Here is a 72,089-nt window from a genome sequence, read left to right on the forward strand (position 1 = left end):
CTCGCTGGGGTAACCAGTGTGCCCCAACTCGTGCCACACGCACCACTGGTGGTGCCTGTTAACACGTGAGTTGCCACTTGTCTTCACTTGGAATTTCCAACTCTGTATGAACATATTCACCCTATGAAGCGCCTCCATTTTCTCTCTTGTATTTCGTTTCAGCATCTTTTGGGACTCAGGATCCTTGTCAAGGAGTGACGAATCGATGGGTGTTTTCTCCATTTGGATTGTAAATTTATTTTATACACATCACAAACCTGCTGGTTGTGGACGTTATTTATGGTTATATCCTTATTTTTTTTATCTTTTATTTTAATTTATGTGTCTTTTATACAACAATTGCTCTACATATATCACACATACTATTTGATTATTTGATCTATATTATCACTTTTTATTATCTTGGTTATTTGTTAAAGAATGTATTAATTGTTTTACTTTTTAGTGAGCGCCCCCTTTTTTTGTTATTATACACAGTAGTTTTCTACCAAGTGTATTTTATATAAAACAATACTATCATAAGAGAGCAGGGCCTGTCAATTACACTGAACAAGCAAGTTTAGGGGAATTTAACTCTGGCACATCTCAGATGGGGGAGAGGATAAGAAGCTGGAACTGCTTCTTAAAGGGATCTAAAACAGTTGTGATTAAAAACAACAACACTAAGCAGTGTGTTATACTAGAAATCATTGCAATAAGTTCTATTTATTTAAAAGGATTTTACCTTTTATTTAATTTTTTAACTTAATTTCTGCAGTTCCTAATTTATTAGAGAATCATTTTAAGACTATTGACTCTGCACTAATATGTATTTTTGTGCGACTGGTTGGATCAGCTGTGGTTACCACTTGGGACTGGCAGTGCTCTACAGGTCCTAAGCAGTTCTTCTTCTGTGTATTAAACGCCTTTGCAGGGGGTAAAACACACAGTAATGCAGGGTCAATAGTCATAAAATAACATGCTCTAATGCAGGGCTCAACAAACCCAGGCCCCAAGGCTCCACTCACCCCTTTAAAGTAGGCCTTGGTGCCCTGGATTGAAGTCCCTAAAATAAGGATAGGTTCCCCCAAATGCCCCGGCCAACTGCTGACATTCGCACCTAAAATTCAACCCGGTGTGGCTGGATCCTTTCTAGGCCGCGCGTAGAGTTGGCACCTTTTCTTCAAGTCAAACCTGAACACTCTAGCACTGCACAACATTTTTTTTTTGTAGAGTATACACTATGCACAGAGAATGTGTTTATCTGTGTCTGTGGAGAGAGCGTGTTTCTGTGTGTGTGTTTGCAAGAGAGATAGTGTATCTGTGTATGTGTGAGAGCTTATTTGTATCTGAGAGAGTGTATTACTGTGAGAGAGTGTTCTTCTGTGTGTGTGTACAGAAAATATCTGTATGTGTGTCTGTGTAAGAGACTGTGTTTCTCTATGTGTGTCTGAATGTGTGTATAAGACTGTGATTGTGTTTCTGTATGTCTGTATGTATGTATGTGTGCGTCTGTGTATAAAAAATATTAAAGGGATATGAAACCCAAAGTTTCTTTTCATGATTCAGATAGAGCATGCAGTTCTAAGCAACTTTTTAATTTACTCCTATTATAAAAGTTTTTTCGTTCTCTTGGTATCTTTATTTAAAAAAGCAGAAATATAAGCTTAGGAGACAGACCATTTTTGGTTCAGCAGCCTGGTTAGTGCATGCTCTATTTGAATCATGAAAGAAAAACATTTGGGTTTCATATCCCTTTTATTATGAGGGGTGTGGAAATCTTGGTGATTTGAAAATTGCCACACTTTTTTTTGTATGACTTGACCCTTGGTTCACAGCATCTACCAAATCTATATTTTCAAACACAGATGCATCACATGAGAACAACTATGCAAAACATCTAGAATTATTTAGCAGTTTATTTAGGATTCCTAAATAAACTGCTAAATAATTCCAGATGTTTTGCATAGTTGTTCTCATGTGATCAGCATATATACAACCTCAAAGTCAAACTATAGGTGCAACGAATCAAAGCCCAAAATACATTATCTCACACACAAAAAAAATTCTGGATGAGCTTTATAATAATCACCTTGCAGCAGTCTAGATAGAGAGAACAGGCTGTTAAAAAGTAGAAAGGGGATGGGAGCATGCAGAATAATAGTGCAACATCAGTAGGACTACAAAGCCCAGAATCCCCTTACATACATCATAAATGAGTTATGGTCTAAATTACTGGTATATTAAATACCCTACAATCGTGATGCCATTGCCATACTGGCTGGAATTAAAATACAAAGTTATAAACTCTCTATAGGGATGGGCGAATGTTTCTAAAAATTCTAAATTTAAAACAAATTTTGATACATTTGTTCTTTCGAATCGAATTTCGAATGTTTATATAACATTCTAACATTCTATTTTCGAATTTTCGTTTTCGAATTTTTCAATAAAATTCAAAAATATTCGTTCGAATAATAGAATGTTTAGCTATGTATTCATTCAATTTCGAAATGTAATATTCGAATTTGAATGTGACTTTCAAATTCGAATGTGACATTCAAATTCGAAATAGTATTTCTAGTCTACAACTGTGTTTAATAAATGTAATATATTCGAATTTAAATGCTACATTCGAAATAGTATTTCTAGTCTAATACTGTATTTTAAATGTAATATTCGAATTCAAATGTGAATGTGACATTCAAATCCGATATGGTATTTTTAGTTTACAACTGTGTTTAATAAATGTAATATTCGAATGCTACAATCAAATTGAAATAGTATTTCTAGTCTAATACTGTGTTTTTTATTGTGTTTTATAAATGTAATATTCAAATTCGAATGTGACATTTGAATTTGAATGTGACATTTGAAAACTGTAAATCACATTGAAAATTGAATTTTTAAGAATATTCATTCTTATCAACATTCTATTATGTAAATCGAATTTCTACAATAAAATTCTAACATTCAAATTCAAATATAAACAGTGGCGTCACTAGGGGGGGGCGGGGGGGGCGGGCCGCACCCGGGTGACACCCTCCAGGGGGTGACACCAAAAAAAAAAAAAAAAAAAATTTTTTTTTTTTTTTTTTTTTTTTTTTTTTTACATTTTATTGAAATTCAAAGAAATACAATGTTGAGATGCATAGGTTATTTTATTAGAGGCTGGCATTTGTGAACATTAGTGGGACTGGGGAAGTTGTAGACACACAATTTTTTTGCCCCTTGAGCCAGTGCTGCAATTTCAACAAATAGTTTTCCCGGCTGCTTTTGCTTGTTTGTACTTTGCTCCTCCCCTGCCCAATTTCACTATGAATGTTGTGGGTGTGCCGTGGGGCTTGCAAAGTTGCGCTGCTAGCCTAAACCTGCCTGCCTATCTGTGCTCACTGCTCAGTGACATGCGGCCCAGGGCTGTGCACTGACAGACTTGGAACAGGGTCAGAGAGCAGAATTTTCATAGTTTGCGTGCTTAAACCTTTTCTTCAGTGATTTATTTTAGAGTGCTCTGTTTATCTTTCATTTGATGTTCTGCTGAACCAGGGAGCAGCTCTAGGCATGAGCTTCCTAATTAATGAAGTGCAGTTTACATATTTTGTATGTGTGTGTCTGAGTTTTTGTGTGTCTCAGTGTTTTTGTGTGTGTGTTTTTGTGTGTGTGTTTTTTTGTGTGTGTTTTTTTGTGTGTGTCTGAGTGTGTTTCCGAGTGTTTGTGTGTGCATCTGAGTATGTGTTTAAGTGTGTCTGAGTGTTTGTATGTGTGTTTGCCTGTGTTTTTGTGTGTGTCTGCTTTCTGGGGGGGGGTGACACCATGACTTACCGCACCGGGTGACACCAACCCTAGTGACGCCACTGAATATAAACACATTCGCCCATCCCCCCGGTAACTAATGCTATGCACCTGCTATTGTCCGTGATGCCCTTGATCTGAGCAGTGCGTTCCCTCACTTCCTAATCCAGTCACACCGTTTTGCCTATTAAAAGTGTGTGAGATTTTCCTCTCTGTGACTTTGCAGCGTATTTGACAGAAGAGTTCCTGCAACCAGCTTCCTTGATGGTACTGTGCAATGCCACATCCTGCAGGATAAAAAGGCACCTGCCTGCAGTGGTGGAAGCGATGAGGGGAACTTACCACAATGCAGTGTGTACCCTCCCAGCAGATTGGTATAGACGTTCTGTACTCTGCTCTGCAGGATGACACTTCCCAGCAGGAGCCCTCAGCTGTGCTGTTGAATAATGTGTCCGGGTTTCAGGCAGTTTGAGACCCTGAGATGTGATTCGAAACCCAGACAGGTGGCAACCATAGCCGCGTGGCTGGGAACTATGGGCTCGATTGATCATTTAAGGGCAGACAGGGGTGTACATATTCTCCCCTGTCCACCCCAGCTCTCCTCTGTTGGGCAGCAATTTGCTGCTGAAATTTAATATTGCACATGAGCGCTATTTTGCGCTTGTGTGCCATCCCGCCCGCGCACAGCCAATCACGCGTGGGCAGGGGCTGTCAATCCCCCAAGTCGGACGAGACCAGAGAGATTGAAATTCCCCACCTAAGAGGTGGAGAAGAGGGTAGGGAAGTAGTGGTCCGATTACCGCTGCTAGATAAATCGTGACTGCAGGTTCTCTTGTGAGAACCTGTCCTGCAGTTATAGGAAGGAGAAGGGCTTGATAAATCGAGCACTATAAGTACTGGAATGTCGCACAGCCAATGAGCGAGCAGTCTAGTCTATTGGAAGGATGTTTAAGATAGATACAGAGCAGTGGGCATATATATATATATATATATATATACAGTATATATATATATATATATATACCCAGCATTGGTCTGTAAGCTTAGACAAACATAGAGGCACTTGGGGAACTGATTGTTCCCATGATGCAGGTGTTGGCTGTACCACTGTTGGCTGGGTCTCCTATCTTATATTTTCTGCATTAAAATGAAAAAATATTTTAACATGGAAGTCAAAGTTTCATGAGTCAGATAGAGCATACAAAATAAAAAAAAAGTTCTAATTTACTTATTTTATCAAATCTATACTATAATCGCGTTTGTAATGCGTCCGCCAGTGTCGCCAGTTGTGCACGCATCCTCACAGGAATGTTGGCTGCGCGAGGCAGCCAAAAAAATGTTGGCTGCACGTGCAGTCAAAAGAATCCACTCCGAAAATGGCAGGGTGGTGAAAGAATCCCCTGCAGGTCGGAATGTGGATTCTTTCACCACCCTACCACCCTACCATTTTCGGAATCCACCTGGATACGTAGGCAAACAAAGTTTTTTTTTTAAAAAAAACAGCCCGCACGAAACAATGAAAAAAAACACGTAACCGCCTGCAATAAATAAAAAAAACATGTAACTGCCCGCACGACGTATAACAAAAAAAAACTAACCTCCCGAATGAAGTATTAACAATTACCTACACCGCCAACCCCCACATCGCAAAACAATAACGCAATTAACCCCTAATCCGCAAATAACATAATTAAATATTTTTAGAATATTAAATTAGAATATTTTTTATACCCTATAGCTATAAGTGTGCATTTATTGGTCAAATCTATTCATGCATTTTTGATATTGGGATTTATTTTAAGAACCTCTATTGTCGTATATGGTTATTTACTTTGCGCCCCCTAGAGTTGACCCTTAGTGTGTTCAGCAAGTTTTTATATAACCCCTAAACCACCAACCCCCCACATCGCAATAAACCTAATAAACTTATTAACCCCTAAACCGCCAAACCCCCACATCGCAATAAACCTAATTAACCTATTAACTCCTAAACTGCCAACCCCCCCATATCGCAATAAACCTAATTAAACTAATTAAACTATTAACCCCTAAACCGCCAACCCCCCACATCCCAATAAACCTAATTAACCTATTAACTCCTAAACCACCAACCTCCCACAATGCAAATACCTAATTTAATTACTAAGCCCCCTAACCTAACACCCCTTAAATTAACCCCAATACTAAGTTACAATTAAAATAATAAAACCTAACATTAAATTACAAAAAAAATTATCTAAAATTACAGAAAAAAATAAACAAAATTATCAAAAATAAAAAAAAATGAAACCTAATCCCTATGAAAATAAAAAAAGCCCCCCAAAATAAAAACACCACCTAATCTAAACTAAACTACCAATAGCCCTTAAAAGGGCCTTTTGTAGGGCATTGCCCTAAGTCTTTTACATTTAAAAGACTTAACAGTAAAAAAAAAACACCCACCAAAACCCCCAAAATAAAAAAACCTAACACTTAAATAACCTAAACTACCCATTGCCCCTAAATGGGCATTTGTATGGGCATTGCCCTTAAAAGGGTATTCAGCTCTTTTACTGCCCTTAAAAGGGCAATTAGCTCTTTTGCAGCTCATTAAATACCTAATCTTAAAAATAAAAACTTGCTATACCAGCTGCAGAGTATAAAATGTATGCAAAATTGCTCATTTGGGTTTATTTTTGTATTTGCAATAGCTGGCTTTCTTCTTTGAAACCACAACTCATTAAAATGGGCTGAGTGTGCTGGGAAATCAGATATTGTTAGTTTATCGCTTTCTTTACACACACACACATGCTTCTTTATATTATCTCTGTAAACCAAAGCCCAATACTTACATGTGAACATTAACATTTTATTGCTTATCTCGTCTACAACCCAGCAGCAAAAATGGATCATTGGAAACAAATTTAAAGTGGAGAAAAAAATAGCGTTAACTATCCCTTTCACCCAAAATTAGCAGAACTTGCAACTTCAGAAGCTGGTCTAAAAAACTCTGACCAAAAGTCAAATTCTGTGAGATAGGTTTTCGACAAAATGCCCCAAAAAGCTATTGATTTGTAGAATTGTGAAGCAAAAAAAACAAAAACTTACAGGTTACAGAATTTGCAATTTGGCCTCTCTAGGGAGAGTGGACAAGCACAACTTTATATAAAAGCAAGAGGTGTCTAATGTCCTTTCAACTGATCTGTGTGTTTTTTGTATGTTTTTTTTTCTAGGAATCAAGATACATTTGGAATAGCATCATGCCATGGAAGTCCTCCCATTCATCCAGTACACAAGAGGTTACAATTTTGCTAGTTTATCAGTGGCCATCGTGCTCTGTGTAGATGCCCTCAAACCATGACACCTGTCATCTGATTTCATTCTAAACATAAACAGTTAGAGGGAATTTACCCTATTTCTGTTTACAGCAAACATTGAACAAGTACAAGAAGTTCTAGGCAACTGCATCTCACCTATGTACACGCAAAACAGAAAATCACAGAATAATTAGATAGCGAAGTTATAGAACTTTGTTATATAATGAGCCTGTTGCTGAGGTTAGTATCTAACTGAATTTCCAGCTCTAACCAGAAAGTAAGTCATTATTTACAGAACATACTACATTTTGGCTACTGCTAATTTATTCCATGGCGTGCTTTAAAAAAAAACCTATAATTTATGCTTACTTGATATTTCTTTCATGGTGGAGTCTACAATCCATTACTCATAGGAATTACTCTTCCCTAACACTAGGAGGAAGCAAGAGCTCTATAATACCCCTCCCACCCCACAGGTACCGCAGTCTATCGTATAGCCAAGCAAAATGAGTTAAGAAAAGAAACAAGAGCAAAAATAAGAGCAGGGAAAAAAGATTGCTTAAGAAAAAAACAGCATTTAACCCCTTAATGACCAATGTACCCTGTATGTCACTGGTCGTTAAGGGTTTTTTCAGGACATAATAGCACAAGTCTAGCAAGAACACGCTATTAATGCCCTCCCTCTAGCAGGCTTTGTGGAAAAGAGCAGTCTCAATGCTGGTGGCAAGACCGCGCTATAAAACAATCAAGTCCCAAAAAAAGGCCAGTGACATACAGGGTACGTCGCTGGTCCTTAAGGGGTTAAAAAAAACACGGGGTGGGTTCTCGTGGACTCTCACCACCATAAAATAAATTAATTTATCAGGTAAGTATAAATTATGTTTTCTTTCATATAAATGGTGAAAATCCACAATGCATTACTCCTGGGAACTAATACCCAAGCTGTGGAGTCCACGAATAATGAGACATAAAGGGTTTAAAAAACATATTTTTTCCCTGACAAACTAATCCACAACCCCACAAGAACCACTTAATGCACTTAAAATTTAAACAACAGGCAAAAATAAATCAAGCAGAGACAACTGCCTGAAGAACTTTCCTACCAAAGGCTGCCTCAGAAGAAGCAAAAACATCAAAATGGTAGAATTTATTAAATGTATGCAAAGAAGACCAAGTTGCTGCCTTGCAAATTTGGTCAACTAAAGCCTCATTCTTGAAAGCCCAAGAAGTGGCCATTAATCTTGTAGAATGAGCAGTAATCTATTTCGGCGGCCTCCAAGTAAGCCTTGTGAATCAAAAGTTTCAACCAAGAGACCAAAGTAACAGCAGAAACTTTTTGTCCTTTCTTGGAACCAGAAAAGTTAATAAACAAACTAGAAGTTTGTCTGAAATCCTTAGCAGCATTAATATAATACTTTTATGCTCTAACAACATTCAAATTATACAAAGATCTCTCTGAAGCATTCTTGGGATTAGGACACAAAGAAGGGACATTCAGTTTCCTACTGATATTGTCTGAAGACACAACTTTAGGCAAAAAAAAAATCAAATTTAGTTCTTAAGACAGCCTTATCCTGATAAGATAAGATAAGGAGGGTCACAAAAAAGAGAAGACAATTCCGAAACTTTTCTAGCAGAAGAGATAGCTAAAAAACAAAACCTTTGAAGAAAGAAGCTTAATATGCTCTTTATGCACAGGCTTAAAATAAGGAGCCTGCAAAAAAAGTTAAGGCTCCAGGGAGAAGAAATTTGCTTGATCACAGGCTTAATTTGTGCCAAAACCTGAACAAAACCATGAATGTCAGGAAGATTAGCAATCTTCCTATGAAGCAAAACTGAATGTGCAGAAATCTGCCCTTTCATAAAACTGTAAGAACTGCTAAATTCGAGGAATTCTAAAAGAATGCCAGGAAAAGCCATGATCCATGCACCAAGAAATAAAAGTCTTCCAGACCTTATGATAACTCTTCCTAGTCACAGCCTTACGAGCCTGGATTAAAGTTTCAACCACAGAATCTGAGAAACCTCTATGTTTAATTACTAACCGTTCAATCTCTATGCCAAAAAGCTTAGAGATTTGAAATCCAGATGTAAAAATGGACCTTGACACAGGTCTGGATGAAGTGGAAGAGGCCAAGAAGGACAACTGGAAATCTTAACCATATGTGCATGCCAATCCTGTGAGGACATGCTGAGGCAATCAGGATTACTGATGATTTTTCCAGCCTTATCTTCAAAGTCACTCTGGGATGAAGTATCAGAGGAGGAAACAGATAAGCAAGCTGAAATGACCAATGGGATACTAGAGCATCCACAAACTCAGCCTGAGGGTCCCTGGACCTTGAAAAGTACTTGGGAAGTTTGTAGTTCAAATGAGAAGCCATCAGATCTATATCTGGGAGACTCCACAATCTGATTGAACACATCCTAGTGAAGGGACCATTCCCCTGGATGTAGACACCATTCTCCTGGATGTAGAGACTGATAAAAGCTGCTTCCCAGTTGTTCACTCCTGGAATATGAATCGCGGAGATTAGACAGGAATTGAGTTCTGTACATGAAAGAACAATTTGAGCCACCTCCCTCATGGCTAGGAAACTGTGAGTTCCCCCTGGTGGTTGACATGTCACTGCTGTGACATTGTCTAATTGAAAGCAGAAATGAGACTCCCTTTTCAAGAGAGGCCAAGTCTGAAGATCCCTGAAAAAAGCACAGAGTTAGGTAGGACAAGCAAAAGAAGCCCCCTGAATAATGAACTGATGATCCAGCCACCAAGTCAGAGACTGACGTACTGTGACCCAGAAAAGTCTTTTGAGATAGCTGAGTATGATCCCTGCACCACTGACGAAGCATACAAATCTGAAGAGGTCTCATTTGAAATTCAGCAAATGGAATTACATCTGAAGCTCCAAACATGAGACCCAGTAATTCCATACAAATATGTTGATGTGAGATTCTGCTAAAAAAAAGATGGAGCTTGAATTGGCTGCAAATGTACAGGGGGCAAATGTACAGGGGGCGGCATTGCACAAGCATTTCACCAGAAATGCTTGTGTCGGTTACCATGATGACGTCATCGGTCCTGCTGTATTTCTCTGGGGAATCCTCGTTGGTTAACACACACTCCTTGCGTATGGGTAGTGAAAGTTTGGCAATAGCAAACTTCAAAGGAAAAGATTGCCAGGTGTCCGTATAATTTGTTTACGTAAAAATTAACTTTTATTATAACATATTAAAAATACATGGGATAAGCATATCCCTGTGCCTAAGAAACAGGCTGATGCGTTTCGGTAAAAACCGCACTCATAGCCATAAAAACACATGTATAATGGCAACCTAAAAACCCCTCACTCAAGCTCTCATTGGTTGGAGGTTAAGAAGGCACACCTGAGCAATCTGTGTTAACTCATTAGGGGTTATTTCAATCATGTTAAGTATTATGAATATGAAAACATATATAAGTAAATAAATAAATCAACTAACATTGATGTGTCTTTGACTTATAACATGATTATATGTTTTTGACATCAGAAAAAGATGTTTTATTGATAAAGATATTAATAGTAATCATATTTCTGTCTATATCCTAAGCTATTACATATTGGAGATGAATAAATTCTATGAATCTTTTCAAATAAATATATGAAAAATGTGAAAAATGCTCTCATTTTAACTATAGCATAAATTTCTATAAACCTAAGCTGTGTATTTATGTACTAGAAAAGGAGACATTGATGTATATATTACAATTTAACACCACTAATTAATGAAGTCCTATTCTGAATTTAACCTTTTTGGAAACTTACGGCCAGATTATGAGTTTTGCGTTATGAGCAACTCGGTACTAACTTGCAAGTTATTTCCAACGCTCACCTCCCTATAGCGCTGCTATTACAGGTTTGCAAAAACCTGGCGTTAGCAGGCAATATGGCAGCGTTGAGCTCCATACCGCATACAAATACCAGCGCTGCTTTGAGCTGGTTTTACGTGCTGGTGCACGATTTCCCCATAGACATCAATGGGGAGAGCCGTCTAAAAAATAGCTTAACACCTGCAATAAAGGAGTGTAAGCTCCGTAACGCAGCTCCATTGATTCCTATGGGGAAAGAAAAGTTATGTTTACACCTAAGACCCTTAACATAAACCCAGAGTCTAAACACTCCTAATCTGCCACCCCCAACATCGCCGACACCTACATTACACTTATTAACCCCTAATCTGCCACCCCCGACATCGCCAACACTTACATTACACTTATTAACCCCAAATCTGCTCCCCCGACATCGCCGACACCTACCTACACTTATTAACCCCTAATCTGCTGCCCCAATGTCGTTGCTACCTACATTACACTTATTAACCCCTAATCTGCCGCCCCAATGTCGTCGCTACCTACATTACACTTATTAACCCCTAATCTGCAGCCCCCAATGTCATCGCTACCTACCTACACTTATTAAGCCCTAATCTGCCGTCCCCAACATCGCCGCCACTATACTAAAGTTATTAACCCCTAAACCTAACCCTAAGTCTAACCCTAACACTGACTAACTTTAACATAATTAAAATAAATCTAAATAAAAATTACAATTAATACCTAGATAATTCCTATTTAAAACTAAATACTTACCTATAAAATAAACCCTAAGCTAGCTACAATATAACTAATAGTTACATTGTAGCTATCTTAGGTTTTATTTTTATTTCACAGCTAAGTTTGTATTTATTTTAACTAGGTAGACTAGTTAGTAAATAGTTATTAACTATTTACTAATTACCTAGTTAAAATAAATACAAATTTACCTGTAAAATAAAACCTAACCTGTCTTACACTTACAAAAAAAATAAACACTAAATTACACAAAATAAAAAAGAAATGATCAAATATTTAAACTAATTACACCTAATCTAATAGCCCTATCAAAATACATAGCCCCCCCCCAAATAAAAAAAAACCCTAGCCTAAACTAAACTGTTGAAGAATGAAGGTTCCTTTAAGGGACGTCATCCAAGATGGCATCCCTTGAATTCTGATTGGCTGATAGAATTCTATCAGCCAATCGGAATTAAAGGGTAAAAAATCATATTGGCTGATTGGATCAGCCAATAGGATTGAGCTCGCATTCTATTGGCTGTTCCAATCAGCCAATAGAATGCAAGCTCAATCCTATTGGCTGATTGGATCAGCTAATAGGATTGAAGCTCAATCCTATTGGCTGATTACATCAGCCAATAGGATTTCTTTACCTTTAATTCAGATTGGCTGATAGAATTCTATCAGCCAATCGGAATTCAAGGGACGCCATCTTGGATGACGTACCTTAAAGGAACCTTCATTCTTCAAGAGCCGTCGACAGAAGAGGATGCTCCGTGTCGGATGTCTTGAAGATTGAGCCGCTCCGCATCGGAAGGATGAAGATAGAAGATGCCATCTGGATGAAGACTTCTGCCCGCCTGGAGGACCACTTCTTGCCGCTTGGATGAAGAATTCTCCCGGCTTCGTTGAGGACTTCAGCCGCTTGGATGATGACTTCTGGCTTCGTTGAGGATGGATGTCCGGTCTTCAAAAACTGTAAGTGGATCTTCGGGGGTTAGTGTTAGGTTTTTTTAAGGGTTTATTGGGTGGGTTTTATTTTTAGATTAGGGTTTGGGCAATGGAAAAGAGCTAAATGCCCTTCCAAATGCCCTTTTCAGGGCAATGGAGAGCTTAGGTTTTATAGATAGGACTTTATTTGGGGGGTTTGGGTGTGTGGGTGGTGGGTTTTACTGTTGGGGGGTTGTTTGTATTTTTTTTTACAGGCAAAAGGCCCTTTTAAGGGCTATTGGCAGTTTAGTTTAGGCTAGGGGTTTTTTTTTATTTTGGGGGGGGATTTTTTTATTTTGATAGGGCTATTAGATTAGGTGTAATTAGTTTAAATATTTGATCATTTCTTTTTTATTTTGTGTAATTTAGTGTTTATTCTTTTTGTAATTTAGTTAATTGTATTTAATTAATGTAATTTATTTAACTGCAGTGTAATGTTAGATGTTAGTGTAACTCAGGTTAGGTTTTATTTTACAGGTAAATTTGTATTTATTTTAACTAGGTAGCTAGTAAATAGTTAATAACTATTTACTAACTAGTCTACCAAGTTAAAATAAATACAAACTTGCCTGTGAAATAAAAATAAAACCTAAGATAGCTACAATGTAACTATTAGTTATATTGTAGCTAGCTTAGGGTTTATTTTATAGGTAAGTATTTAGTTTTAAATATGAATTAGTTAGTTAATGATAGTAATTTTTATTTAGATTTATTTTAATTATATTAAAGTTAGGGGTGTTAGGGTTAGACTTAGGATTAGGTTTAGGGGTTAATAACTTTAGTATAGTGGCGGCGGTGATGTTGGGGGCGGCAGATTAGGGGTTAATAATATTTAACTAGTGTTTTTGCAATGCGGGAGTGCGGCGGTTTAGGGGTTAATATGTTTATTATAGTGGCAGCGAACATCCGGAGCGGCAGATTGGGGGTTAATAATTTTATTTTAGTGCTTGCGATGCGGGAGGGCCTCGGTTTAAGGGTTAATAGGTAGTTTATGGGTGTTAGTGTACTTTGTAACACTTTAGTTATGAGTTTTATGCTACAGATTTGTAACGTAAAACCCATAACTACTGACTTTAGATGGCGGTACGAATCTTGTCGGTATAGGTTGTACTGCTCACTTTCTGGCCTCCCAGGCAAAACTTGTAATACCGGCGCTATGGGAGTCCCATTGAAAAAGGACTTTTGAAAGGTGTGCGGTACAGCTATACTTGCAAGACTCGTAATAGCAGAGGTAGTGAAAAAGCAGTCTTATGAAGGTTTTTCCCTCATAACGCAAAACTCGTAATCTAGCCGTGTTTGAAGCTTAAAAATCCAGAACATCTCCTGGCGTGACAGAAAAGGAAATTTGTCACCCCCTCTTTTTGACCCTTTGATGGTTTCAATTACCAACCATTGGAGGGTATCACTTTTTCCCTCATGTTTGGTAACAAAATGCTGAACTAGTGGAGTACCACTTATGCCAATTTTGATAGTAGACAGGTGCTCCCAGATACAGGATCGCACCTCTCTTTTCATGAGACCCACATATTGCAGTCCACATTGGGTACACCACAATAAATTAACCACATACGTGGCTCTACAATTTAAGCACAACCTCACCTTAAAGGTCTCTCCTGTAGCAAAAGAGCTAAAGGTGTTGGATACTTGTACATGCTTACAAGCCTTACAGTGACAGTAACCACATCTGTATGAGCCCTTTGAGGTTAATCATGATGACTGTCTGGCAGGAATTGATTTACTTAATTGGGATGGAGAGACCATGTTGCCAATGGTCTTGTTCCTGCGATAAGAAAATCTGCAACCATCCCTCACCTAGTCTGCCAGACAATCGTCAGCTGCTAGTAAACCGTAGTGCTTACAAATTATTTTGCAAATGTCGTTGTATTGTGCTGAATAGTCAGTCACAAAGGTGACTCCTTTGAAGATTTTCTTGTTCAGTTTTTTCTCCTGTAGTAATGTTTGTCTGTTGATACTTCTCACCTCATTACGGGCTCTGTGTATAACCTTATTGCTGTACCCACGCTCTTTGAGCTTCTGTGTTAGAATATTAGCATGTTTTATGTAACTACTATGCACGGTGCAATTTCTTTACAGCCTAATGAATTGGCCCTTGGCAATGGAATATGGCACATGCCCTGGATGACAGCTATTCACATGTAACAAGCTATTTCCAGATATTGGCTTTCTGAATACTTGGGAGACTATAGAGCCGGAGGGTTCCCCTCTAGGATGCAAGTCTAGATAATGGATATTATCCTTGTCAAAGACATGAGTCTATGCTATAGTTAAAATGAGAGCATTTTTCACAAATCCAGAACATCTCCTGGCGTGACAGAAAATGAAATTTGTCACCCCCTCTTTTTGACTCTTTGATTGTTTCAATTACCAACCATTTGAGGGTATCACTTTTTCCCTCATGTTTGGTAACAAAATGCTGAACTAGTGGAGTACCACTTATGCCAATTTTGATAGTAGAGAGGTGCTCCCGGATATGGGATCGCACCTCTCTTGTCATGAGACCCACGTATTGCAGTCAACATTGGGTACACCACAATAAATAAACCGCATACGTGGCTCTACAATTTAAGCACAACCTCACCTTAAAGGTCTCTCCTGTAGCAAAAGAGCTAAAGGTGTTGGATACTTGTACATGCTCACAAGCCTTACAGTGACGGTACCCACATCTGTATGTGCCCTTTGAGGTTAACCATAATGACTGTCTGGCAGGAATTGGCTTGCTAAATTGGGATGGAGAGACCATGTTGCCAATGGTCTTGTTCCTGCGATAAGAAAATCTGCAACCATCCCTCACCAAGTCTGCCAGACAATCGTCAGCTGCTAGTAAACCATAATGCTTACAAATTATTTTGCAAATGTCGTTGTATTGTGCTGAATAGTCAGTCACAAAGGTGACTCCTTTGGAGATTTTCTTGTTTAGTTTTTTCTCCTGTAGTAATGTTTGTCTGTTGATACGTCCCAGCTCATTACAGGCTCTGTGTATAACCTTATTGCTGTACTCACGCTCTTTGAGCTTCTGTGTTAGAATATTAGCATGTTTTATGTAACTACTATGCATGGTGCAATTTATTTACAGCCTAATGAATTGGCCCTTGACAATGAAATATGGCATATGCCCTGGGTGACAGCTATTCACATGCAACAAGCTATTTCCAGATATTGGCTTTCTGTATACTTGGGAGACTATAGAGCCGGAGGGTTCCCCTCTAGGATGCAAGTCTAGATAATGGATATTGTCCTCGTCAAAGACATGAGTCTATGCTATAGTTAAAATGAGAGCATTTTTCAAATTTTTCATATATTTGTTTGAAAAGATTCATAGAATTTATTCATCTCCAATATGTCATATCTCTGGATATAGACAGAAATATGATTACTATTAATATCTTTATCAATAAAACATCTTTCTCTGATGTCAAAAACATATAATCATGTTATAAGTCAAAGACACATCAATGTTAGTTGATTTATTTATTTACTTGTATATGTTTTAATATTCATAATATTTAATAACCCCTAATGGGTTAACACAGATTGCTCAGGTGTGCCTTCTTAACCTTCAACCAATGAGAGCTTGAGTGAGGGGTTTTTAGGTTGTCATTATACATGTGTTTTTATGGCTATGCGTATGGTTTTTACCGAAACGCGTCAGCCAGTTTCTTAGGCACAGGGATATGCTTATCCCATGTATTTTTAATATGTTATAATAAAAGTCAATTTTTACTTAACCCCTTAACGACGCATGTCGTACAGGGTACATCGCACACAACCAGCGACGTACCCTGTATGACATTAGGGGTTTAAAGAGGCTGGAAGCGATCCTGCTCGCTTCCAGCTGCTTTCCGGTTATTGCAATGATGCCTCGATATCGAGGCATCCTGCAATAACACCCCTTGGCCATCCAATGCAGAGAGAGCCACTCTGTGGCCCTCTCTGCACCGGACATTGATGGCCGGTATCGTTGGTGGGTGGGAGCTTACGTGGGAGGCGGGTGGGCGGCCATCAATGGGCCATATGACGCTGAGGGGGGCGGGATCATGGGCGTGCACATCAGGGGCGTGCACAGAGATGCGCACGCGTGCGCGGGAGGGCGGGGGAGGGCGTGTTGGGAACGTCTACACTACAGAATTTTTTTTTTAAAAAAAAGTGGGATAGTGTGGGGTAAAAATTCATTTTAAAAAAGACATCTAAGGGATCTGGGAGGTTGGTCTTTGGCTGGGGGGAAGCTGTACTACAGAAAAAAAAAAGCAGTTTTTTTAATAAACTGGGTACTGGCAGACAGCTGCCAGCACCCAAGATGGCTACCAGTAAGGTAGAGGGGGAGGGTTAGAGAGCTGTTTGGGGGGATCAGGGTGGTTGGGGGCTAAGGGGGGGTCCTACACATCAGCATATGTAAATATGCTAAAACAAAATAAAAACATTTTTAAAATGGATCATTTTGAAAAATTTAACGTTTTTTTTCATTTGATCGCATTTGGCGGTGAAATGGTGGCATAAAATATACCAATATGGGCCTAGATCAATACTTGGGGTTGTCTACTACACTACACTAAAGCTAAAATTAACCTTAGAAGCTCCCTACATGCTCCCTAATTAACCCCTTCACTGTTGGGCATAATACACGTGTGGTGCGCAGTGGCATTTAGCGGCCTTCTAATTACCAAAAAGCAACGCCAATGCCATATATGTCTGCTATTTCTGAACAAAGGGGATCCCAGAGAAGCGTTTACAACCATTTATGCCATAATTGCAGAAGTTGTTTGCAAATAATTTCAGTGAGAAACTTAAAGTTTGTGAAAAAAATTATGAAAAAGTGAAAAAAAAATTTATTTGATCTCATTTGGCGGTGAAATGGTGGCATGAAATATACCAAAATGGGCCTAGATCTGTACTTTGGGATGTCTTCTAAAAAAATATATATACATGTCAAGGGATATTCAGGGATTCCTGAAAGATATCAGTGTCCCAATGTAACTAGCGCTAATTTTTAAAAAAGTGGTTTGGAAATAGCAAAATGCTACTTGTACTTATTGCCCTATAACTTGCAAAAAAAGCAAAGAAAATGTAAACATTGGGTATTTCTAAACTCAGGACAAAATTTAGAAACTATTTAGCATGGGTGTTTTTTGGTGGTTGTAGATGTGTAACAGATTTTGGGGGTCAAAGTTAGAAAAAGTGTGTATTTTTCCATTTTTTCCTCATATTTTATAAATTTTTTATAGTAAATTATAAGATATGATGAAAATAATGGTATCTTTAGAAAATCCATTTAATGGCGAGAAAAACGGTAAATAATATGTGTGGGTACAGTAAATGAGTAAGAGGAAAATTACAGCTAAACACAAACACCGCAGAAATGTAAAAATAGCCCTGGTCCTTAAGGGAAAGAAATTGAAAAATGGCCTTGTCCTTAAGGGGTTAAACAAATTATACGGACTCCTGGCAATCTTTCCCTTTGAAGATCAATGATAATTGCCGTCATGATTTAATACAGCGAATAATGTTATTATATACAGTTTCAACCTAGCCTCTTTCAGAAATAGCTTAAAGTTTAATAGTACAGAATTGATTGTTATCTTTACATGTGTAATTTGCATAGCTCTTCTAACTAGGAATGCTATACATACTTATAGTTATCTGAGTGTATACATATTTATATATACGCTGTTAAATATCGCACATATAATTTACACTGGTTTCTACTGATCATGTAAAGCTAAGGGGTACTTTCAAGTTCAATATTAGACTACAGTGCAATGCTGTTTTGATTACTTCCCCTAATAGTCACCCCTAATAGTCACACTCATACCCGTATACTTTACATTTCCGACAGACATCGCTGAATGCGTAGAGCAATACGCTATCCATATTCAGGATTGCACCAGCAGCTCACAAGAGCTGCTGGTGCAACGCCATCCCCTGCAGACTCGCTGCCAATCGGCCGCCAGCAGGGAGGTGTCAATTAACTCGATCTGGTTGAATTTTGGTGATTCCTGTCCGCCTCATCAGAGCAGACGGACAGGGTTATGGAGCAGCGGTCTTTAGACCGCTGCTTCATAACTGGTGTTTCTGGCGAGCCTTAAGGCTCGCCAGAAACACGGGGCCTCAAGCTCCGTTCGGAGCTTGATAGATTGGCCTCTATGTCTCACGTCTCCACATATAATTCTGTTCAGTTTGTCCTAACTAGCCTATATGTAGATAAGTAAAATCTCGTAGTCTTAAACCAGACCTGTGCTACTACATTTGGCTTCAGAGGTTCATAATAGGAGAAGGGATGGTTAGCTATAAGTGTATAGCCCTCACCAAGGTCATCTAGCGATCTTACCTTACCCTGACGTACACTTAACTAACTACAGATAAAACCCTACAGATGAGACGGTCCTGGGTCTTTGAGATAAACGTTTTATGGCATTCCTACTATGTAGTACATATTATGTTTCTGCTTATAGTTTGAAAAGACATTATATAGTTTGTGACATATATTACTTATCTTATATAATTTACTGGTTTCACTATGCTTTCACACAAGGTCCAAAAGGGGCCATTTGTATATTTTGGAGGCGCTAAAATGTGTGTAACACACTACCCCTAAACTGGATATTATAAATACTATGAGGCCCATTTATCAAGCTCTGGATGGAGCTTGAGGGCCCGTGTTTCTGGCAAGTCTTTAGACTCACCAGAAACAGCAGTTAAAGACCATGGCTCCATAACCTGTCCGTCTGCTCTGAGCAGGCGGACAGGAATCGCCACAATTCAACCCGATCGAGTACGATCGGGTTGATTGACACCCCCCTGCTGGCGGACGATTAGCCGCAAGTCTGCAGGGGGCGGCATTGTGAGCTGCCGGTGCAATGCTGAATACGGAGAGCGTATTGCTCTCTGCATTCATCGAGGTATGTCGGACCTGATCTGCAATGTGGGATCAGGTCCGACATAACTTTGATAAATACTCCCCACAATCTCCTTCCCATTGAAGTTTACTGAAGTAAACAAAGGAAAAAATATCCTATAGCCACATTTCCCCAATATTTCTATTTTAGATGTTTTAAGATAATTTCATAATAATTTTCCCTTCTCCCTTGTATGTTCTAACATTCTACTACTGCATATATATTCCCTGTATTTTAATAAGCTATATAATTTACAGGAATACCATTCCCAAATACTTATATTTTTAACATTAATAGTCATGGAGTGACTATCAAGTACAATGGGAAATAGTCAAAACAATATGGACCCTATTTTATGGTTATCTATGAACAACTCTGCTATGTCCTGAATTGTTTTGTCTTCTGTACCATATAAGATATATGACACTAGAATCCTGTGTAAACAGCTTGCTCATGCTCTACAAAGGTCAATAGCTCATGCTTTATGTAGAGGACAAACAATATTGAATGTCATATCACTATGTTAACTCTTTTCTGCCTTGTAATGTTATCACTTTGGTGCTATGTAAGCTTTAAAACCTCAATAAAAAGATTAATAAAAAATAAATAAAAAAAATATATATATTTCTGTAAAAAGCGCTACATAATATATATAGATATCTATAACTTTTTGTGTACTTTCATATTTCTATAATTTAATTGTGCTTGATAATAGAATGCTTTGATAATAGAAGCAAATTGAAATTGTGTTTTATCATGAAATTTTAATGTTGACTATATTGTCCCTTTAAAGCTTACAAGTTTTACTTGATAGTGAATGATGTGTTTGGCATAAACTGACTTTATATACTGTATATAGTTTTGTATATGTTTTGGTGGATCCTTATCTTGATCTGACCCAGTTGTAGCTAAGCAGTTATAAAACATGGAGTTTATATATATATATATATATATATATATATATATATATATATATATACAAATATTTCATTGGAACCAATAGAATATTTATACTTGGAAAAGAGCACTGTAAGTAATTAATGACTAAAAACCATATGCTTGTGATATTGTGTAATAAGTTAAAACAGCTGATCAGATTATTACACCGTATGATCATCGTGAGCCTTGCAAATGTGTGTTTTCACCATAGAAGAGGAAGCCCCCAGTTCAGTTGACAGCTGCTGTTGTGAAGATGGCATCACTTAACCACAAGTAGCACAAACAAATAAACTTGATTTGTCAGATGCTAGTTGTTTGCTAAGAAAACGGTACTAATGCTGCACAATAATGCTAACACTGTCTAGTTTAACTTTACAATATAAAGTGAATGTAAAGTTTCATGAATGAGTGTCCGGTTTTTAAAAATACTATTAAAAACAGGGGCACTTTCATTCATTAAACTTTACATTGCAGCGTTTTTTTTAAAAATACTTATCTTTTTCTTTATGAAACCCAGACCAACGATACTCTGCCCGCAGCTCCTCTGTACTTAACTCAGCAATGACGAAACCGGCTGCCTCCAATTATGGCGTGCACCCCGGAGCGTCCATCTTGTGAGACCACGCAACGATTGGAGGAAGCCGCAGAGGAGCTGCATGCAGAGGATCGCCGGTCTGGGTTTCATAAAGAATAAGGTAAGTATTTTTAAAAAAACGCTGCAATGTAAAGCATAATGAATGAAAGCACCCCTGTTTTTAATAGTAATTTTAAAAACCGGGCACTCATTCATGAAACTTTACAGTCACTTTAAATGTAAAAACTAAGGGCTAGATTACAAGGGAGGCACAAACTGTTTTGCACAAGCGAGATGGTCTTTTTGCGAGCATTTTTGATTGCGCTGATATTACAAGTTGAGCAAAATTGTCATTGGGCTAGCACAATCGCCATTTACGCTTCAATCCTTACTGCAATCTCAGAGCTGTGGTTAACTGATTTCTGAAACAAAAAGTTGCACTAAACACTTCAAATATACATTACAAAGTATAGTTACACTCATATTACCACTGTCTAAAAAAATTATTTATAAAAATATTGTATAAGAAAGTTATAAGGGCTCAAAGATATGCAATCTTAGGTGTTAGAGGAGAAAAATAGCCACCAAAGAGCCTTAAATAGAGATACATACAGATACATTGCTAAAGATATATTTGTATGTATGTATATATATATATATATATATATATATATATATATACTGTATATGTCTATGTATGTGTACATATATATTAATGTATTTATATGCGTATATATGTATTGACAAATATATCTACACATATAAACACATAAATATATAAGTGCATTAGAGCCCTTTGCCATTAAGTAGATGACAACAAGATAAAACATATTTATGCAATATTCATATTTAATAAACAATTTAACTAGGTATTTACTGTAAATATTTCACATTTGCAAATGCGAATATGCTATGTTGTTTGCGCGATGGGTGTTTTTTTCCAACAATTTTTTTTATCAAATGACTTGGGGAATGTAAAAATGTTATGGTGTTTGCGCGATATTGGGTCTTGGGTTTTTTTCCTACTTTTTTCTCTCTATTGATTTCTATGGGGGAATACATCCACGTGCACGTGGAAACTTAAGTTAGGATTTTTGCACAATTTGGGTTACCGCTTGCGCAAAGTAAGTTTTTCGGAAACTTAATACATAATACGAACGCAACCGGACTTGCGTAAAAGCTTAACTCTAGCAGAGTTTTCACGATTGCGGAAAAAAATACCACGCCACTTGTCATCTAGCCCTAAATCGTAAAGGAGCATCAAACTTTATAATATAGTCATTTTATATCAAAATGATTAGTGCCCTTGTGCTTCTTTTTTTTTGCACTCATATTACAAGTTCAAAGTTATTTATTATCATTCAAATGGTAGTCTAGGGCTGCATGTCAGATATTGTGGGTGTGCTAAATTCCTCACATAGGGGTAGATTTTCCAATGGTTGAGCGGACATAATTTCACTGTAGCGAATTAGGTCTGCTCGACCTCGCTAAATGCCGAAAGCATACGCTGATGGCATTTAAAATTGCACAAATATTTCAGGTGAAATACTTGTGCAATGCCACCCCCTGCTAACTGGCGGCCAATCGGCTACTAGCAGGGAGCGTCAATCATCCCGATCGTATCGGATCTGATTTTAGTCCACCATCTAAAAGGTGGAGGACAAGTTAAGGAGCAGCGTTCTTATGACCTAAAACGATGGGGCTCCGAAACAGCATCCGCTGCTTAATAAATGGACCCCATAGTAGACTTCTAAGGGGTGCACAGTAAAATTCATTTTGGATATCGCTTGAGTGCTAAGCCGAGGGTGCGCAAGTAGTGGAGGTCTACATATATTTCTGCACTACACTATTTATAATAACCGTTCATTTCACTTCAGGGGCTCCATTTAGAAAGCAGCGGTTGCTGCTTCGGAGGCCCATCGTTTCAGACTCACCTGAAACAGAAGTTAAGAAGCGGCAGTCATAAGACCGCTGCTTCTTAACCTGCTGCCCTGCGCTATCTTTTGCACTTCACTTAATCAAGCTCAAGTAGTGCACTTTAAAAATGTATTTTGCCTGCTTTTTCTGTAATTTCCTGAGTGCTTTCTGTGTAAATCAGAACCCATCCATCCTACATGCTTAATAGTGACTGTTTGATGTATGCAGGAGCTCATTTATACCTGTCACTAATTGTCCAAAGGAAAGAATTATTAAGAAAACTTTCAAGAGGCTTCCAAGTAGTGTGTCCTTTGACTGCAAAATATGCAAATTTAGCTAACAAAATTAAATGAATTTAAATTATTTTTATTTATTTTGCATGTAGATCGTTTGCATTGCAGATATATATATATATATATATATATATATATATATATATATATATATACTCTAATTAGACATGTGCAATTCCTTTCACCAGAATTTAGTTTTCGGCAGAATTTTGGCCTGATTCAGAGATTCAGATGAATCTGAATTTCCGAATTGGCACCATAACAAAAATTTAAACCTATTAACCTCTAAACTGCCGGTCCCCGACATCGCCGACACTAACTAAACCTATTAACCCCTAAACCACCGCCCCCACATCGCCAACACTAATTAAACCTATTAACCTCTAAACCGCTGTTCCCTGGCATCGCAGACACTAACTAAACATATTAACCCCTAAACTGCCGCCCCCCCACATCGTTAAAACTAACTTAACCTATTAACCTCTAAAACGCCGCCTCCTGCATCACAAAAACTAAATAAACCTATTTACCCCTAAACCGCCGTCCTCCCACATTGCCAAAACTAAATAAACCTATTAACCCCTAAACCAACATCCCCCACATCACAACTAGCTAAATTAAACTATTAATCCCTAAACCTAACACCCCCTAACTTTAACATAATTAATATAGACCTAAAGTAAAGTTACAATTATTAACTAACTACCTATTTAAAAATAAATACAAACTTACCTGTAATATAAAAATAAAACCTAAGCTAGTTATAATATTACTATTTACTAACTACCTAGTTAAAATAAAAACAAACTTACCTGTGAAATAAAAATAAAACCTAAGTTTAAACTAAAATAAACCTAACATTACTTGTTTAAAAAAATCTAATAATACCAAAAATAAAAAAACCTAACATTACTAAAAATAATAGAACTTAACATTACTAAAAATAATAAACCCTAACATTATAAAAAATTAAAATACAATTACAAAAAATAAGAAACGCTAAAATTAAAAAAATTTAAAAAACTACCATTACAAAAAATAACAAACGAAATTTTCCAAAATAATAAAAAGTATCCCTATTCTAATACCCTGTATATAAAAAAAAAAAACACCCCAAAATAAAAACACCAATATCTATAATAAACTACCAATAGTCCTTAAAAGGGTCTTTTGTAGCACATTGCCCTAAAGGTAACAGCTCTTTTTCCCAACAAAAATTAAAAAAATACCCCTAATATTACAAACCCCACCCACCAAACCCCCAAAATAAATAAAACCTAACAAAAAAAAAAACCGAATCTACCCATTGCTCCGAAAAGGGCATTTGTATAGGTATTGTCCTTAAAATGGCATTCAGCTTTTTTACAGCAAATTAAAAATGAAAAAGCCCTTATCTAAAAAAAAAAAAACACCAACAAAAAAAACTGACACTAACCCCAAAATCGGTACTCACAGTTCCTGAAGTCCGGCAAAAGATATTACATCCCAGCGGCGAAGCATCTTCATCCAGGCGGCTCCATCTGCATCCATCGCGGGACCGGCATATGCTATCTTCATCCCAGCGGAGGCAGAGCAGTCGGTGGATCCGTCTCGGAGCCTGAGGTCCAGGTGGAGGTACATTGATCCAACGTGGAGGTCCTCTTCATGCAATCATGCACTGCAAACTGAAGATTGAATGCAAGGTACCCCTTTTATATTGGGGTACCGTTGCATTTCTATTGGCTGAAAAATTCAAATCAGCCAATAGGATGAGAGCTGCTTAAATCATATTGGCTGATTTGAAGAGCCAATAGGATTTAAGCATCTCTCATTCCTATTGTACACTTATTCAGCTTGTTTAGAGACCTGGTATGTAGATTTTATGTGTGTGTTTTTTCATTCACATATTTTCTCTCTTTTTTAGTGTGCATTTTTGTGAGATATTTTGGGGAAAGTCTCTTTCTCCAGTGGCTTTTATAAGTAGTGTAGCTCTACTAGTGCAGTGAATCTGATACCCTCTATTTGTTCCACTATGGTTAAAGGGACAGCCTACTCCAGAATTGTTATTGTTTAAAGGGACAGTCTAGGCCAAAATAAACTTTCATGATTCAGATAGAGCATGTAATTTTGAACAATTTTCCAATTTACTTTTATCACCAATTTTGCTTTGTTCTCTTGGTATTCTTAGTTGAAAGCTTAACCTAGGAGGTTCATATGCTAATTTCTTAGACCTTGAAGCCCACCTCTTTCAGATTGCATTTTAACAGTCTTTCACCACTAGAGGGTGTTAGTTCACATATTTCATATAGATAACACTGTGCTCGTGCACGAGAAGTTATCTGGGAGCAGGCACTGATTGGCTAGACTGCAAGTCTGTCAAAAGAACTGAAAAAAGGGCCAGTTTGCAGAGGCTTAGACATAAGATAATCACAGAGGTTAAAAGTATATTATTATAACTGTGTTAGTTATGCAAAACTGGGAAATGGGTAATAAAGGGATTATCTATCTTTTAAAACAATAAAAATTCTGGTGTAGACTGTCCCTTTAAGATAGATAATCCCTTTATTACCCATTCCCCAGTTTTGCATAACTAACACGGTTATATTAATATTATTTTTACCTCTGTGATTACCTTGTATATAAGCCTCTGTAGACTGCCCCATTTTTCAGTTCTTTTGACAGACTTGCATTTTAGCCAATCAGTTTTGACTCCTCTGTAACCCCACTCAGCAGTAAACTTATCAGTAGGACCCTTTTGTTGCACTTTTGCACTACTTTGACAGATATAGATGGAGGTGGCTTATTACCGATGTCTCTCCATCAACTTGTATTATTGTTTTTATTTTCCTAGATGGGTACATATACTGATATGGGGTTAAAACTACTAATTGAGCTGTTTTTTAAACACTTTAACTTTGCTAAAGTGTAATATGCTGGTATTAAAAGTTGAAAGTAAAATGTTATCGTGCTTGCGCTAACCTGACACATAAAAAGTCAAACTTAGAATATTGCACGCGCAATAAACTATTCCCCCATAGATGTCAATGGAGAAAAAAGTGGCAAAAAAAACACCCCACTCGTGCAAACACGATCGCATATTCTCATGTGCACTAATCTGACATAAAACTATAAATATTTCACATTCCAATGTTCTGCACATAGCAGAATATGTTCTATTATTTTGTGAACAAAATGACAGTGACTAGCTTGTCTTCTCCAGTCCAGATTGGCTGCTCCAAATAAGGCAAACGGTTTGTGAAGTTTGGCCATTTAAAAACAACTGCAGAAAACAAACATGCACACTCAGCTGATATGATAACCTATTACAAGGCAACATAAAAGTCTTGAGTTTAATGTCTCATTCATTGATTATGTACTGTCTAAATATTACAGAATGGTGCACACTAGCACTAGGATTGAGCTATATTTTGTTTACTTAATGTTTGAGTACATTTGTATTTGTATGTATTTATTTATTTTAAATATTTTTCATTGAGATTCGATTTGAGGCATACAAAGCATAAATGTCAGTTCAGATTATACAAAGAAGTAATTTCTATAAATCCAACTAACAAAAAAACTGAGGCAAGAAAACCATAGAATAGTGGTGAGAGATTTGTAGAATTATGAGACACAATATTTGCCCATCGGACTGTAAGCCTTCTAAATAACCTATGAGGCCACTCATGGACCTCTCATTGCTATAAAAAATATATATATAAAGCTACAGAAGGCAACCAAAAGCAGTAGGAGACCACTCTTGGATCTCAAATGGTGAATCATAATTTTCTTGCTTTATAAGATATATAACAAGCTCTTATATCTGTAGTTTAAGTGAGTTATATAAGCTAGTAGCAAAGAAATTTTATCTGCTTAAGATGAACTATCATGTGAAAACATCAACTATCACATATAATAGATAAACATTTAGGTTCGCACTCTAGGGAGCTGTTAACCTCAGTGTAATGGACATAAAACTATAGGAGCATAAACCAGTTTCTTACATTTTAAGAGAATATAGGGAGTAATAGGGTAGACAGAGATGGGGTCACTGCTCTAGAGGGGGTTAGATGGGGAGATAAAAAAAATAACCTCTTTGGGCCAAAGTTTTAATTAATATTCCAAGCCATTAGTTAGTTGACTTCTTGATAAGGTTACTAAGGAACATTATATATCTTGTATATATTGTAGAAATAGGCCCACCCTGTGTACCACATCCTAACGGTAAAGTGTAGGACAATAGTAGTTCTAAATCCCCAATATGTATTGCGCCTACAATTTAGATACAGTAAAAATATATGTTCTCATAGAGATATTAAATATTCGAGTTGATAAGTTGTATCTACAGGTAGCAAACATAATCAATAACTTTTGCCCATTTATGTACAAGGGAACTGGTATTACTAAGCAAAGTATATAAATATAAGTATGGATATAATGGTAAATCCTCAGTCGTGAGATATTCATGGACTAATAAAGATCTGTAAGCCCTCTATAATATGTGTTTGTTATTCCTGTAATGTACAACAATAGTTTTGTGTCTAAGACCTAAGTCTATATAATTAGATAATTAGAGCCTGGGTTGTAAGTTTGGCTGTATTCTATAGTATGGTCACTTCATGCTGTCCTGGCCGCAGACAGCATACTATTTATATAAAATGAGTCAGTACTGCCAAACAATATACATATAAATACTATTTTGGAGACGTATATGGTATAGACCTAACAGAAGTAATAATATTGTGCACTATAGGAGGAAACTTGTAGCTTTGACAAGGGCTCATAATACTTCAATACCTATATTGGGTTAGGCTGTGCAGGTAAAGCTATAGTGATTAGTTCCAAAAAAGAACACTCTCTGACCAATAACACTTATAATGAACACACATACGTGTTAACAGATTCTGTTTAGCAACATAAACCAATTGTAAAGGTCTAGAAAATTAACCAAGAAACTTATAGCTCATGCAACTCAGTTGCATTGCGGTTTAGCCTATGCCAGCTTGGCTTTAGTATTGCATGGTGTTCAGTGAAAGCAGTTCACCCCTGTAGTTTTGTGCAGCAAAGCAGTCCGGTTGTGCTACTGCACTCAGACATAAATTGTATGTGTTATCCAAAGGGGCATAAATGCTTAGTACATTATACAATAAAATAATATAAATAAGATTGTCTACCTATTTATAGGATAACCCAATGGAGATCTCATGGGTGCTCACAAATCAGATCTAAAGGACATCATCTGAGGGGCAGAAATTGAACAGTATACATCTTGGTAGGAAGCATTTTTGAAAATTAAAACCCAGCTTACTCCAATTCTACGTATATTTGCACAATGAAAAGAAAACAAAAAACATGAGTGATATATATGCTATCATACTTATAGATGCTAGAGTCAATATAATAGTCGCACCAAGCATCTTGTTAGCTCTAAGTTAGCAGAATAACCCTATTCCAGAGATGGAAGACAAGTATGGTACAGTGAAGAAGCCTAGGCAAGTATTGTAACCACTCGCCAGATACACCTCTTGTAAACTTAAACTCAGGGGCTTGATCATACGACATTCATATCTGATGGGCTCTCTCTTTGCTTAGTCTCTGTGCCAGGTCAGGTGTCATTACTCCCTCCTGGCCATCCTCTCTCACGGATCTCTAGGTCGGCCGGAATCCAGGGCAGCTCATCATGTCTCTCCTCTCGCAATCGTTTTCGCTCCTTTTTAATTGTGCTAATATTACAAGTTGAGCTAAATTTACACTGCAATCATTACCGCAATCTCAGAGCTGTGGTTAACTGTTTTCTGAAAATAAAAAGGGACACAAAACACATAAAAAATACATTACAAAGTACAATTACACTTATAATAACACTGTCTAATAAAAATTGTTTGACACAAATATTGCACACAAAAGTTATAAGGGCTCAAAGATATGAGATTGTGGGAGTTAGAGAAATAAAATGCTACCAAAGGACTTTAACATAGAGATACATAAAGATAAATTGCTAAGTGCATTGTAGCCTTTTGCAGTTAGGTAGATGAAAACATGTTACAATATATTTATGCAATATTTATATTTTTATGTGGGGTAAGCACATTTTACAGTATGCAATCATGTATGCGCATTTTACAGTATGCGATCATGTATGTGCTTTTTATATGTGATCATGCATGTGCATTTTACAGTATGCAATCATGTATGCGCATTTTATATGTGATCATGCATGTGCATTTTACAGTATGCAATCATGTATGCACATTTTATATGTGATCATGCATGTGCATTTTACAGTATGCAATCATGTATGCACATTTTATATATGATCATGCATGTGCATTTTACAGTATGCAATCATGTATGCGCATTTTATATGTGATCATGCATGTGCATTTTACAGTATGCAATCATGTATGTGCATTTTATATGTGATCATGCATGTGCATTTTATAGTATGCAATCATGTATGCGCATTTTACAGTATGCGATCATGTATGTGCTTTTTATATGCAATCATGTATGCGCATTTTATATGTGATCATGCATGTGCATTTTACAGTATGCGATCGGGTATGCGTATATTACAAACAAACATGTTAAAGAACATTGGAATATGAAATATTCGTATTTTCATGTCAGGTTAGCGCTAATGAGAATATGTGATGGTGTTTGTGTAAAATTGGGGTGTTATGTTCTTTTCCACTTTTTTCTCTCTATTGACTTATATAATGAAATACCTGAATGCACACATGATATTGTAATTTCCGATTTTTGCGCTAGTTACCGTCACCGATATGGATCGGACATGTTCAGCTACAGCGGATTATGTCCGCCTGCACATTCATAAATCGACACCTTAGTCTGAACTTTAAATGAGTAGATTTTTTTAAGACAAATTCTAGTTTAGTCTATTTCCACTCCCCCTTGTATCATGTGACAGTCATCAGCCAATCACATATGCATATATGTAGATTCTGTGAATTCTTGCACATGCTCAGTAGAAGCTAGTGACTCAAAAAGCGTAGACATAAAAACACTGTCCACGTTTTTGTTTTTGTTTTCTGTAATTTGAATGTGAAAATTGTGGCTTTTCCAGTTCTGAAAAATGAAAGAGCACATGCCAGGCATCACAAGCTTAACCTTGCCACATATGTCCTATTTCCAAGGCCACAACTAATCATTTGAAACCTTAAAGGATCATTAAATACAGTACAATAGTATAAATAACAAGTACTTAAAGGGACAGGAAACCCAAATGTTTTCTTTAATAATTCAGATAGAGAATATAAGTTTAAACAACTTTCTAATTTACTTCTATTATCTAATTTGTTTCATTCTCTTGTTGAATTTATTGAAGGAGCAGCAATGCACTAATGGTTTCTAACTGAACACATGTGTGAGCCAATCACAATCTACATATATATGCAGCCACCAATTAACAGCTAGAATCTAGGTTCTATGCTGGTCCTGAGCTTGTCTAGATAAACATTTCAGCAAAGGATAACAAGAGAAGGAAGCAAATTAAATAATAGAAGTAAATTGGAAAGTTGTTTAAAATTGTATTCTCTGTCTGAATCATAAAAGAAAATTTGTGGGTTTCATGTCCCTTTAATAAAAAGACAATGCAATTACACGTATTCAGAATTTCAAATTAGCAGTAGATTTATTTTGACAAGTACATTTTTACCCATTTCCCAGCCCCTGTATCATGTGACAGCCATCAGCCAAATACAGGCAATTTTACATAAACTTGTGCACATGCTCAGTAGAAGCTGGTGTCTCATAAACTATGTATATAAAAAGATTGGGCAACATTTGATAATGGAAGTAGATTGGAAAGTCTCTTAAAATTGCTCTATCTGAATCATGAACGTTTAATTTTGACTTTAGTGTCCCTTTAATGACTATTTTAGAAGATAATCACACATATGACCCACATATTTGATATGGGGTGTAATGTTGACCTATTTTGACCTATTTTTCAGGCTATATTGCTAATACTGATCTGACCTTATGGAAGTTATAGACCGTACCTGGTTTAATTCATATTATATTGGGCCAGTGTACTGTAAAATTGGTAGCCCTGAATGTGTCTACAATAACTTGTTATAAAGATAAACCAAAGGCTTTACTAGGGGTGTAGCCCTTGAGATGGAAAACCTTTTCTAATGTTGCTACAAAATGATATATATTAAACATTTTTAGCTAGATTACAAGTGGAGTGCAATATTGTGCTCATGAATAAATATATTTCTATGAATATCTACATACGTATATATTTAGAGAAAAAACATAGTCCCCATTCACCTCTATGTAAAGGCACTTTAGGTGCGGTTTTTTTTTTCTAACACCCCACATCCCCTCACTTTAACCCTTTATAACTGCTTTCTGCAATTTTTTGTTTGTTTTTTTAAATAAAAAATCTTCTTATTATTATTATTTTATTTTAAATAATTGTCCTCTTTATTTTGGGGGCAATCTCTGGTTAAGTGCGCTTAGTGCAAAGATAAACCTCCAACTTGCGGGAGCATTAATCAGCCACTTGTAAGGGATGGTTATTTAACGTGTGCCTGTAAACGCGCAAATTTGCCCCTTTATGGGCGCATGTTATCTAGCCCTTTCTATGCAGATTATTTCCAATACAGCACTTAAAGTGACGTGAGACCAAAAGGACTTTTTTTTCCTGATTCATGTTCAGATCCTTTGTTGAAGGAGCAGCAATGCACAATTGGAAGCTAACTGAACATCTGGTGAGCCAATGACAAGTGATAAACATGTGCATTTATCAATCAGCAGCTAGCTCCCTACAGTCCATTGGTGCTCCTAAGCCTACCTAGGTATGATTTTCAACAAAAGGATACCAAGAGAAAGAAGCATAGAAGTAAATTGGAAACTTGTTCAAAATTGCATGCTCTATTTGAATCATGAAAGTTTAATTTTGACTTCAGTGCCTCATTAATTGCTGCTATATATTCTGCATATACAAATATAGGGGTCAATTTATCAAGCTCTGTATGGACCGCTGCTCCATATCCTGTCAGCCTGCTCTGAGGCGGAGGACAGAAATTTAACTGATCAAATATGATCGGGTTGATTGATACCCCCTGCTAGCGGCTGATTGTCCGCAAATCTGCAGGGGGCGGCATTGCACCAGCGGTTCACAAGAACTGCTGGTGCAATGATAAATGCCGACAGCGTATGCTGTCGGTATTTATCGATGTGCAACGGACATGATACGCTACATTGTATCATGACCGCTCGCACATTAATAAATTGACCCCATAGACTTTACTGGTCATTTAGGCATTAATATAGCTTATGAATTACATTTAAAGGTACATTGTACATTAGATTTTCTTTGCATACATGTTTTTTAGATGATCCATTTATTTAGCCCATCTGGGAGTATTTTTGTAAAAATTTTAAGTTTTGCTTATTTTTTTAATAACATTGTGCTGATTTTCAGACCCCTAACCAAGCCCCAACGTTTTAGATGCATGCTGATGTCTACAGAATCCTGGTTGTATAATCTGTCTTTTCATATGCAGGGGAGGGGTGAAGTGTCTGCTCTTCATGTTTTCCCAGCCCCTTTTACTGGGTGTCCCAGCCTAATCTCATAAACAGTCTTACACTGGGAGCTTCTAAGTAAGTTTTTAAAATGTTTTATACTGGATTTGTAGATCAGTATCTGTGCATATTCTTCTTTATTATAGTGTCTATTACATGCAGTTATATGAAAATTGGTGTATACCGTCCCTTTAACTTGCAGAAGATTCTAATCTAAACCCTATCCATTTAGCCTGCAGATAACAAGAGGTTAAGTCACATGGTATTTTATCTTATCAAATGTAAAGCAAATAAGGAAGATTAAAAAAAAAACATTGGATCAATGTTCAATGGGTGCAGCAACAATCTAACTTACTTCCTGTTCTTGTAAGAGCTTAAGGGTTAAAGGCCTATTCGATCACTCCCCAGTCTAAGACTTAACAACCTTAACTAATAATTAATAAATGAGACTGACACACTTTTTGTGGGTATAAAAAACAGGCCATCACGGCCAACTTTATTGAATACAATTCTATAACTTGAGCTGACAAGCCTAACTATGGCTGCATATTTACATATCTATAGAAACCCAGGACAACAAGAGGACAGCGGCTTTTGGATTACTGCAGAGGGCCCTCTGCTCGGTAGGAAATGATACTTAGGGGTTTTCGGAGATCTTCTGGCCTACCTACACGGGGGAAGGGCACACAGGTGGACCTGTGGGGGACTTCCCCTCCCATCAGCCTGGCCATGGCTCTCCCTGTTCTCCATTCCTTTCTCGCAACCAGCCGCTGCCTCTCGCCACCAGAGATCTACATCTCACCGCCACCTTACTCTGACTTAAAGTAAGAACTAAACCTAGCCTATGTCTCATAGCAGGGTGCGAATCACTGTTCTAATATTCTGTAAATATATGTCTATACCAGTATTCGATAGATGCACCCTATCAGGTCTATATAATAGTTCCTTATCAGCTCTGATGAACTCGTGTTTAACCACGAATCCACCCCCTGCCGTGACGGCCTTTCAAACTTCTCGACCGATACTCTTACGCACCCTATACGCGGCACTGGCAGATGTCATATGGCGCCAGTGGCCTCAGGAGATTATATTGGACCAACCCAATCGAACCCCGTTGAAAGCCGAATGTATCCACTTAATGTCGGCTTTCATGATGTTAACTAACTCTAGGAATGGCAATGCTCCCATATCATTTCCTCCTAGATGTAGGATAATAACGTTTGGCTTCCCCCATCTGTTTCTGGCATCTGAAAGGACCCCCAGTAATTGTGGCCAAACCATTCCACCAATTTCCCAGCAACCTGATGGACTTTTGTGCAGGATTGAAACCTAGACTCTGCCCCCCTTGCTGGGATATAGCACGTATGGTGGCCCAATGTATAAAGGAGTGTCCCACAATCCAAATCCTGATGGGACCACGAACAGAACCTGGTTGTTCCCAAGTTATGTAACTACAGGACGCACATAAATTTTATATTGGTTATAAGCGACCCAGGTGCCTGATGACGTCTCCTGTAAAGCCCTGCATTGCTGCTGACGTAGCAGCCCCTATTCTAAATGAATATGGGGCAATTCTGCTAACATCTAAGCCTGCCTGGTTCGCTACACGTGACAACAGTTTACGAAATTGGAATTTAGACAATGCAGTACCATCTTGGTGTATTAACAATGTGCCCAGCTTTGCTGGACGCATGGTTAGAAACTGGCTCAAATTATGAACTGGGCATGCTAACTTCCCTGGATTTGCTGCCAAAGTTAACCAAATTCCTTTTGCTTCCTGGTCTGTTTTGGACCGAGGTATAAACAACAACACTGCACTATCTGTTAGCTTAAGAATCCCTTGTTGAATATTAGTTTTTGAATTAGACACCATTTCTCCTATTCTCAAGGCTGCTGTGAATGCTAATGTAAATGCTAATTTGAACAAAGAAACCTCATAATGCGAAGTGCAAATATTAGGTAACACAGAGACTAGCTGCTCAAGCCGGTCTCCTGTTATAGGTTCCCTAATATCTTTTTTGCATGGATGACTTCTGGCCCAACCTTTGATTATCTGCCTGATGATAAAAGAGGAAGTGGGGTCAGGCAATGCCAGGAGTTTAAAAAGGAAAGATAGTGCTTAAAGACAAATTTGTACAGCACTCTTGGTGCAGTTAACATTACGTAAACTCACCAACCATGCTCCTAACTGATCCTTCGACCCTTGAATGGCCTCGATTCCCCAAGTCTGACAAAATTGATCCCAATCTTGCCAATACTTACAATATAACTGCCATGTAGCTGGTGCCAACAAAGAGCAAACTAAGGGGAGGAGGGCGACCCAGGCTGGAGAAGCTGCCAAAGAAAATCAGGACATAACAAGCCTTGCGGAGCCGTATTAGGCACCAGTTTCCTAAATGTCTCCCAGTCACATCTTGACAAAGCGTCCGCTAATGTATTATTTACACCTGGGATATGCCTAGCCTGAAAGTGAATGTTGAGTTGTAGACAGCGTAATACCAAGTGTCTCAGCAAAGTTACCACCCAAGGTGATGAGGCTAATAAGCCATTGATTGAGTGCACCACACTTAGATTGTCTGTCCAAAAGACAACAAATTCATTTTTAAATCTAGAGCCCCATAACTCAACAGCTAGGATTATAGGAAAAAGTTCTAACAGAGTCATGTTCCTGATTAATGACCTATCTCTCCAGGTGTGCGGCCAAGGTCCCACACTCCATTCCCCTTGAAAGTACACCCCATAACCACAAGACCCTGCAGCATCTGTGAATAAATGCAAGATTTGTTTGGGAATAGGATCTGAGTGCCAGTAACAGATCCTGTTAAAACCCTGAAGGAAGATATGCCATACTTTCAGGTCAGCAATCAAACATTTAGAGATAGCAATCTTATCACCTGGCCTTCTTCTACCACTGGGTTTGGTTTCTAGCCTCCTATTAAAGACCCTACCCATACGTATCACTCGGCATGCAAAATTTAGAAGCCCAAGTAAAGATTGCAATCCCTTTAGTGTTATGAAGGAAGACTGGATGGCTTGTTCAACTGCTAATGCTATCGCCTGAACTTTGTCAAACGGAAGCCTACACTGCATGTTCACCGTATCAATCTCAATACCTAAGAAGGTTAAACAGGTGCATGGCCCTTAAGTCTTTTCACTCGCCAGAGGAACACCTAAGGAAGACATTATCATATTCATACTCGACATCACCCGCCAACATTTATCTGATTGTCCCTCACCTATGACCAAGAAGTCATCAAGGTAATGCGCTATGCTATCAAAACCTACACTATGGGAGACCGCCCAGTGTAAGAATGTACTAAAACATTCAAAGAATGAGCAAGATATTGCACAACCCATAGGCAGGCAGCGATCTACATAGAACCCTCCTTCAAACTTGAAACCCATCAAATAAAATGAGTCTGGATGTAATGGTAGCAGTCTTAATGCTGTCTCAATGTCCAGTTTCCCTAACAAAGCACCCCTGCCGGCCTCCCGAATTAGCTGAAGAGCCCTATCGAAAGACTGGTATTTAACCGAGCTAAGTTGAGGATCAATTGCATCATTTACTGATCGACCCTTTGGATATGATAAATGGTGAATCATGCTGTATTTGCCTTGCTCCTTCTTTGGGACTACTACTATAGGAGAAATAATTAAATTGGGAATGGGAGGGGAAACGAAAGGACCCACTATTCTCCCTAAGTCTATTTCTTTGTTAATTTTTGATTGTACTATACTTGGGTACAGATAAGCTGATTTCAGATTGCGATAATTTGAAGAACCCAAAACCCCGTCCTCAACTGGTATGTGAAAACCCTTAGCAAAGCCTATCCTTAAGAATTGTGCTGCTTGCTGATCTGGGTATACTTGCAGCCATGGTTCAAGGGCGTGCCCCAGGATTGGCATTGGGGCCCTTTGTTTGAGTGGCTTGAGCAGGTCTGTCAGATACGGCCTCTCTTTTTCTGTTGAAATCCACTCCTGGGTGTGACCCACCACAGTGTTTGCAGACGGGCCTAAAGAGGCAGGCCACGACCTCTTCGCAATACCTATCTTGGTACAACCAACACTCCCTACCCTTTTTCCTATTTTTTGGTATCCGAAAGGAATTAGACCTATTCATGGGAGGGGGAGAAGAAGGGCATTCAGGGCCCATTCTAGCCCATAATTGCATATCTGTGGTATCAAAAGTTAATACCGGGGGGGGGGGGGGGGGCGTGGTGGAGCCAGCTATCACCAAGACAAGACGCATATTTCCAAAGCTCCTGATGTATCTACCAATTTTAAAGGCTATAATACTTATTTTCCCCACCTTTGACCCTGTTTTGGAAGTCGCATAGTGACTTAGCCTTTTATCCCTTTCAGGGAATCTTATAACGCTTAATGCTTTATTTTTTATAACCCATGCTTTCCAGCTTTCATTGCCTGAAGTGTGTGTATGAAAACTATGGCCGCGCTCATTTTGAGGCAGATAAGGGACTTGTTAGAACGTCATAACGAAATCCTCTTGGGCGCAGTGGATGAAGTTTTTAACTCTCTCACCACTCATGCCGCCTCTCCAATTGCCCTAACCACTTGTGAACAGGAATGTGATATTGCAGAAGACATAACGGAGTCCAGCAACATCTTTGATACTAGAACTGGGGCATACCCTATTACATTGGGACACAAAGGCAACCAGGCAAACTAATATTCTGGATTCTAGTAAGAACTTGGAAATAGGGGCTGAAGTGCATGATTTGGGAGCAACGCAACGCAAGGGATTGTTTTTTTTGTGGGGATTCCAAGCACAGATTATTTCAACTGTTCAGTTTTGTTTTAAATATACAGATTATCCTAATTGTGTGGGTTTGTAAGACAGGTTCAAATAGATATATTGGTTTGTATACTCAAGGTTGACAGTTCTTGTGTCTACGAGATGTATGTGATTAAATTTTACTATGCCTTCTTTTAGCGCATACCTCTCCCTCAATATTAATATTTATCAGCAAGCTACCTATCATTTAGATTGATAAATTACTCTGCACACCAATGGGCTCTGAGTTAAGTATTTGTATTACTCAGCTGAGTAGTCTTAACCACAGCCAAGAATTTTTAGTTGGCTGGTGTTCTCCCAGCACACTGTTAGCATTTCATCCATGTAGAGAAAGCACTAGTGTCACAAGTTATTACATTCACAATGTTGCTGTATTATTCTATCTAATTTATTTATTTATCTATTTATTTTTTGTTTTTTGTTTGGGCATAGAAATTTTGTTATGGGTGAAGCATTTCTAGTTTATAATTTAGTAAATTTAGTAAATGGGTATTGGTATTGTGAGCTTATTCCTGCAAGTATATACAGGGAGTGCAGAATTATTAGGCAAGTTGTATTTTTGAGGATTAATTTTATTATTGAACAACAACCATGTTCTCAATGAACCCAAAAAACTCATTAATATCAAAGCTGAATAGTTTTGGAAGTAGTTTTTAGTTTGTTTTTAGTTATAGCTATTTTAGGGGGATATCTGTGTGTGTAGGTGACTATTACTGTGCATAATTATTAGGCAACTTAACAAAAAACAAATATATACCCATTTCAATTTTTTATTTTTACCAGTGAAACCAATATAACATCTCAACATTCACAAATATACATTTCTGACATTCAAAAACAAAACAAAAACAAATCAGTGACCAATATAGCCACCTTTCTTTGCAAGGACACTCAAAAGCCTGCCATCCATGGATTCTGTCAGTGTTTTGATCTGTTCACCATCAACATTGCGTGCAGCAGCAACCACAGCCTCCCAGACACTGTTCAGAGAGGTGTACTGTTTTCCCTCCTTGTAAATCTCACATTTGATGATGGACCACAGGTTCTCAATGGGGTTCAGATCAGGTGAACAAGGAGGCCATGTCATTAGATTTTCTTCTTTTATACCCTTTCTTGCCAGCCACGCTGTGGAGTACTTGGACGCGTGTGATGGAGCATTGTCCTGCATGAAAATCATGTTTTTCTTGAAGGATGCAGACTTCTTCCTGTACCACTACTTGAAGAAGGTGTCTTCCAGAAACTGGCAGTAGGACTGGGAGTTGAGCTTGACTCCATCCTCAACCCGAAAAGGCCCCACAAGCTCATCTTTGATGACACCAGCCCAAACCAGTACTCCACCTCCACCTTGCTGGCGTCTGAGTCAAACTGGAACTCTCTGCCCTTTACCAATCCAGCCACGGGCCCATCCATCTGGCCCATCAAGACTCACTCTCATTTCATCAGTCCATAAAACCTTAGAAAAATCAGTCTTGAGATATTTCTTTGCCCAGTCTTGACATTTCAGCTTGTGTGTCTTGTTCAGTGGTGGTCATCTTTCAGCCTTTCTTACCTTGGCCATGTCTCTGAGTATTGCACACCTTGTGCTTTTGGGCACTCCAGTGATGTTGCAGCTCTGAAATATGGCCAAACTGGTGGCAAGTGGCATCTTGGCAGCTGCACGCTTGACTTTTCTCAGTTCATGGGCAGTTATTTTGCGCCTTGGTTTTTCCACACGCTTCTTGCGACCCTGTTGACTATTTTGAATGAAACGCTTGATTGTTCGATGATCACGCTTCAGAAGCTTTGCAATTTTAAGAGTGCTGCATCCCTCTGCAAGATATCTCACTATTTTTGACTTTTCTGAGCCTGTCAAGTCCTTCTTTTGACCCATTTTGCCAAAGGAAAGGAAGTTGCCTAATAATTATGCACACCTGATAAAGGGTGTTGATGTCATTAGACCACACCCCTTCTCATTACAGAGATGCACATCACCTAATATGCTTAATTGGTAGTAGGCTTTCAAGCCTATACAGCTTGGAGTAAGACAACATGCATAAAGAGGATGATGTGGTCAAAATACTCATTTGCCTAATAATTCTGCACTCCCTGTATGCTGCGTCTATATATATTTTGAGTGTTTGTTGTGGTAAATATCACACCCTGTATAATACTGTATAAGTTTGACCAAGCATAGCAGATTGTAATATCACCTTTGAATATATTTGACAGGATGTTCCTAGCTATGCATTTTCATAACAATATTATTTTTGAATATTCCTAAGAGCTTAGATGTTTGCGGCCGGGATGACTGAGCCTTCTCACTTTTATATTTGTAAGCATGATTGATAGCATATGTGGATTAGGCACTCCATAACCAGTGCAGGAATACTAACAGCTAATGCTCAGAAGCTTGGTTACTATTAAAGTTTATTGTGACGCAATAGTTATATGTACATGTTTTTGATTTTCCAACTCTAGTGTGTACCACTGAGTGCAGGGCTCACAACTTGAGGCTACGGGCATCGCTATACTGTGATGTGCAGCTCTCCTTTTATATGTTTTTAGCGCAGGCTGGACCTGCACTGCAGCCATTGGGTATGGCCTCCCTTCTCATACTATATGTCAAGTTTAGTAGCCTCTTAGATTCTCTAATGCTATATATAACATTATCCCAGCAAGAACTATCCCATATCTGTGTATCCGCTAGTACCCAGTACGCTCATGTAATTTTTCTTATAGATAGGGTATTTTGTATTATTATAGCTTGCTTATCTTGAGTTGGGACACCATAGTTTGATCAACCACCTCCCCCCCCCCACACACACACGTAATAATATACCTCCTAGTTTAGGGGGGTTAAATACGCGGTTTTTCTTGTCTATACCGCACCCTAACTCCTTTTAATTCCTGCAGTACAATATATAGTTAACCTTTTGTTCAAGAATGTTTAAGTATCATGCCACAAATATTACATTAAAAGGTAAAAGAGGTCCTTCATTTAGGGTCCATGAGTGGCCCCCTCACATTAATATCTACCTAGTCATATGGTAGGTATACTGTTTGAGTAACATTTATTGCTTGTATTGAGAGTGTAATCTGTCACTTATCTATATTATGTTTTTATCTGTTATGTTTTGGTAGCATACCATGTAACAATCTATTTTACCTCATAAGATGTTTTGACAATTACTCACTGTCTGTCTTGAAAAGAACCTCAATAAAAAAAAAAAAAAAAAAAGTTAATACTGGGTTCCCAGCCATTTTTCTCCTGAATTCAGAATCGTAATCCCACCAGGCCCCTTCTTTATATTTCCTATATATCCAATGTATGGTGTCTGTGTACTTTATAATCGCCTCTGCCCGCGTGGGATATTTAGCTAAATAGCAAGTAGAAAATATTCTAAAGCATTGTAGCCATTCCTCAAATTACTCTGGCCTTTTAACCCTTTTAGAGCCTGAACCCTCAGCTCTTCTCTCTTTCTGCATGTAGGCTTCAACCAAGAGATCAAAAATATTAAATACTTCCCTTAGTGAATCTTTCGTACGGTTTTTGGTTTAAGGTGTTCGTGTAGTGAATGTATAGGACATGGATAAGAATCACCATGCAACTCTATATTCCTATTAGAAGCTACTAGAGGGGAGATACCTAGTGCATTTTGTATATTTTCTGGCTGAGATGTATCAGAAGGTTAACACTACTGTCAGGGGGTTTATTTGCCTTTTTCAATGCGTTTAAATCGTGTAAAACCTTTTTTTTAGCATTTTAAACATTTTTTTCTGACCTTGCCCCATGTTGTCTATTGATGTGTCACTATCTGTATTGGAATCAGCTGAAGAAGTGTCAGATACATTCTCCCTCACATGACAAAATGCAGACTCACCCAATTGTAAAGGTGCAGCTGACATACTCGGAATCTCTGTCCTAGTTTGAATTGTAGCAGCTGACTCTCCACTCGTATTACCGGCTGCAGGAAGGTGTTGTTTATTCTGCTGGCCATTCCCCACCATCTCCTTCAGATGCTCGCCAACTTTGATAGCCTCCTGTAATAAAGATAAAATATCGCGAGTACCAGAGGTAGGAACTATAGAAGGCCTGTGTACAGTACCCAAACTCCCCATGGCTGCATTAGTGTTATCACCCACTGTTGATCCCACAATTTGAGATGGCATGACACCTTGCCCACCACATGCATCCTGTACATCACGCACGCTCTGCCTAGACACCAAGCTTTCAGTATTAATCACACATGCCATGTCATTTAATACCATGTTTGACTTATCTATAGCTGCTTGTGACTCCTTATTCTAATTATCCACTAATGATGGCGTTACTGCCGTATTTAACATTGCATTTGCATTAACATTTGCGTTCATTGCCGCATTGTCCACAAATGAATTATCATTTACGTTCATCGCCGCACTACCCCCCAAAGTATTGTCTGCGTTACCTTGATTAGGCACACTTGCGCCCCCTGACAACATCCTCAATGGTTGGTAAGGCCTAACTCCTCATTTTGCACCCCTGACCAAACTATACTTCCGGTGTGGTGTATAATTAGCCCTGCGCATTGTTTGTCTGCCGGATTGTCTGCCGCGAGGTCTTGCTACAGCTCCTACCCCTCCTGGGTACTCACCTTGGAGCGGAGCGTAGTCAACAGCCTCCGGAACTTCCCGTCCGCGCAACTGAAATGCTAGTGCGCATGACCAGAAGTCCCGGGGGAAGAGGCGTGGCCAGCGCCGGTTCTACAATGGAAGGTGGAGGGATATTGGGCCTAGCATCGGCAGCATATACCAAAGGGGATGAGGCCTCATGGACATTTACTGCAAGTCGCTGTGGGGTTTGTATATGCAGCGCTTGTGTACCTAAAACATGGGATGGCGTTGGGGCAGTGGGCGGTATGGTAGTTAACGGCCCAATATGTAAGTGGCCATCAGATGAGGCTGAATGTACTTGTGTGGCAGTCATGTGGGTGACAGAGGAGGGTCCAGAGGCCACTATGTTAGCTTGTGGAGGAGGTATAGTCGCTGCAATCTGCGTAAATAATGCAAACATTGCCAAAATAGTTTCTGGTGGGAATTGTTCTATCACTGAGGCCAACTGCCTTGAAGGGGTTAATGGCATATTAACTGTGTGGACCACTTGATTTTGTGTGTCATTAACATATATATGAGACTGGGCCGTATCTACACTTTCTTCCTCCATAGACATTTGAGTTGGAGGTATAATATCCTCCTCTATGATACTTATCGTATCCTAGTAGGTAAGAACTTCAATGACTATTTGAATCTTTTTGGAGGTGCGACCTTTCTTTTGGATCTCTGCATTCTGAAGAAAACCGTTCAGCTCAGGATCACAGGAAGAAGAGGCTGGGAAACACACTAGCATGGCTTTTTAAAGGTAGGAATCCTCCCACAAATCTGCAACACTGTTGCTATCTATGCACCACCTCTTTTCCTGTCCCTTTCCCTAATGCCTAAACCCTTAGAATGTTACAGGCCCATTTAGATCCCTACACTAACTAACAGGCTGGATCAGCCTTTCAAATTTCTCCAGCAATTAATTACAATGTTATTCTAAACAGCTTTAAAGGGTATAAAACAGTGAATTTATTAATTTAAAAAAAATGCAAAAAAAAATTGTGAAGCTGAATGAAAGGGAACATATGAGGAAAATGCCCTCCAATAATATTGGCACCCTTGGTAAATATGAGCAAAGAAGGCTGTGAAAAGTTGTCTTTATTGTTTAAACTTTTGATCTTTTGTTCAAAAAATGCACAAAAATATTCTGCTCTCATGGATAGCAAACAATTGTAAAGACAACAACAACAAAATCTTTGTTAAATATATGTGTGGCACAAGCATTTTGAAGTATTTTCCCATTGATATTTTAATTTTTTTAGAACACCAGGAAACAGGAAATTGTTCAACCATGACTTCCTGTTTCACAGGGGTATAAATATAAGGTAAAACATAGGCCAAATTCCCTTAGTCGGAAAGTGGAGGACCTATTTAGGTATGTAACAATGTAAGGGTAAATTATTTGAAAGGAAGGAGAAAATGGGAATGAGTTAAAAGTAGATTCAGAGCTGATAATAGAGCTGCAGAACTGAAAGTAAAACCACTAACCTGTTTCTTGTCTTGCAGGTTGCATCATGGAGAGGTCCAAGCGCGCTGTGAAGGCTCCACGAAGACTCGTTGAGGAAGAGGATGTCCCTGCAAGGAAGAAAAAGACTGGGGTTACTGCTAGTGGCGATATCCCTCTTGCTATTGTGTCTGTTCCTGTAGTTTCCAGGGTGCCTGTATCTCAGTCTGTTTCTGTCTCTGTGTGCTCCGTTTTTTCCCCTTCATTTTCCCCTGCTTATTCTATTCCCCTCCCTGTCTCTTCCTCTGGCTCTGTCTTTTCTTTTCCTTCTCTTTTTCCTGTTGTTTCTTCGTCCTCTGTTTCCCCCCTTGTTTCCTTTCATGGTCCCTCTCTCTCCCCCCTCCTTCTGTTCTTTTTCTGTCCCTACAGTCTCCTCTCTGTCCCTAGCCAGTGCCCCACAGCCTGTCAATTTGGTGGGGCAGCCGGTTCCAAGCTGGAATCCGGCTGTTGCTCCCCAAACAGTAGCAGATCTGCTGCTGTACTCCCCGGAGATGCGTTTTTCTCCGAGGAGTGCCAGGGAGTCACTATCCCCCTCTTTTGTGTCAGGCCAGAGGGGGGTGGAGGGTAGGCCCTACGCGCCATTCTTGGAGGCACCATGTGGAATCCAGTGAGCAGGGAGGATCAGCCGCGCGCGCCCGCTCAAGCCCCACCCACCGCACTTCCGGTCACCATATTGGGACCTAATACGCAGGCTGATTGCATTGCGGCAATGGCTGGGGAGGAGCGGTTGCAGGTGGCTTAGGGGCCCTGGGACAACAGGTCCCTGCAGTCAGCAGTCTTCAGGTAGGTGGAGCAACAGGGGGGAGCAGGGTATCCGGGGGCCTTCCACTCGTGGGAGAGGGGCAAAAGGGAGCAAGGGGAATGTGAGCAATAAAGGGTAAATAAGCCTAAAAAGATTGTTAGGAAGGGTCAGGCTGCAATTAAAGGGCCATTAGGGCCTGTAAGAACGTTGGTCTCATGGGGGATCAGTTAGGAAACTGGGACATATGGATCTAATGGCAAGTTTGAGAAAAAGACTTATATTTAGGCATTTGTCAGGGGGGCATGCTAAAGGGTCTATGATGTTCAGGGGTATGGCTGGGGAGTCCTCCGGGCAGCTTGTTGCTCCCACTTTTCCTTTTGTTCCACAGGTTGCCATTACTGCGGATAAAGCACTGGATGCTGGAGCGGATACTGGTAGTGCGTCACAAGGCGGAGCGGTGGGAGAGAAGGTTATGGATGGTGCATCTGGATCCACGCAGACCGGGGCAGCGGCAGTCGGAGCTGTAGCGGCATCTGGAAGCCGTGAGCTTGAAATTACACCACTAACGAGGATTGATGACTCATCTACTTCAGGGGACTCAGATACAGTGCTGAAGGATGAGGGGCATCGTAAATTGTTTAGAAAAATCAGGAAGTTGGTGGATAGGAAGCCTAGGAATGTAGGGGTACATAGTATAGCGGCTGGCGGCAAAGCGATAGAGGATCCTGGGGCAGTTGCAGTCCAAGGTGGCACTAGGAAAGGGAAGAAAGGTGGCATAGCTAGTACAGCAGATACTTATCCTTGCATAGTGCATTCTCTACATTAACATTTAAAACCCAGGATTGCGAGAAAAATCAGGGAAGGCTCTACCTTAAGATTTTTGAATTATCTAGGGCTGCGTATCAGTTTAGGGAGATGGCAGAGGATGGTACAGGGGATAAGAAGGTGAAAAGATCAGAGACTTATCAGGAGTGGATGCACTGCTTTAGAGTTCTTGCTTCTTGTTACATAGAGGCCAATCCTGATTAGGCAGTTAACATCCTCAAGTATATGGAGGTCATTGATGACCTCCATGAAAGAGGTAAGGGTACTGCGTGGCGGCAATATGATGCCCAGTTTAGGAGAATGGTAGAAGCCAACACAGTTCTAACCTTTGGGATGAAGGAAATGGACCTATGGTCCAACCTCGATCTCTTAGATAACACGGTTGCAGCGCCAGTGAAAACATTTAGTCCTGGGCAGCAGAACCGCCCCTTTCGTAAGAAAGGGGGCAGGGAATTCTGGCGATTCCAGGAGAAGTTATGCGACAGGGGAACACAATGACTCTTTAGGCATGTGTGCATTTACTGCAGTGGTACCCACTCTGGGAATGACTGTAACAGGAAGAGAGACAGTTACACAGGCAAGCAGCAGTTCAGACAGGGTCCTGCGGGAAAGGGCTCACAACCCAATAAATCTCAGGGCAATCTTCAGAGCACTTAGGAATTACACGGATAGGGAGATGGCAGATTTTTTGCAGGCAGGTTTATCTTATGGTTATAAAATCCCAGTTTGAAAGTTAGTTTGTCCCCCCATTTGCGGTTCGCAATTTAAAATCGGCGTATCAATTTCCGTAAGCCTTGCAAGAAAAGATAGATAAGGAGGTCAGATTCGGTAGAATGGCGGGCCCCTTTTTGTCCCCTCCGCTTGAGAATTTAGTTGTGTCCCCATTGGGCATTGTGCCCCAGAAGGAACCAGGGAAGTTCAGACTCATTCAGCATCTGTCACACCCGAAAGGGAATTCAGTGAACGATGCGCTTGATGAGGCTGACACGTCAGTGGCCTATCAATCGTTTGAGTCGGAACTGGTTATTGTGCAGAGTTTAGGGGTGGAGGCAGAGATGGCTAAAGTGGACATCGAATCAGCGTTATGTCTTTTACCTATACATCCAGATAGTTTTCATTTAATGGGTTGCAGGGCTGGGGGTTGGTACTATGTGGACCGCTGCCTGCCAATGGGATGTGCCATTTCTTTTGCATATTTCGAACGTTTTAGTTAATTTCTCCATTGGGCAGTGGTGCGCAGGTCTGGCCTTGGTCAGGTGACACATTATTTGTATGACTTTCCGTTTTTAGGGACTGCGGGGTCTGGCGAATGCGCACACCCTCTTAGGGATGATGCTATCTTTGATGGCAGAGTTTTGGGTTCCTTTAGCTAGTGAGAAAAATGAGGGTCCACTGCATGTCTTGTTTTCCTTGGGCTCAAGGTGAATACAGTGGCTAAGGAATGTAGACTTCCTCTGGAAAAAAATCGGGCTGCCACTGCGTCCATCTCGGTTTTCCTGGACACGGGTCATGCTACCTTAAGAGTTTCAATCATTGTTGGTGTCACGATCCTCCCGTTCATCGCCGTGTCGCTGCGGCTCCTGGATCTTCTCTGTGTGAATGATGTCACGTTGCCTAGCAACGTGACGCGCCCTCTGACACTCCCTCTGATGACGTCGCCGCTCCTGCCTTTAAACCACGGCGGGAGATCTTACTCGGGGCCCGTTTGTTGTATTCACCGGTGTTGTGAGTACTTTATCCTGAGCCTGCCTGACCTAGCTTTTGCCTTATCCCTTCTACTGACGCCTGGATACCGACTTTTGACTGCCTGACCTAGCTTTTGCCTTATCCCTTCTTCTGACGCCTGGATACCGACTATTGCCTGCCTGACCTTGCTTTTGCCTTGCCCCTCAAACTAACTTCTGGATATAATTGCCTTTGCCTGTCTGAGTCTGCTTCAATCTCTTGTCTTGCTACAGTCCTGCCTAAAGTAAGCAATTATCTTTTGTTTGTTGCACACCTGCTTAAAGGGACATTTACTTTTACAAGCTGCTAAAGAGAACATTATCTTTTGTTTGTTGAAAACCTGCTTCAAGGGACATTTACTTTTACAAGCTGCTAAAGAGAACATTATCTTTTGTTTGTTGCAAACCTGCTTAAAGGGACATTTACTTTTACAAGCTGCTAAAGAGAACATTATCTTTTGTTTGTTGCAAACCTGCTTAAAGGGACATTTACTTTTAGAAGTTGCTAAAGAGAACTTTTATCCTTTGTTTGATTCAAATCTACTAAAAGGGACGCTAACTCTTTTGTGGCTTTCCTTCTTAAAGGAACATTTATTATTTTTTGTAACCTACCTTATTTGTTTCCTGAGTGGGTCACGTCCTGGTAATTTCTCAGTGTGCTAGCGTGTGTTTTACTTTTCACGCTAGCAGTTGGGTTAAACCCCGGACTGATTCCTAAACAGCTGACATTACAAACGGGCCATAAATGGACCCCACTGAATTATCCATGGCCGTGGCCCACCAGGGACAACTACTGGGATCTCATGCTACCCACTTGCAATCCCTGGACTCTAAGCTTGATCAAATAACTGCATTATTACAGAGCTTGGTTGCTCCTACACCTCCCAATCCTAATGCTATTGAGGCATTACCTCCTTCGATCCCAAACAATCAGTCTCAAGTACAACTGAATCCCAGGATACCTCTTCCGGATAAGTATGATGGGAATCCTGAAGACTGTAGGGGTTTTCTCAATCAGTGCCGTCTCCATTTCCGAAATAGCCCTACTCTTTTTGCTACTCCCTCTTCTAGCATTACATTCCTCATTTCCTTAGTGAAAGGAAAAGCTTTGGCTTGGGTATCACCTTTGCTAGAAAAGAATGATCCTATACTATTGGATGTTGATGCATTTCTCTCTGTATTTTCAAATGTATTTGATAAACCTGGAAGATCTTCCGCTGCTGAAGCTACTCTCTTAGATCTACGACAGGGTAATCAACCAGTTTCTCAATACGCTATTGAGTTCCGCACACTTGCCTCTGAGACTACTTGGAATCAAGGAGCACTTAGAGCCGCTTTCCGTAAAGGACTTTCTGAGCGTCTCAAGGATGAATTGGTGTATCGGGAACTTCCAGAATCCCTGGAAGCTTTAATAAATCTTTGTATCAGTCTGGACGCCAGATTTCGTGAACGTCAACAAGAAAGGGATAGAACTCAGAGGTCATCAACTCGAACTCCTTTTCGTTTGGCTCCTCGTTTTTCTAATCCAGTCACTCCTGCCTCACCTACTCCTGATCTGGCTGAACCTATGGAAGTGGGAAGCATAAAATTAACAGAAACTGAACGCTTGAGAAGATGTTCTCTTGGCCTGTGTTTGTACTGTGGCCTTAAAGGGCATTTATTAAGGGATTGTCCTACCAGGCCAGTAAAAGCCAGGGCTTAACTTTTGTCCAGGGAACTGAGTTAAGCCAAAAGAGTAGTCATTCCCTATACAAGAAACTCTTTGTTCCAGTAACCCTTCAATTTCGACATAGTAAGATACATACCCAAGCTCTTATTGACTCTGGTGCTGGAGGAGTGTTCATTGACTCCACGTTCGTCTCTACTCACACCATACCCTTACTAAAGAAAAAGTATTCTATTTCTGTCTCTACGGTTAGTGGAGATCCTTTGGCTTCCGGATACATTCAGTTTGCTACTAAACCTTTACTTCTTACTGTTGGAATACTTCATTCTGAGACAATATGTTTTGACGTCATTTCTACTCCTCAATTTCCCATAATCTTGGGACTTCCCTGGCTCCAATGACATAATCCTACTTTTTCTTGGACTTTTGGCGAACTCACCTCCTGGGGATCAACATGCCAGACTAATTGTCTTCAAAAGATCACTAAGTTACCACTAACTATCGCTCTCACTATCGAAACTCCGGACTCTCTACCTATGCCTTATCATGACTTTGTGGATGTTTTCTCCAAGAAAGAGGCTGAACGTCTTCTTCCTCACCGTCCTTTTGATTGCCCCATTGATCTTCTTCCTGGGGCTACTTACCCTCAAGGCAAGACATATCCACTTTCTAGACCCGAAAACGTGGCTTTGGAAGAATATATCAAAGACAATCTGGCTAAAGGATTTATTCGACCCTCCTCTTCTCCTGTAGGGGCTGGTTTCTTTTTTGTAGGGAAGAAGGATGGCGGACTGCGACCCTGTATTGATTACAGAGGACTAAATCAAATTACCATCAAGAACAGTTATCCTCTACCCCTTATTCCTGAATTATTTACTTATCTTCAAGGATCCACCATATTTACCAAACTAGATCTACGTGGTGCATACAATCTTATCCGTATGCGCAAGGGAGATGAATGGAAGACTGCTTTTAACACTCGATTTGGGCATTACGAGTATCTGATCATGCCTTTTGGGCTCTGTAATGCTCCTGCGGTTTTTCAACATTTTGTGAACGAGATTTTTCGTGATTTTTTTAATATCTTTGTCATCATATACCTTGACGATATCCTGATTTTTTCTCAAAACCACCAAGATCATGTGCACCACGTCAGGAGAGTACTTCAACGTTTAAGAGATTACCATCTGTTTGCTAAGCTGGAGAAATGTTCATTCCATCAAAAAATCCATACCCTTTCTGGGTTATGTAATATCTGAATCTGGATTTGAAATGGATCCTACTAAACTTTCTGCCATTTTGGATTGGCCTAGACCTGATTCTCTGAAGGCTCTGCAACGTTTTCTGGGCTTCGCCAACTATTACAGGAAATTCATCAAAAATTTTGCTTCTATTACTTCTCCTCTTACTTCTCTCACTAGAAAGGGGCAAAATTGTAAAGACTGGCCTCCTGAGGCTGTTGAGGCTTTTGAGTCTCTCAAAGAAGCTTTTTCTTCTGCACCTATTCTTCATCATCCAAATCCAGATTTTCAGTTCATCCTGGAAGTTGATGCTTCCTCTGTTGCTGCTGGAGCTGTTCTTTCCCTATGAATACCTGATACTGGAAAAATCCATCCTGTTGGATTCTTCTCTAAAAAGTTCACTCCTTCTGAATTTAACTATGACGTAGGCAATAAAGAGTTGCTTGCCATTAAAATGGCCCTGGACGAATGGAGGCATTGGCTGGAGGGTACCTCTTTGCCATTTTCTATACTCACAGATCATAAAAACCTTCTTTATCTCCAAACGGCCAAACGATTGAATTCCAGGCAAGCACGTTGGTCTTTATTCTTCTCCCGTTTTCACTACAATTTGTCCTATATACCCGGTTCTAAAAACATTAAAGCTGACGCCCTTTCCAGACAATTTCAAGATACTCCAGTTCCTGAGTCTGGTAACATTCTCCAACCTCATGAAGTCATAGCCCTGTTATCAACTTCCTGGTTACAAGATTTACAGTCTGCTCAAAAGAACCTTCCTTTGTCCTGTAAACCTCCTGATGGTTTACTCTTTGTTCCTGAACGCCTTCGTTCCAAGATACTATTTTGGGCTCATGATAGTCCCCTCTCTGGACATCCTGGCATCAGCAACACCGTTTGAAATCTCAAACAACATGTCTGGTGGCCCACTCTCTCTCAAGATGTTAAAGATTATGTCTCAGTATGCACACAATGTGCCACTAACAAGACTCCTCGTCAACTTCCTTCAGGTTTGCTTCAACCGTTGCCCATACCTCATCAGCCTTGGACTCATGTATCCATGGATTTTATTACCGACCTTCCTCTTTCAGCTGGAAACAATACTATTTGGGTGGTGGTCGACAGGTTCACTAAGACTGCTCATTTTATTCCCTTACCCGGTTTGCCGTCTGCCAAAAGACTTTCTGAACAGTTTGTTTCCCGGTTTTGGAGATCACTTTGTAAACACTTTGGAACAACTCTCTGTCTACTTCTCATCATCCACAATCTAACGGCCAGACCGAAAGGGTAAACCAGTGTCTTAGACATTATGTGGATCATTTTCACTCTAACTGGACTTCTTATCTCCCATTAGCTGAATTGGCTCATAACGCTCGGTATAATTCCTCTCTTCAGACCTCTCCTTTTCATGCGGCCTATGGATATCAGCCCAGAACGTTTCCTTTGCATACTCCTTCCACAGAAAATCCTGCTTCTGATATTTCTGCCCGAAGTTTAACTCGTCATTGGTGGAGAATACGTCTTATTCTTTCTTTAGCTTCTAAACGTTACAAGTTCTTTTCAGATCTTCGACGGAAGAAGTCTCCCAAGTACTGTCCTGGTGATAAAGTTTGGATTTCTTCACATTATCTTTGCCTCAAACAACCTTCTACCAAACTGGGACCACGATATGTGGGTCCTTTCCGAATACTGGGTCAAGTGTGTTCCACTGCTTACCGGGTGGCTTTACCCAAGACTCTCAAAGTCCATCCTGTATTCCACGTTTCTCTTCTGAAACCTATGTTGTCTAATAGGTATTCTAAACCTATTTCCAAGCCTCCACCTCTTTTTGTTCATGGACACCCTGAGTTTGAGGTCAGCCACATTCTAGATTCCAAACTCTGTGGCAAGAAATTGTATTATCTCATTCATTGGAAAGGTTATCCAGTCACGGAACGATCCTGGGAGCCGGCTCATCAAGTGAACGCTCCTACCTTGATAAAGGCCTTCCACAAGTCTCACCCTACTAGGCCTGGTCCTGTCCCCCGGAGGGGTCCTTGAGGAGGGGGGTGCTGTCACGATCCTCCCGTTCATCGCCTTGTCGCCGCGGCTCCCGGATCTTCTCTGTCTGAATGACGTCACGTTGCCTAGCAACGTGACGCACCCTCTGACGACGTTGCCGCTACTGCCTTTAAACCACGGCGGGAGATCTTACTCGGGGCCCGTTTGTTGGATTCACCGGTGTTGTGAGTACTTTATCCTAGCTTTTGCCTTATCCCTTCTACTGACGCCTGGATACCGACTTTTGCCTGCCTGACCTAGCTTTTGCCTTATCCCTTCTTTTGACGCCTGGATACCAACTATTGCCTGCCTGACCTTGCTTTTGCCTTGCCCCTCAAACTAACTTCTGGATATAATTGCCTTTGCCTGTCTGAGTCTGCTTCAATCTCTTGTCTTGCTACAGTCCTGCCTAAAGTAAGCAATTATCTTTTGTTTGTTGCACACCTGCTTAAAGGAACATTTACTTTTACAAGCTGCTAAAGAGAACATTATCTTTTGTTTGTTGCAAACCTGCTTAAAGGGACATTTACTTTTACAAGCTGCTAAAGAGAACATTCTTTTGTTTGTTGCAAACCTGCTTAAAGGGACATTTACTTTTACAAGCTGCTAAAGAGAACATTATCAAGGGACATTTACTTTTACAAGCTGCTAAAGAGAACATTATCTTTTGTTTGTTGCAAACCTGCTTAAAGGGACATTTACTTTTACAAGCTGCTAAAGAGAACATTATCTTTTGTTTGTTGCAAACCTGCTTAAAGGGACATTTACTTTTACAAGTTGCTAAAGAGAACTTTTATCCTTTGTTTGATTCAAATCTACTAAAAGGGATGCTAACTCTTTTGTGGCTTTCCTTCTTAAAGGAACATTTATTATTTTTTGTAACCTACCTTATTTGTTTCCTGAGTGGGTCACGTCCTGGTTATTTCTCAGTGTGCTAGCGTGCGTTTTACTTTTCACGCTAGCAGTTGGGTTAAACCCCGGACCGATTCCTAAACGGCTGACAGTTGGGTTTGCTAAATTTTGCAACTAGAGTCGTGCCTATGGGTAAGATATTTAACTAAATGATGTAGGCCACCACGAGGGGTTTAATCAACACCAGGGCACGTATCATGCTATCTAAGGCTATCATTGCTAATTTGCGGGTATGGTTGTGCTTTCTGAAAGACTTCAATGGGGTTAGGATCTGGAGGGCTTTTCCGGTTTCCAGTAGGGAGTTACACCTGTACACAGACGCAGCGGGTAGCACAGGTTGTGGGGCGTATTTTGATTGCCTGTGGTGTGCTTCACCTTGGTCGCAGGATTGGAGCAGCATAGGTTTAGTCAGGAATTTGACCCTCTTGGAGTTATTCCCTATCTTGGTCGCTGTTGAGCTATGGTGGGAGAAGTTACAGAATAGGGCGGTAGTTTTTTGGTGCGACAATCAAAGCGTGGTTTATGCCATTTTAACGGGCTTTCCACTAGTTCCCCACCCGTGGGCTAAGTTTAGGGAATTAGCACCGAAGGCAGAGGTCCAGGGTAATGGGTGTCCAACATATCTCTGGCAGGTGGTGAGTCAGGACACGGGATGCAGAAGAATTTGGATTGTTGGCCACTCATATATACATTGGGCAGCCATTCGGGGGGCATCCCAGGCAGGAGGTCAGCAGTTAGGATTGCCGGCTGACAAAGTGTCCATTAGGTGGTTGGGTAGGAGGGGCATGCTGTGGTCACACCTGCCCGAACAGGTTGCTGAAGCCAGGAGGAGATGGGGCAGGCCTCATGTTATTCTCCTTCATTTAGGTCGGAACGACGTGGGGACAATGCCGATGGGGGACTTTGCAGACGTTATGGTCTCGGATATTAGGTGGCTGAGGACTCAGTTTAAGGGAGTGACCATTATATGGTTGAATATTATATCCAGAAACATATGGAGGCATATGTCTACTAGGAAGGCGGGTTTCTGAGTGAATAGGAAACTAAATAGGGATGTCAGTACGGAGGTGCTGGCTTCAGAGGGGAAGGTAGTTATGAATGACAATATCCGTATTGATTATGCTGGACTTTTCAGGAAGGATCAAGCGCATTTGTCCGATAGAGGTACGGATTTGTTCCTGGGAAATATTAGGCAGGTCCTGGCTTCAAGTTATGTTTAGTGGAGCAAGAGTACCTTGTCCTCTTTTGGTGGTGGAAAGGGGTGTGGCATAAAATTCCAATTGGCCGGTAGCATCATAGAAGGAAAGTACAGTGGGCGTTTAGGACCCTAGTCACCTAGGGGCTAGGGATAGGTTGGCTCGCTGGTCGATCTTCCTTGGGCGGAGAGGTAGGCGGAATGAGGGTGTCCTCATTCCCAGGATGGCCACACCCCTTAGAGAGTTAATTAGGACAAGATCATCTTGCCAGCTGGGTAGCTATTCAGTATTAAAGTTATTTATTTATTTACTTATTTAATAAAGCAACCCCTCCCCCTGTTGGGGAGGTGTTTTTTTTCTCCTAACCCTGAGTGTAGTGGCTTTATTATATATATTTAAGTTTGGTATTGTTTAGGGTTGGTATTATGTTGACTGAATTTAGCTATAAAATGTAATACCTTAGGAAAGTGGAGGACCTATTTAGGTATGTAACAATTTAAGGGTTAATTTTTTGAAAGGAAGGAGAAAATGGGAATGAGTTAAAAAGAAGTGTTCCCTGCAGGGCGGGGGGGGGGGGGGAGCTTTAGGAGGTAGAGATTCAGAGCTGATAATAGAGCTGCAGAACTGAAAGTAAAACCACTAACCTGTTTTTGTCTTCCCTCCCAGCCCTCCCTGTTTTTTGTTTGTTTGTGGTGGTTCTTTTACAGGTTCTGAAGCAGATGGAGGAGTGCAGTTCTAATGCAGCTGGCTTAGTTTCCTTTGGCGGGGGCTACATAATCATGTGGACCTTTGTAAGCCCAAATGAGTTAATTGGTAGGATGGGGTCTCCCTTCAGGACTAACAGTCTTTTGGCTGGTGGACAGTTGACTATACAGTGTTGGAGACTTCTTTAACCCTAAAATGTTAGGTTGGGGGTCTGCATGGTTGCATGCTTTCCCAAGTGTTGCGGAAAGGGGTGTGGCATACAATTCCAATTGGCCGGTAGCATCATAGAAGGAAAGTACAGTGGGGCCGAGGGGCTAGGGAAAGGTCGGCTCGCTGGTCGATCCTCCTTGGGAGGAGAGGTAGGCAGAATGAGGGCGTCCTCATTCCCAGGGTGGCCACACTCATTAGAGGGTTAATTAGGACAAGATCATCTTGCCAGCTGGGTAGCTATTCAGTATTAAAGTTATTTATTTACTTTTTTAATAAAGCAACCCCTCCCCCCGTTGGGGAGGTGTTTTTTTCTCCCAACCCTGAGTTTAGTGTCTTTATTATATATATTTAAGTTTGGTATTGTTTAGGGTGGGTATTATGTTGACTGAATTTAGCTAAAAAATGTAATCCCTTAATTCACCACAATGGGTAAGAACAAGGAATATAGCTGTGATGTGAGGCAAAAGGTTGTTGAGCTTTACAAAATGGGAAGTGGCTATAAGAAAATAGCAATAAATAAGAAGTTCCAGTCAACTGGAAATGTTATGAATCAACCTGGAAGAGGACACGTGTCTATATTGTCTCAACACACTGTGAAAAGGATGATTCGAGTGGCCAAGATATCTCCACAATAGACCACGGTGTATGTAGTTTAAGCTTTACTTTCATTTAATGCCAAAAATTGTATGTTTCTTTTACCCTTAAATGAACTGCAATCATTTTACAGCTTAATGCCTCTTATTGGAAAATGACAATTTTGTTTATGGATTTGCAGATGAATACTTTGTCTAATAAATTGAATAGGTAGCATGCTATGAATAAAAAAAGTCCTTACAAATAATTATACAGACCCTTGATGTATTTGCACACAGCTTGGCTGGTGGGTAGAGTGTTACAGATAAAGAGGGTGCAGCACTTGGCAAACAGTTTATATGATTTTTGCTGTGAGCTTAATTGCAGCAGTGTCCGTTGTCACTGCATTCACTGGCACTGCTGCTGCTTTACAATCTGGCCTAGCACACTCTCATTTCTCAGGGGGGAACACAGCCCCACACTCTGATCCACATTTGAGAACTATTATTCCTTGCGGATGATATAATGAATCATGCATTGAGGTTGTGGGACTAGGAAGAGTGAAGGGATAGGGATAGATAGATAGACAGACGGACGGATTGATAGATCATAGATAGATAGATGGATAGATATTGTAAGAAGTGTGTGTGTTGGGGGGTGCGTATGCTGTACTTGTGTGTGGACCTTGTGTTTTACTTGCCCCCTGGGCCGGAAGTTTCCAATCCTGCCCTGGATTTATCACAGTGCTTTAAAACCCAAAAAAAGAAACAAAAATATTTATACAAAGGCAATTATGCCTGGCAAATAAAATAAAGGAGAGCAAGACACTACACCCAGGATATCACCAGCAGGTCCAAATATACAGTTTATTGCTAGCTGGTATATACAATATACAAGTAATGGTCAGCAGGACACAATATGTAGAAAATGATCAGCAAGACACGGCATGCTTGCAATGACTAGAAATGCACAGGAACTGACCAACTGGTCATATTATGAATGTAATGATGAAAAGGCCACACAATGTGTAGATAATGACCAGCAAAAGGTAATGGTCACCAGGTCACAAAATACAGATGTTAAGCAGGGAAGACACTAGCAGTTTGCAGTAACTATATGAAATCACCAAGTCACTTACAGTGAATCCGTTGTAACAAATTAAAGAGTTTCAGTTTGTGAGTGTGAAATATGCACTGTGCATGTCCCAATCTGCATTTTAAACCCTCAATAGGCCTTGAGGTTGAAGTTCGTTAAAGGGACAGTAAACACTTTGAGGTTGTAATTTAAAATCTTAGCTGTTTTACAGTACATGGTAAAATAATAATATATTATTCTTTCATTATTTATTTGCCCCTTTTTCCTGTAGTTTAGGTATGAATATTGTGGATTTTTCTTGAAAACTGCAAGAGCACATGGCAAGCGTCAGCAAGGTAAACCTTGGCACATATCTGCAGTTTGCTTTTTGTCAATTGGCAAGCTCTGTTATCTACAGACTCAAGTTCAGATTTGCTCTCCCAAATAAGGAAGTGGTGGGTGTAGTGTGTCCATTGAAAAACAAATGCAGCAAACAAGGTGTTAATCTGTTCTAATATAGATATATACTGATATATTATTGTATTGGAAGACTGCAGAAAATATTGCATTTACAAGATGTTCACTGTCCCTTTAAAGGGACATGGAACCCCCAATTTTTAATTAATGATTCAGATAGACCATACAATTTTAAACAAGTTTCTAATTTACTTCTACTATCTTATTTGCTTAGTTCTCTTTTGATATCCTTTGTTAAAAAGCATACCTAGGTAGGCTCAAGAGCAGTAATGCACTACTGGGAGCTAGCTGCTGATTGGTGGCTATGCATACCTACCTCTTGGCATTGGCTTAACTAACCTAACTTGGAAGTTGTTTAAAAAGAAATTCTCTATCTGAAACATGAAAAAAAAGTGGGTTTCATGTCCGTTAATGACCAAGGATGTGCCTGACACGTCCTCTGGGGTTTCAAGCGCTGGAAACAATCGTGATCGCTTCCAGACACTTTCAGGGTATTGCAGTGATGCCTTGATATTGACCCCTTCACTGCTGGGCATAATACACGTGTGGTATGCAGCAGCATTTAGCAGCCTTCTAATTACCAAAAAGCAATGCCAAAGCCATATATGTCTGCTAGTTTGTGAAAAAGTGAACACATTTTTATTTGATTGCATTTGGTGGTGAAATGGTGGCAGGAAATATACCAAAATGGGCCTAGTTCAATACTTTGGGTTGTCTACTAAAAAAAAATATACATGTGAAGGGTTATTCAGGGATTCCTGACAGATATCAGTGTTACAATGTAACTATCGCTAATTTTGGGGAAAAATGGCTTGGAAATAGCAAAGTGCTACTTGTACTTATTGCCCTATAACTTGCAAAAAAAGCAAAGAACATGTGAACATTGGGTATTTCTAAACTCAAAAAAAAAAATTAGAAACTATTTAGCATGGGTGTTTTTTGGTGGTTGTAGATGTGTAACAGATTTTGGGGGTCAAAAAGTGTGCTTTTTCCATTTTTTCATCATAATTTATATATATTTTTATAGTAAATTATAAGATATGATGAAAATAATGGTATCTTTAGAAAGTCCATTTAATGGCAAAAAAAAACCCGGTATATAATATGTGTGGGTACAGTAAATGAGTAAGAGGAAAATTACAGCTAAACACAAACACTGCAGAAATGTAAAAATAGCCCTGGTCCCAAACGGTCAGAAAATGGAAAAGTGTTGTGGTCACTAAGGGGCTCAACACAGTAGAATTGCATAACTAACAAATGCATAATAAAAAGACAATGCAATAGAAATTTCTGAATTTCAAATATGCTGTATATTTTATTATGAGAAATATAATTTTTTTCTCCCATTTTCCTGCCCCCTGTATCATGTGACAGCCATCAGCCAATCACAAACTAGTAGACGTATACACTGTGAACTTGTGCACATGCACAGTAGGAGCAGCTGCCTCAGAAAGTGTGCATATAAAAAGACTGTGCAAAATTTGATAATTGAAGTAAACTGTAAAATCTCCTAAAACGGCATGCTCCTTCTGAATACAGTTTAATTTTGACGTTAGTGCCCATTTATTTTTAAATTAAAAATGCTTCATACCATTAAAGGGACACTGAATCCAGATAGAGCATGCAATTTTAAGAAACTTTCTAATTTACTCCTATTATCAATTTTTCTTCGTTCTCTTGCTATCTTTATTTGAAAAAGAAGACATCTAAGCTTTTTTTTTTGTTTAGAACTCTGGACATCAATTTTTATTGGTGGATGAATTTATCCACCTATCAGCAAGAACAACCAACAATGGGCCGGCATCTAAACTTACATTCTTGCATTTCAAATAAAGATACCAAGAGAATGAAGACAATTTGATAATAGGAGTAAATTAGAAAGTTGCTTAAAATTTCATGCTCTATCTGAATCACAAAATAAATCATTTGGGTTCAGTGTCCCTTTAAATACAAACTTATAATACTAAAGCTTGAAAAGCTTGACAACATAACTTCAATGGGCCTGCATAGCTAATGACCTTTGTGCAAGACAATGCACACTCTGTCAGAGATATGGTTCTCTAAGTTTATTTATATAATAATACAGTCAATAAATTTAGACATAAACACCTGAGTACAGTAATCCCATTATTCTACTGACATGATGGAATGAATAAACTGAATCTCCATTCCACCTTAAAGAGACCTGAAACCCAAAATGTTTCTTTTTATGATCCAGATAGAGTTTACGTTGTTAAACAACTTTCCAATTTATTTCTATTATCAATTTTGCTTTATTCTTTTGATATCCTTTATTGAAGTAGAAGCAATGCACTACTGGAAGCTATCTGAACACTCTCAGCTCAGGTATGATTTTCAACAAAGGATACCAAGAGAACTAAGCAAATTAGATAATAGAAGTATATTGAAAAGTTGGTTAAAATTGTATGCTCTACCTGAATCATGAAGGGAAAATGTTAGGTTTCATATCCTTTAAAGAAGGATATTACTTAGCAATGGCCATGGGATCATATTTAAATAATACACATAAATGTACCTAACATTTACAGCTAAACCTAAAAGATTTCCTGCAATCCAAATTTTCTGAGAAATCCCTGGTAAATATCAGAAATGTTTGGGTGCTTTTTTTTTCCCTTGTTTCAAAGCTATTCCAGTCAACCAGTGAAATTGCAGAATGTATTAGAAAAAAAAGCATTTGACATTCTTTTCCAAACTGAACATAACACAACAGATAATGAATTCAATATTTATTACAACTGTCAGTGCCTAATAGATTCGAATGCATTTTTTCCTTGTAGCCAATAATATTAATTCAGGGCATGTATGCAATAATGAATTCAATATTGATGATGAATGCCTAATATATTTGAATGTGTTTACTTTATAATATTAATTCAGGATGTGTGTGCAATTAATAATTCAATTATAATTTTATATACCAATTCAAATATAGTAAACACATTATTTCAAATTAATTTCATGTTGCGTATTCAAACAAACTAGCTGAAAAAAAAGTCAGACTCTAAAAGACTAGAATGGAGACCATCATTTAATTTATTTATTGTCCATTTGCAAATAGTTTTAGTAAGAAAGTACAAATACAATGTGTTTTGTTAAAATATGTTATGATAAAAGTAAAAATAAAATTGCATTTTTCAGGTATCCTCATTTGAAAAGCATACTTAGGTAGGTCCAGGAGCAGCAATGCACTACTGGGAGCTAGCTGCTGATTGGTTGCTGCATGTCACCTGAGTTTAAATAACTCCCAGCAGTGAGTTGCTTGCAGCTCCTTCAACAAAGAATACCAAGAGAATGAAGCACATTTGATAATAGACGTAAAATTAAAAGCTTCTTAAAATTGTACGCTCTGTCTAAATAATGAAAGAAAAAATGTGTTTCATATCCATTAAAAAAAATCAATGTTTTAAACAAAAAGGTCCAGATCGTATGCAAGTCTCCATGATAAAAACTCAATGAAAAACACATAAAAAAACTAATCACACTTGGTATATTCTAGTACCAGCACAATATACAGGAGTCACTAAATAATATTGGACAGTTCACTATGACAAGCTGCCATTGGGGCCGATTTATTATGCCCCGAATGCTGCTATATGCCGCTGCTTCCTCGCGAGCCATCAGGCTTGCTGGAAACATAAGTTAAGAAGCAGCGGTCTTAAGACCGCTGCTCCTTAACTCGTCCGCCACCTCTGAGGTGTTGATTTACACCCCCTGAATGCGAATCTGCTTTGCGCAGCATTGCACAAGCATTTCACAAGGAATGCTTGTGCAATGATAAATGCTGACAGCGCATGCTGTCGGCATTTATCGATGTCTGGCTGACATGATCGCTACAGAGGATCATGTCCACCAGACAAATGATAAATTGGCCCTATAGTGTGTCTTTCCCCATTCACTATATCATCTATATCTTTGTTGCACAGTTCTTAATGATATAGCCCTTTAACCCAAACTGAGACCCCCCCCCCCCATTGCAATTAAACCAATCCTTAGTTCAAGTTCCTAAATTGCTTTTAATTACTTATAGCAGCTATTATCATGTTTTACAATTAGCTCTATAAAGAACATTTATATTCCGAGAATCATCTTGATTTCCAAAGAAGTTGGAAATTACCTAAATGTTACAGATTTTGGGAAGCAAATGTTTAACACTGTTGATGTGTCATTTTGGTTCCCTAACCTGTAAAAGATACTCATTATAAACTTCAGCATCTTGCTTATAAAATTATTATTTTTCCACTGAAAAGCAGCTCTCAGGAAGACTGAAGGTTAATCCCACTTTATTGTATTTAGCGAGATTGACCCATGAGACGTCTGTGACAGGCAAGCTTGTTTAATGAATCTATCCCACTGGTAATGGACCACAGTATGTGTTGCAAAGTACTATGAAAATAAAAAGTACAATGTTTGGTAGATTCCATGGGGCCGATTTACTCTGTTTCTGCGCACGCCTTCAGACTCGCCAGAAACAGGAGTTAAGAAGCAGCGGTCTTAAGATGGAAATATAATACATGGCTGGAGTACCAGATAATTTACATTATACTACTGCAGATATATTTGGCAGCACAGCACTGAGCACTCAAAAACAAACCATTTTATTTTAAGTTCCTTCTGTCTGACCACTGTAGTCTGTTATTCTAACTTTAACTGAGTCTGACTGTCTGTCTAGTCTTACCTCATAAGTAACAAACCGCCCAGCCCCTGACTCGGTCCGACTCCTGGAATACCTGAGCCACCACCAGCCCAGCCACAACACTGTCACCCACAAGCTACTCTGCACCGTCTGCACTCTGCAAGACTCTGGTCACTGACTAACTACTCCCCGCTCTGCTCTGTTCAGTCACCCGGACCGAACGCCTACTCCTCACTGCTCCGCCCCTTCACCACCAGTCACCACCCATTTATTCATACAAGGAGGTGATTGATTGGAGAATTATAGTATAATCCTCCAATCATTCCGATTGGTGCATGCTTAACTGCCTAGTGCCTCCTTCCTATCGTTCCTGGGGGGGGGGGGAAATAGCGCTTAAAAATAGCGGCAAAAAAAAATTGACAGTGCACTGAAAAAATAAAAATATTGCATAAACAAAATACAGTTCGCACCAGCAAGACGGGCCCCCCTAATCACGGGGACCAAGGCGGCGGCCACCATGCTCGCCTTGCCCTAAGTCCGGCCCTGTATATATATATATATTCAAAAAAGAGAGATGTGGTCAGCAGCCATCAATACTACCAACAATGGGGTTAGTAACAGTGGCCTGTTATTTAAATATTCACAGGCCATTGGTGCAGGAGGAAAAGATACTATTTAAATTGGGCAAGAAGATATTGAAGCAGTTTCTGTCCAGCACTAACTAATACCTATATAATTATGCGGAATATGAACCTAGGTTTGAAATACCTCAACATAACAAAAAGTATAGTGTATATCCAAATACAAATAAAGTTATAACTAACCCAGGGGGAGCGTATATGCAGCATTTATTGGGGCTAATACACTGCATAATTGGTCATAAATACTGTAATAATACTCATAGTGCACTATGAATCCCCATACAAATTAAACACATAATGGTATAAAATAAAGAGAATAAACAATGAACATAAAGAACATAATAATTGAATACACTCTCAAACTCAATGCAATATAAGGGATTATTTAACAGTTCCTGTTCGAAGTCACATAAACCAGTATAGTTGCACAAGGAAGGGGTAGTAGTGAACTTACATTGCTTGTCTTGACGGCCTCAGACTTCCCGTTGTATACCCATAAAAGGGGAACTTTAATACTGGAATTGATTTGCTTTACCATAGTGCTGGAAATTGGCAACTATTTCTGTGACTTCGAACAGGAACTGTTAAATAATCCCTTATATTGCATTGAGTTTGAGAGTGTACTCAATTATTATGTTCTTTGTGTTCATTGTTTATTCTCTTTATTTTATACCATTATGTGTTTAATTTGTATGAGGATTGATAGTGCACTATGAGTATTATTACAGTATTTATGACCAATTATGCTGTGTATTAGCCCCAATAAATGCTGCATATATGCTCCCCCTGGGTTAGTTGTAACTTTATTTGTATTTGGATATACACTATACTTTTTGGTATGTTGAGGTATTTCAAACCTAGGTACATATTCCGCATAATTATATAGGTATTAGTGCTGGACAGGAACTGCTTCAATATCTTCTTCTTGCCAAATATATATATATATATATATATATATATATATATATATATATATATATATATAAAGAAAGCAATAGGTCCAGTACAAATTAACAGTTCAGAAATGGTTAGCAAAAGTGCACGGTAGCCAGAGGGTCCTGCTCAACCCCCATATATAAATCCAAAAGGAAAAAAGTGAATGGCTCCAGCACTGTTTCTTTTAAAAGTGAAAAAAACCTTTATTAAGGTGACATAATGAACAGACAGCAACGTTTCGGGTAACGCAGACCCTTAACCCTTAATCTTAAATTAAGAACCCATGATTAAGGGTCTGCGTTACCTGAAACGTTGCTGTCTGTTCATTATGTCACCTTAATAAATGTTTTTTCACTTTTAAAAGAAACAGTGCTGGAGCCATTCACTTTTTTCCTTTTGGATTTATATATATATATATATATATATATATATATATATATATATGTGTGGTGTGTGTGTGTGTGTGTGCATATGTATTTATGTATTTATGCGTATATATGTATTTACAGAGCCCTCTGCCATAAAGTAGATAAAAACATGTAAAAGCATAGTCATGTAATATTCATATTTAATAAAAGCTTTAACTATGTATTTACTGTAGATATTTAATATTCCAATGTTCTGCACATATCAGAATGTGCTCTAAGTATTTATAAATAGATATTCCTATACAGGGAGTGCAGAATTATTAGCCAAGTTGTATTTTTGAGGATTAATTTTATTATTGAACAACAACCATGTTCTCAATGAACCCAAAAAACTCATTAATATCAAAGCTGAATAGTTTTGGAAGTAGTTTTTAGTTTGTTTTTAGTTATAGCTATTTTAGGGGGATATCTGTGTGTGCAGGTGACTATTACTGTGCATAATTATTAGGCAACTTAACAAAAAACAAATATATACTCATCTCAATTATTTATTTTTACCAGTGAAACCAATATAACATCTCAACATTCACAAATATACATTTCTGACATTCAAAAACAAAACAAAAACAAATCAGTGACCAATATAGCCACCTTTCTTTGCAAGGACACTCAAAAGCCTGCCATCCATGGATTCTGTCAGTGTTTTGATCTGTTCACCATCAACATTGCGTGCAGCAGCAACCACAGCCTCCCAGACACTGTTCAGAGAGGTGTACTGTTTTCCCTCCTTGTAAATCTCACATTTGATGATGGACCACAGGTTCTCAATGGGGTTCAGATCAGGTGAACAAGGAGGCCATGTCATTAGATTTTCTTCTTTTATACCCTTTCTTGCCAGCCACGCTGTGGAGTACTTTGTCCTGCATGAAAATCATGTTTTTCTTGAAGGATGCAGACTTCTTCCTGTACCACTGCTTGAAGAAGGTGTCTTCCAGAAACTGGCAGTAGGACTGGGAGTTGAGCTTGACTCCATCCTCAACCCGAAAAGGCCCCCCAAGCTCATCTTTGATGATACCAGCCCAAACCAGTACTCCACCTCCACCTTGCTGGCGTCTGAGTCGGACTGGAGCTCTCTGCCCTTTACCAATCCAGCCATGGGCCCATCCATCTGGCCCATCAAGACTCACTCTCATTTCATCAGTCCATAAAACCTTAGAAAAATCAGTCTTGAGATATTTCTTGGCCCAGTCTTGACGTTTCAGCTTGTGTGTCTTGTTCAGTGGTGGTCGACTTTCAGCCTTTCTTACCTTGGCCATGTCTCTGAGTATTGCACACCTTGTGCTTTTGGGCACTCCAGTGATGTTGCAGCTCTGAAATATGGCCAAACTGGTGGCAAGTGGCATCTTGGCAGCTGCACGCTTGACTTTTCTTAGTTCATGGGCAGTTATTTTGCGCCTTGGTTTTTCCACACGCTTCTTGCGACCCTGTTGACTATTTTGAATGAAACGCTTGATTGTTTGATGATCACGCTTCAGAAGCTTTGGAATTTTAAGAGTGCTGCATCCCTCTGCAAGATATCTCACTATTTTTTACTTTTCTGAGCCTGTCAAGTCCTTCTTTTGACCCATTTTGCCAAAGGAAAGGAAGTTGCCTAATAATTATGCACACCTGATATAGGGTGTTGATGTCATTAGACCACACCCCTTCTCATTACAGAGATGCACATCACCTAATATGCTTAATTGGTAGTAGGCTTTCGAGCCTATACAGCTTGGAGTAAGACAACATGCATAAAGAGGATGATGTGGTCAAAATACTCATTTGCCTAATAATTCTGCACTCCCTGTATATATTTGTATATATCTATTCCTATATATAATTATATATATATATATATATATATATATATATATATATATGTATATATGTATATACATACAGTTGTAATCAAAATTATTCAACCAAGCAGTTCAACAATGATCCCAAGCATACCTCAAATTCCACTAAGGCTTGATTGCAGAAGTCCTGGAAGATTCTACAGTGGCCATCACAGCCACCTGATTTGAACCCCATGGGAAATCTCTGATGATATTGGAAGAAGGCGGTTGCAGCACGCAAACCCAAGAATATTACTCAACTGGAGGCCATTGCTTATGAAGAATGGGCAAGGATTCCTCAGGAACGCTGCCAGAAGTTGGTGTCTGGCTATGCATCTCGTTTGCAGCAGGCCATAGCAGCAAAAGGGTGCTTTATAAGGGTTGGATAAGGGTTGAATAATTTTGAGACTGCAGAATTCATTAAAAGTTGCATTTGCAATTGAATTTGGGGAAACCACTTGAATCATCCACTGTGTTGAGCTATTTAAATTGCTTTTGTTTGATTTGTTCACTGCAAACAGCTGAAAGTCTGTAAAATTTGGCAATAAACCTGATTTGCAATGGGGGTTAAATAATTCTTATTACAACAGTATATATATATATATATATATATATATATATATATATATATATAATTTTAGAAAGGTTAAGCACTCACTGGACTTCGGTCATCTGTGTAATAACAATTTTATTAGTGACGTTTCGGGACAAAAACAGTCCCTTCCTCTGACAAAGAACAACACAAAATATCAAACTTTTAAAGGTGAACAAAACCCTCCCCTCTGTGAACAACCCAATCACTGTGATCTGCGTGTGTGGTCTAGAGAAACCAGTCTCCTGATAGGTTAAGGACCAAAGGTCAATTGAATTGATAGGATAAAAAACTGTCCATCAATAGTGTGTATTCGTCTAAGTGCTTTAAAAGTGAACTAAAGTGAATTAAAATGCAAAGTTCAGGGTCAGCAACAGATATAAATGAAAATCCAGACAGCAGCTGGTATAAAAAGGTCGAATAAGGCTGTGTGGGCAAGAATGTAACATAGTTCCCCCAACCAATGGTAATGATCAACACAAAAGGTGCTGGCTCGAACAGCCAATCACATACATATATAATGCATCTAACTCCTCCCCTAGAGGCAACAGTAACCAACACACCACACATAGCGGAATCAGTCTGTCAATATGACTCTAAAACTTACTGTGTATATATAGAGAGGGTCTCATGTAATATCCCCTCTGTCAATCGACATTTGTGCCTAACTCATCATCCATGTCGTCAGTGCGATCTTACATTGTTATCGCACAACATGAGGAAAATCTATGTCTGGCCAATGGCGTATCAGCATGAAGCCACGCACCACTCGTGCACCAATCGCGCGCTTTGTTGACTAGCTGTTGTAATCGCGCGTCAGCAACCAATGATGATGGAGTGTGGGGCCACACACCCCTGATCAGCCAATCCCATATATAAAAATCTCGTATGTCAAATATATGAGTGCACGCCCTATTGTCCGTATTTTGTGTATATTGACCTGGGCAGCAGAATCATTCACCGAGTCATATAAACCAATGAGTCATAATGCCTCCGACCCCACTAGCAAAATTATCAGAGTAAATCAATCACGGATCATGTTTATCGATCTGATGTTGACAGATATAATATATAGAGATGGATGGTCTTCTGTGCATCCCCATAGGGTGTGTTTTGACAGTTATTGTATATAGAGATGGATGGACTTCTGTGCATCCCCCCAAAACATCGATGTCTCTATCACGCATTATCATTATCGTAAGTGCAATGCCACATTCTTGTTACACAACCAAAAGAACAAGCCGGTTCCGAGTACGGGCAGTGTGTCTCCAACCAATAGGTCATATCGGCATGGAGCTACCCACCATTCCTACACCAATAACGCACTTTGTTGATTAACTGCTGTAATGGCGCAACAGTATCCAATGGTATTGTAGTGTGGGGCCACATACCCCTGGTCCACCAATCACGTGAGACCTGAAGTAAGTACACGCCCTGATGTCTATAAATTGTGCAAATTCCCATGGATAGTACTATCCGTCTATAGCGATTTATCAGAGCCACCACTATAACATAATTATTAAGAAAAAATTATTCATAGGAAAAAAATATTATGAAAATTATTCATAGGACAAAAAATTATTCATAAGAAAACAAGTGCAAACATCACCGATATTCCTCGCTCCACCATTTGGACATATCTGATGTTAATTTCAAATATACAATCAAAGCCCAAAAGTGTCTAAATTACATTAAATTAACTACCATAGTCGCTCAAATAGAGCCAAAAATATATCACCCATTGTTTAATGGCTTATTGTTTAACCTAAAACTCTTCTTAACCATCACCAAATGTAAAAACATAAAATACACGGGTCGCCGCCCATCCTCAGCCTTACATTAAACAAAAAGCAAGCCGGTGTCAAACAAAATAACAGATAGATTTCCAACTGTGAGAATAAAGAACAAATAATAAGCAATAATAGGATATAAAGTGTTCCAAAAACACCAAAAACACAACCCACAAGAACAATAATTATTATATTAATCATGGGGGAGACCCCCTTAGTTTTTGAAGAAAACCATCCCACAACGCCTACCTATATTGTCTATTACATCATCTAAAACAGAACCGAAAAAACAAAACAAAAATAGAACAAAAATTGCCCAGGTTCGCTGAAGGCCAGATATTCTGTTAACCATAGTTTATTAACAATAGTTTAAGATGGATAGGAGATATGTGATTCAATGCCCACTCAACATAACGATTTGCTGACCGAGAAACTCTACAAGGTTAAAAACTAAACAAACAACAATTAAAAACAACAGTAACCTATTGTAATCATAATACCTAGTGTGGAAATATACCCATTAATGATGAAATAACAACTGAGGATACACTAGCAGTATATGTGCTGACCTTATAAAAATGTAGTGATATGCTAGAAATGTGATATGAGCAGAATCTGAATTGGAAGGGATCGTGGACTCTCGCCAATGTATATGAATCAAGGACTCTCATTACTGAAGATAGCTCAATGGACTCTCGTCGATGGACTCCCATCACAGGAAGCACTGCCACCCTGTGTGAACATTGAGGCCTCTTGGTTGTAATGTCCCCAATTCGAACATCCATCTGGCTTCTTTCTTTAGGAGAATTGTCGCCCTGTCGCCTCCTCTATTCAACTTTGGTACATGGTCGATGATCCGAAACCTCATGTCTGTGACTGTATGTCCAGCTTCAAAAAAGTGGCGAGCAACCGGTTGGTCGGATTTCCCGTTGTTGATAGCTGATCTAATGCTGGACCGATGGTTTGCCATCCGAGTCCTAGCATCATCTGTCGTCTTGCCGGTATAGTATTTGCCACATGGACAGTTCAGAAGATATACGATGTGTGTGGTGGTGCAAGTAACCACATGTTTGATTTTATATCTCTTTCTGCGATCTGGGTGTTGAAAAAATGTCCCAGCTATCATCGCATTACATGTGACACATCCTAGACACTTATAGCATCCAGCTTTCTTGCTGAGCCAAGTAGTGTGTATGGCTTCAGTGATGTCTGTCTTCACTAACAGATCTCTAAGGCTTCGTCCCCTTCTATAGCCTATCCGTGGCTTTTGCCATTTAGTAAAGGGTAACTTCGGGTCTGCTTCCAATAGCTTCCATTCCTCCTTTAAAGATTGAGTGATGCGATACTTGTCTGGTGTGTAAGTAGTTACAAAAGTCATTTGAGGTGACTTCAGATTGTCAGTGGTCTTATTCCTTGTGGGCGTCATGGCCAACGTGCGCATTTCAGTAAGCACCTTCTGGCTATATCCTCTTTCTTTAAACCTTTGTGTCATTTCTTCAAGCTGCACTGTACATCTCTCATTTTCAGTGTTGTTTCTGATCACTCGTTGGTATTGTGCTTTTGGGATGTTCTTGATTAAACTTGGTTGGTGGCAGCTGCGAGCATGTAGGATTGAATTCCGATCGGTTGTCTTCCTGAACAGAGTAGTACCCAGCTTGGTGCCATTCTTAAAGACTCGAACATCAAGATAATCCACGGCTTCATTGCTGGTGGTGTGACTAAATCTGATGGTACTGTCAATCCCATTGATGGTCTGAATCCATGTGGCCAGTGTGTTCGCTCCATCTTCCCATATCAGGAACAAGTCATCAATATAGCGACAATAATATTTTATTTCAGGTTTCTCAAATATCTTCAATTTATTGATCTCATAATCAGCCATGAAGAGATTGGCTAGTGATAGGGCCACATTGGACCCCATCGCCGTGCCGGAGGTTTGCAAATAGTAGGTTTTATCGAACCGAAAGTAATTTTCAGAGAGGCATATATCCAAGAGTTTTATTAGTACCTCCTCAGAGGGACCAATATAAGGTACCTGTCTAAGACATTTGGCCACTGCTGCTATACCCAAGGTGTGTGGTATAACAGTGTATAAGCTTGAAACGTCCAGTGTGACCAAAATGTCTGTTGGTTTCATATCTGTGATCCGTAGTATGTGAGACATAAAATCAGTAGAGTCCCGAATGTATGATCTTTGTTGCTTTACCCAAGGTTGTAGGAAAGAGTCGACATATTCAGCCAGTGGTTGGAGCAGTGAACCCCTGGCTGACACAATCGGCCTACCAGGGGGATTCTTGCTATCCTTGTGAACCTTAGGAAGTGTATATAGTAAGGGAACCACTGGAAAGTCTCGTTTCAGAAAGCTGTAATGGTTCTGTGTGATCTGACCCTCAGTGAGCAATTGTTGTATGGTGGTATCAATTTTATTTTTGAGTCTCATCGTAGGATCACTCGGGAGAGGTTGATATGTTTCTGTATCAGACAGTTGTTTTAGGATTTCTGTCTTGTAGTCTATAGTGTTCATAACTACTATGCCCCCGCCTTTATCGGCGGGGCGTATGACAATAGAAGGGTCTTTCTGTAGTGAACCTATAGCAATTCTTTCTTCGTTAGTCAGATTGTCACCCCCCCAAGGTGTCAATTTTTTAGAAATCTGTTCCGTTAGAAATTGTGTGACTGTCTGGATGGTGGCGTTGTTGGAATGAGGATCGAACCGTCCTCTTGGTTTGAATCTATCTATGGCATCCATATCATTTTTTTCAGTGCCAAAGAATTCCTTTAGTCTCAGATTCCGCCCATATTTCTGAATGTCTATATATAACTCAAAGTTGTCTTTATTAGTGACTGGTACAAATGACAGTCCTTTGTTAAGCAGACTCATTTCAGCCTCATTTAGTATACGGTCACTTATATTGAACACTATATTTGTTTTTACAACTGTGTTGGAGGGCGGCGGGCGATGCCCCCCCCTCCTCGTGTGCGGCCTCGGCCTAAAAAACGATTCCCAGAGCTAGGTGGTAATGTTGTGATGGTATTCTTGGGATTATCCCACTGTTGATAACCTCGGCCCCATCTGGAGCGTGTAGTAACCCCTCTTGAAGTTCCTTCAATGGCTGTCTGGTCATTATCTGGGTCAGAGCTATCTCCCGAACTGGATTCCACAGTGGTCATATTCTTTTTGGTAAATCTCCTTTCACGACGAGGGCGAAATGCCCGTCTATCTTCCGGTGCCATCATCCATCTATATATGCTTTTATATATATAGTCTTGATTTACCGTCTGCAGTTTCCTGTTCTTGAATGCTATCAGTTCTTGTTTGTAAGTTTTTACTTGGATCTCCAGTTTATTTATCCAATCTGTGTTTGTATCTGCCCTTAGGGTTGGTAACTTCTCCGTTTCATATAAGTTGATTTCTGTCTTGACTTCTCTGAGGAGTCGACCAACTTCCCTTATGACTAAAAGCATCAGGTCGAAGGAGCACTTATTGAGAATTTTGCACCAATTGATGCAAAATTCGGTATTGGAACGACCAATGGTCGGTACATTCCTAATCCTGAATCCTCTAGGGATCATGCGTCGTTTATGGTAATCGGATAGGTAAGTCCCATGTAAATTCAGATCCACTTCTCTCTGTTTCAATTTAATTAAGGTGTTATAAATTGATTGGTGCGATTCCTCCACCTGCTGTCCCTCTATGGAACCAAAACGGATGCTTTCAGCATCTTCATCTGTGAAGGTAAAGATGTCTTCATTTTTATCCTCTGATGTAATAATGGGTATATCACTAGTAGCAGATTCTGTGGAAGTCATATTGACTGTCTTGACAAGGGGAAGGAATTCCAAAATAACCCCTGTGTGGGTGCACTGCACGAAGAGTATTCAGATTTTTTATGTTGTGAGTGTGTGCACTCTCACCATCCGTCAACAGCTGCCAGGGTGCTATAAAGCGTTGCAATAATTTTAGAAAGGTTAAGCACTCACTGGACTTCGGTCATCTGTGTAATAACAATTTTATTAGTGACGTTTCGGGACAAAAACAGTCCCTTCCTCTGACAAAGAACAACACAAAATATCAAACTTTTAAAGGTGAACA

At 39.3% G+C, this 72,089-nt stretch overlaps 1 long non-coding RNA gene across 1 annotated transcript; it reads right to left on the reverse strand.

Annotated features, from left to right (window-relative positions):
• Nucleotides 1-27,350: 27,350 nt before the first annotated feature.
• On the reverse strand, nt 27,351-43,828 carry LOC128643073 (uncharacterized). Its single transcript, XR_008399768.1, has 3 exons — nt 43,741-43,828; nt 41,496-41,655; nt 27,351-29,059 (listed from the first exon to the last, which is right to left on the reverse strand). It is a non-coding gene; the product is annotated as an uncharacterized LOC128643073 (long non-coding RNA).
• Nucleotides 43,829-72,089: the final 28,261 nt, after the last annotated feature.

This window comes from Bombina bombina, chromosome 1, assembly GCF_027579735.1.
Source record: "Bombina bombina isolate aBomBom1 chromosome 1, aBomBom1.pri, whole genome shotgun sequence".
Taxonomy (NCBI): domain Eukaryota; kingdom Metazoa; phylum Chordata; class Amphibia; order Anura; family Bombinatoridae; genus Bombina; species Bombina bombina.